We start from the raw sequence: 72,089 nt of genomic DNA, 5'->3' as shown, positions 1-72,089 counted from the left end.
GACATTCCTTGAATCTTTGTGCCAACCCATCTAGTTGGTCTAGGTATGGACGTAGCCTTTCTTCCCTTACTTCCTAGTTTCCTTGTGCCTGTTCGATGATCAGCTTTGAATCACCCCAAATTTCGACATACGATGCTCCCAGTACTGCTAATGACTCTAAACCATAAATGCACGCTTCATATTCGGCCATATTATTGGTGAGAGAGAAGGATAACTTTTTGGCCATCGTGATCCTTTCTCCTTCCGGTGAAATAAGTAGTACTCCAACTCCAGCTCCATTCGAATTAACTGCTCCGTCGAAGAACATTTTCCAGGGTATGACTTCTATTGCGTTCAAGTGTTCATCGAGGAAATCATAGCTTATCTCTTCCTCTTCTGCATTCAGGGGTTGGTTGGCCAGAAACTCTGCCACGGCCCTCCCTTTGACAACCTTCTTCGTTACATATTCAATGTCAAACTCGGATAAAAGTAGTAACCATCGGGCTAACTTCCCTGTCAAAGACGGAGTTCGGTATAGATACTTCACGGGGTCCATCCGAGAAATAATGATCACTTTATATGATTGAAAATAATGCCGTAGTTTCTTTGTTAGCCATACTACCGCCACACACGTCTTTTCGATCATGTTGTACTTGAGCTCGTACTCTAGGAACTTCTTACTCAGATAATACACCGCGTGCTCCACACCGGTGTCTCCCTCTTGGGCCAGCATTGCCCCAATAGATCGCTCTTCAATCGCTACGTAGAGGAGAAGCGGTTTTCCTAGTTTAGGCGGTCTCAGCACTGGCGGATTAGACAAATAGTTCCGGACGCTCTCCAAAGCTTGCTGACACTTATCATTCCAGATTGTGGGTTGGTCTTTCCTTAACAACTTAAAGATTGGCTCGCAGGTTACGGTGAGTCTTGCTATGAACCGACTGATATACTGAACCTGCCCCAGAAACCCTCTCACTTCTTTCTCATTCTTTGGTGCCGGCATTTCCTGTATAGCCTTCACTTTATCGGGATCTACTTCGATTCCTTTATTCCCGATTACGTAGCCTAAGATTTTCCCCGATGAAACGCCGAAAAAGCACTTCTTCGGGTTTAACCTTAGCTTGAATTTTGCAATTCGGGCCAAAAACTTCTCGAGTGCGACAAAATGCCCCTTTCTTTTCTCCGACTTGACCATCATGTCATCCACATACACTTCTACCTCTTTGTGTATCATATCATGGAACAGTGCTGTAGCCATTCGCTGGTAAGTTGCCCCGGCATTTTTCAAACCAAACGGCATCACTCTGTAACAGTATGTCCCCCACTCAGTTGTGAACGAGGTTTTTGCTTTGTGTTTTTCGGCCATCTGAACTTGCATGTAGCCCATGAAACCGTCCACATTCGTGTGTAAGACGCTTGAAGCTGCACTGTCGATCAATACATCAATATGAGGCAATGCGAACTCATCTTTCGGGCACGCTTTGTTAAGATCTCTATAATCAACGCACATTCTCACTTTGTCGTCTTTCTTTGCGATGGGCACCACATTTGCGACCCAAGGGGGATAGTCGATTACTTCGATGAACCCTGCTTCTAACTGCTTCTTCACTTCCTCTCTGATCTTATCTGCCCATTCTGGTCTCATGCGTCGGAGCTTCTGTTTTACGGGCTTCGCCTCGGGATATGTTGGAATGCGGTGAGTTACAATTGATTGATCAATTCCTGGCATGTCTTCGTATGTCCAAGCGAACACTATTTCGTATTTTTTAATTATTCTCTCGAATTCTTTCCTCTCTTCAATAGTTAAATCTTGAGCAATTTGTATAAGTTTAGGATTTTCATCCGTACCAAGATTGAAAGTTGACATTTCTATTGTATTGATTTCAAATGTAGGCATGTTATATGAATGAGAATGCATGGTATGATCACGATCAACATCAAGTAAGTAAGCAAAATCAGAATTCATTTCATTGATAGTATTGGCGATTACATCATCTGATTCAAACAAAGCAGTAATACAATTTTCATCATCAAGGTTCTCGGGTTTCTCATATGCTTTGGAGGTACTGGGTTCATTCGCCGCTCCTGCAGTTGCTTCAATGGTGATGACTTGCTCCTCGGCATTCAAGTCTAACATCATAATCTCCTCGACAAAGCAGCTCGCCTTTCCTTTGCCCCAATCGGCAACATCATTGAAGATTTCGAAGCCCGGCTGAATCTTCCCTTCGGTGCTAGTCCACGACTCGGGAGTCCCCGAATAAACCTTTCCATGCCCCTCATTCACGAAGTATTTTCTTAGGCCCACTTTTCCTTCACTACTTGCATTGGACGGACCTCCGTGCTCATATCCCAAACCCCTCCGGGTTTTCTGACTCTTAAAGTCCAGAAATTCTGGCAACCCCTGATGGTGTGCTCCTAAGCCCATTCCTGGGATGAAACCTCCCTTCATCATCTTCACCACATCGGTGGTCATGCTAGACTCGTAGATCCCAGAAACTTGGAATCCGGAGAAAAGCTGAGGCTCGATCCCCAATGCCGCCACTGAGCTCAATTTTTCTGCTCTGATTGTCACTATCTCTTCCCCGAAGGGAAACTTGATCATTTGATGGAGTGTGGAGGGCACACCTCCCAACTTGTGGAACCATGGGCGTCCCAACAATACAGCAAAGGTTACCGGGATATCCAGCACTGTGAACTCAGTTTCTTCTTTATGCGGCCCCACTCTCAACTTGGCCTTAAAGACTCCTTCAATATGCCTACGACTATCATCATAAGCCCTAATCACCATTTCCGAGGCCGTCAAGTCTCCTCTTTCCACTCCCAGTTTAGACAAAAGTTTCAACGGGCAAACATTAATAGCCGATCCATCGTCGACCATCACACAGCTAGTCTTCTTTCCGTTAATCTCAGCTCGGATGTACAAAGGCTTGTTGTGAGCTTTTCCCTCCTCTGGGAGATCCTCGTCAGTAAACGTGATCTCGGTTTTCTTTCGAGCCATAATTGCCCCTACTAGCGCTGCTGGCTCAGTATCGGTAGAAATGACCAAACTCTGCAGCTCTTTCATCAGGTTCTCACGATGATACTTAGAATGGCATAAAACTTCCCACACCGTGGATTTAGCTTGTGTCTTCTTCAACTGCTCGAGAACTTGGTCGTCGGGCTTAGGAGCCGACCCTTCCCCTATCTCAGTCTCTACCATGGGTGCCTTCCCTTCGGCCACTCGACCTGATCTTGTCATGACGGCAATTTCCGACTCATCATCCGATTCGTCCCAAATGTTAATAGGAATCCTCCGATTAGCATCTTCCTCGTCCGAAGAGCTCTCCCAAATGTCTACAATCATTAAATCCATAACATGAGGAACGTTCGGATTCAAATAAAAAGGATCCGCCGATCCATACAATGCCCAGCCTATCAGATCATCATAATCCCGGAGGGACACTCTACTCATCCTTCTAGCTGCTAACGGAATAGCTCCTCTCTGTATGCACATAAGCTGCACCTTATCGCTCATTGTTTCGTGACACTGCTCATAACGGTGCCTCCACCTTCTAGCATAATCTACAAATGGTTCCTCGGGGAATTGCCTGATCCTATCCAGATCCTCCAGGGATCCCGTCCATGGAACATACATCTCATATCTTGCCACAAAGGCCCTCCTAAGCGGTACCCAATGACCCATTTCCTCCTCTGATAGGCCCTGGTGCCACAACAAGGCCTCTCCCATTAAAGTTTCCGGGAAATGTTCATGTAATTCACATTGCGGGAATCCGGCGTCATACATATGGTTGCGGAATAACCTCGCATGCTCAACAGGATCCTGATATCCACCATACCTAGGCATTGCTAACACCGCATCGGGTGTTTGATAAGAGGGGGAATCTGGGGTTTGCTCTGCCAGTATCCATACCGTATACTCTTTGATAAACCTCTTCGTCATTGCCGCCCAATCGGTCTTAACATACATTGGAAGTGACATATACCACATTAACGGCTCACCCATCAGCGAATTACAGAACAAGCTGGTGATCTCTTCTTCCTTAAAACCCAAAGGCGCCATGGCCGATAAGTAGAAGTGAAGGTGTTCCATAGGATCTTTGTTGCCATTATACTTGCTAACCCTCGGTAACGGACGCTTGATAGGTCCAATCTACATTGCGAAGCGCTCTGCGGTCCTGTCCTCGGCTCTTTGGTACTTTTCTAAGAATAAATCTGATAATTGATCCCAATCATGCTTGCAAGAGTCGGGTAATGAGTGGAACCACCCCAAAGGCTCGCCTACCAGCGAATGGTGAAACCACTGAGCAATCTCGTCCACCCCGAAGGATTCAACAAACATGTCGCGCATATATTCACGCAAGTGCACATCGGGATTACCTCCACCACTAAACAGACCCAAATTAGGCACAATAGTTCGAGACGACCCTTCTCCGGTCTCTTCGGCACTATCTTCATCATACGGTGCCCCACTGTCCAACCCTTCATCCATCAGTTCATCCTCCTGTTCCTCGCCAAGGAAGGACACATATATACCATTTCCTACATTGCTCTTTTCGTCGGAGTCCAACAACTCCTCTACATTCTCCTCGAAGGATTCCATCACGACACCTTCTGCCAGACCAACTCCGATCATGCTCACCCTATGATTAGGCAATGGATTACGCCTAACGGAAGGGTTCGCTGACGAAGGATCAGCTATCTTCTTCTCCTCGATTAAATCTTGGATTTCGTGTTTCAGCCTCTCGCAATTCTCAATTGTATGCCCATAACTGCTATGGAATTCACAATACCCTCTAGCCTGTATCTGCGGATTAGGTGGAGCTTTGTTATATGGGGTAAGGGCTTTCAACAATCCCTTTTTCTGCAAACGTTCGAAAACTTTTGCGTAGGTTTGATCAAACTTGGCGAACCGGCACTATATCCAGACTTGGTCCATTTGGTATAAGCTTTCTTTGGTTCTCCATCCCCCTCAACTGTCAAGGCACAACTGTACATCTGGTTAAAATCGATAAAAGGCATATACCACAGCTCATTCTTGATATACGGCAACGTGTTGCCGACTACCATTCGGATCTGATCCTGCTCAAGCGGCTTCTGCTTCATAACCGCGGCCTTGGCCCTCCATCTTTTCACAAAATCGGAGAAAGATTCCCCAGTCTGCTGCTTAGTGCTCTCAGGCTCCTTCAAAGTGACCTCAAGCATGGTGTTGAAGCTATACTGTGCAATGAATGACTTCGCTAACTCTTTCCAATCCCTCTTCGTCACCATCGGCAATGCGTGAAACCATGTGAGGGCAGCCCCCTCTAGATAAGTGTTAAACAGCCCCAGGACTTGATCCTCAGTCAGGATCGTATGCTTCATCACAGCAACATACTGATTCATGTGGGCAGTGGGATCCCCAGTTCCATCGAACTTCTTCATGTCAGGGAGCCGGAATTTCAAAGGCAAAGCCGTTGCCGATAAACAATTCTTCAAATTATAAAAGTCCTGACTCCCGGAACTTCCTCCACGTAGATCCTGCACCTCCTGAGTGATGTGTTGCTTCCACTCCTCTTCCTTAGCTTTCTCTTTCTCGAGCTGCTTTCGGATATAATCCTGATAGTCATCCTCATTCCCAAAGCGAGGGCCATCGTTCACCTCGTTCTCAGCGTGCTTGCTGCCACTCTTGTCATCCTTCATAGCCAACTTAGCTATCTGGGCCACTATCGCAGCCAACTGCTTATTAATGTTGTTCACAGAGTTTTCCAATCCGGCCACTTTTTCGTCGGTTGCAGACATACTGACGGAAGAATGAGAATACTCGGACGAAGATGAATTAGAAGCCACAATTGCTGATTCGGGACTGTCAATCTGTAGCTGATCAAACTTCCTAACTAGCCGACTGCTCTCTCGGTACCACAACCGCTTAATGATGACGTCTGCGCGAATGGTGTCCATTAGTATGTATGCATGATTTTATATGCATGATTTTTGGTGTGTGCGTTTATTATTTACGGATATATAAGATAAGAAGAGCAAACGTTAGTCTAATTACACGTATCACAACATCTCTCTTCCACCCTTATTCCTCCACACACTCGTTGGCCCAGGTCTCTTTCCTAGGATTTTGGTTTTGGGCTCACATTGCGGTCCAGGGGACGCGTGATGCCGTCGATTATTGCGAAAAAGGTAAATCATCCATCAGACAACACAGTTCGTTTTGACGTATCAACGTTCAGTGACTAAGAAATCAACCAAGTTGGATTGTCCTTTCGGAATAACTTGTCTTTTGTCCTTTCGCGAGACGCATTAATTCGGGTTTTGACTCCCTTTGAGCGCATCTCAGTTTTTAGACGTGGTACGAGTTATTCTTTTAGTCCAATCGCTCGTCATCGTCCATGACTCGTTCCCTTTTATTCACGCGGATTCGCGTCTCGATTTTGGGATTACAACGGGATCTTTTGGATCTATCGAGAGACGTAACCATGCATTTATTTAGTGATGAAATCACTTTTGAATTTAGGGAACGGATTCATCGCGTAACGCGTTTGTTTCTAGCGTTAAGACTCCGTTTGCTCGTTTTAGCTACGTGAAAAGACGGCGAGTTTTATTTGAGCGCACGGTAACCTTTCGGCTAATTACAACTCTTTATTCTTTCCAATCTCCGGGATATATCACCTTAGCGTGGCTATAGAAAATCAACATTTCGTTGAATCGCATGTTTATTCGAAGCAAGGATTTCACCGTTCTTTTTCATTTGGGCACGAATTAAGCAAACACGTACATCGGGCCATATTTCTTGCAGTTTTGGTAACGGTCGAAATGATCGAGTCGTTAGTCAAAACCCGCAGTCTCGTCCATATGGCGCGATTATGCGGTTTGGTTTGATTCGGCTTCGTGATTTTAAACAGCACATATACTTGTTCGAGACACGTATCCAACGACATTGGTTTATTTTCTTTAACTACTCTCGAGATTGACATATATCGTAGATAAAGAATGGTTTTGGTCTTTTGTTTATTTTTGCCTTTTCTTTTATTTTCTTAGTCACCTTTGCGGACACGTCCATTTCTCTTAAGAACGACACACGGCATAACGTAAGAGCTCGTCTTTTATTCGGAAGGGACGGGTCACGTTTGGAAACTCTTTACGTTACAACAGGGTCATTCGAAATAGAAATGTTCTTCGTTTTCGTTTCGTCATAATTTCGTTTTATCCCAACCTATTTAAAGAATGTGAATAACGGCTACTCGTTAATATAGTCTTTTGAATCGAGATATAACTATCCTTAATACCAAACCGATTCATACTAATACGTGCTTACGTCATAACGCATTTCCTGAACATGTGCCTTCGTCGGGACACGAAAAGGGACCAGGCGGGTCGCACAAGTTCATTCATACGAGATGACTAAGTCGTCTTTAGTTCGAATCGTTTCGATGTTTTGGGGTAGTTTGTATATCGGTTTAAGAGTATATATTAACGTATCGTTTCATTTTATTTACATATTTTAGGATTAGACACGTATCATGGCAATTTGAAAACACGAACTGATTCATTTATCACATCAAAAATAGTAACGGGTAATCCTATGGCAACTTCTAAGGCTACTATAAGCTGACACGGCTGATCGCGGGACCTCACAGGACCGCACAAATTCGCCCCTAACGAATGGATGGGGACCCTTTGGCGCCTTACTGTAAGGGGGAACTTACACTAGCCTCTTTCGAGCGACGAATGGACTCTCGCTAGAGGTTTCGCGGAAATTACCCAAAAGGTTTGCAATGATGCACATGAATGCATACGAAAAGAAATAATACGATCCGTCCCCGTTAAGGGCTTAATACACGCCTTCCGGAATCAAATTTCTCGCTTCCCCATCAGAGTCGCCACTTGTTAGACGAGGTGCCGCGGCCTAATCTCCCGGGCGGACCGGGGGGTGGACAACCTCATGTCGACGTAAGCGGTGATTGGCGCCGAAAGCAACCAATCGTGGAATCAAGCTGCTCGGCAGGACCGGAGCTCGGAGATATGGAAGAGTCGCCACCCACGAATGGGAAAATGAACACCGATCCCTTGCGGGAGACCGGTGTGGGTTCGGGAAACTTGGGTACGAGCCGAGAAGGCTAGCTCCTTTCCGGAGAAAGGCTACTAGGCACCCCGACATCGCCCGGTTATGAACCACCGGCCTCCTACTCAGCATGTTAGGCGATAACGGACTAATCGCATATTTCTTTAAGTTTAAAATTCATTTGAAACCTTTTCTTTCTCATTTTGGAAACCGTTTTGAGCATATATTATTGAAAAGCCACTTTAGTAAAGAATCACCCATTTACATCAGTTCAATATAAAAGAGAGGGGAGGAAGGAAGAAGTGGTTTATTCACAACGTGATTTACATGTCGTGTTGCGAGTTAATTCTACACTAACTTATTTCCCCAAAACGAGTTTATTTACATGGTTCGCACCTTAATCGCCGTTGGAACGATTTAAGTGCGTTTTAAAACCCCGTTTGATGAAGTTCACCCGAATCGCCGTTGGAACGACTCGGGCGTTTGAAAACATTGAGATAAAAACCTTTAATAAGAAAACGTGGTTAAACATACAAGTCAATTTTATTTTTATACAAATCCTTTAAGAAAGCGATTCAAAACTTCATTATTTACAATGAAAACGATTTTTAATTACAAGGTTCGCTTAATCCGTCGTTGGAACGGACTAAGGTTTTAAAACGCGGTGTTTTGAGAAACGATTTGAAATGTCAAGAAAACACTATTTATTTACATTAAGGAACCTCTAAAAAACCTTTAGTTTAAATAATTAACTTGAAAACTCTTTTTGTGATTTATTTTCCCATTTTTACTCAATAGACTCATTACTTGTCATAATTACAATAATGAACATATCAAATCAAAATCCACTCCAAATAAAACCCATTTAAAATATGGACCCATAAATGTCCAACGAATAAAGAAAATAATATAGGCATATATATATACATTCATTTAAAAATAATGATATACATATAATTTTAGAAAACCAAGTAAAGGATGCTACTCAATAGCTAAATATATCAATAATAATGAAAATGAAAGATACTAAATATACTTTTACCTTACTAAGAAAAACATGTAAAATAATAAACAAAATTCATTGTTAATAAGAAAATAAACGCTATATTCCAAAATGACTATTGTAATATATAGAAAATAACTTTCCCAAATATACATTAAACATTAAAATGACTCCTAATTATCCTCTAAATATCTACTAATTAATTACCTCAAGATACCCAAGTAAATAACATTTTAAAATAAAACCCAATATAACTTAAATGAAATGAGAAGAAAAATCTATATATATATGTATATACTTTATTAAGTCTAATTAATTCAAAATAATATATAAACGCATTAAATAAATATATGTACAAAGTATCTAAAAATAACTTAAAAGCATATATTACATAATAATACATATATGTACCAAGGATTAAAAGCTTAAAAGATGAGAAGGAGGGACCAAAACAGCATTTTTTACATTCTGGCAGATTTACCGACGGAAAATCCGTCGGTAAACAGCTATTAGTGACAGAAACGGAAAATTACAGCAGCACTCTAATTATTTCCAGATTTATTCAAAAGCTTTAAATTAAGTCTAATTCAATGGTTTTGGATTTCCGAACTACCAAAAATGGATCATAGTTAATAACGGAAGTCCCTAAAACGACGTTTTTATTTTAAAACATTATTCGGAAATTTCTTTAAATTAAAACTTATAATTACAACGTTTTTAATACCCGAACTACCTTTTTATCGGATCACGGTTCGTATTGGGATATTAAAACGAGGGTTTTTATTTTAAAACAAAACCAAATTTTATTCAACACGAGACGAAAATTAAATAAATACGCAAAATTAAATAAAACGTGATAAAATAAATGAATAACTAAATAAATAAAAAATATAACATAAAAATAAATAAAGGAAAGAAATAAATTAAATAAAATAAAGCGAGTCTAGTCCTCGGATAATACCTCAAGTTCGGTATCTGACAGTCAAAGCCGATTGATTCCACGAGTCGTGATTTTCCGGTTTTTTGTGTTTTTTTAGTAAAAATTTAACTTTGGAAAATTTGGATTTTTTTGGGAAAAAAAATATTTTCTCCAAAAAATTGACTTTCTCTCTCTAAAAATGTTTAGAGTGAGAAAGCTCAAAAATCCTCCCCTCCCCCTCCTAAAATGCATGGGGATCCGTGCCTTTTATAGGCAAACGGATCCCCGGCGGAATGGGCGACGCCCGAGTAAAATCGGGCGTCGCCCAAGAGGGTTGGGCGGCCGCCCAAGGCAAGTTGGGCGGCCACCCAACCTTCGTTGGGCTATCGCCCAACATAGTTGGGCGATCGCCCAACAATTGTTGGGCGATAGCCCAACAGTGTTGGGCGCGCGCCCAACCGCCGTTGGGCGCTCGCCCAACGGCCGCCGGCACGCGTCTTGGGTCGTCGGGCGTGCACGTCCCGTGGCCGTCGAGCGCGCGTCCCGCGCCGCCGAGCGCTCCCGCGCTGTGGCTGCCGGACGCGCGTTCCGCGCTGCCGGGCGTACACGCCCAGTGGCCGACGAGAGCGCGCCCGCGCCTCAGGGCCCATGCGTTGTTTGGGCGCCGAGCGCGTGCCGTTCGCGGTTGGACTCGTGCGTCCGACGAACGCCGAGCGTGCGCCTCGTGCTGTCGAGCGGGCGTCCGACTGTCGTCGAACGCGCGTTGGCTGCCGCTAGGTGCTTGCACCATACCGCTGAGCACTCGCAAGCCATCCGATCGACAACAGCGACCCGTCGTAACTCTTCCTCCCTTATTATGTATTTATTATTTTTTGTTTTTCAAAATTCCGGAATCAATCGCTTCAACCGTCTTGTTTCCAGGTTTTCGTCACAGGTCCTCCGACTCGGTGTCTACAGCAGGCTCGATGGTGTTGAAGTTGGACTTAGAAAAAACATATGACCGGGTCAGTTGGGCTTGCTTGAGGGATATAATTGTCTGTTTGGGCCTTCTGGATCAATGGATATAGATCATCATACAATGTGTTTCGAATCCATCTATGTCCGTATTATGGAACAGGGAGAAAACATACAGTTTTAAACCTACAAGGGGCCTGCGCCAAGGAGATCCACTCTCACCGTATCTTCTTTGTGGTGTTGCTTTCTCGGGGAGGCCCATGATTATCACATATCTTCTTTGCGGACGACATCATTTTTCTGGGAGAGGCCTCGGTTTCTCAGGCTAGTGTAATAAAATAGGTATTTTTACTCTTTCTATGCAAGCTCGGGTCAGAGAGTCAGCCTTGCAAAGTCACATGTGCTATTCTCGGACAACTCTATTGATCTCGTTAAGTAGGAAATCTGCTCGGTCCTTGGGATTTATTACACGAGTGATATAGGAAAGTACTTGGGGGTATTGTTGACGCAAGGAAGGGCTTCAAAGAGGAACTACCAACACGTGGTCGATAGAGTTTAGCAAAGACTGGTAGGATGGAAAACCAAATGCCTTAACTTGGCAGGACTAGCGACTTTGGTAAAGGCGGTTAGTTCTGCTATCCCCACGTATTTTATGCAAACATCAGTTTTTTCGAAGAGTATTTGTTCTCGTTTGGACATGCTGAATCGCCGATTTTTGTGGGGAGGCACGAAAGAGCATAGGAAATTTCATTTACTGAACTGGGAAATCATTAAATTACTGAAGAAAGCTAGAGGTATTGGCATCCGGGAAACATGAGATTCTAATCAGGCTATGCTAGCCAAATTATCCTGGAGGGTTCTGTGCTACTTGATGGTGTACCTTTGCCTTCCAACGGATCTCATCTATGATTACCGGCTGATTTCAGTGGTTGATCAAATTCTTAGAGAAGCTTGCCACATTACATTGTCACTGGCAGAGACTCTTTATCTGTCTGGATCGACGGAGCACTGGATTATAGACTTGCTGGACAAGCTGCCCTTCTCTACTCTCTGTGAGCAACTCTTTTGATTTTTGCTCTACATTTTGCCTAGACCGTCCTTTAAGGGGTTTCAATCTAGCGAGCTACTTGACTTTTGCCTAAATCGCCCTTTGTGGTTTTCAATTTAGCAAATATTTGTCTTATTTTATTTGATAATTTTCTTTTTTTTACATATGGCTTCAAGAGAAATTCAACGTTGTCGAGCCCACGAGGTTCCTGGAAAAAGTACAACCCTCGCATCTTCTAATCCCGGGGATTGGTATTGAAAACGTTCAAGAGTCTCACCTTTGATGATTTTTTTGACCGGCTTGCTACTATCACTAACGAGAAAATCCACTGGACCTGTTCCTGATGGAAGATCGCGTAGTGGATCGACTACAGACACAGAATTACATAATTCTGTTTTTGCTTATTTTCTCGGGTAGAATAAATAGACTTCCATTTTTTTATAAATTTACGTTACAACACGTATTATTATTTTATTTATGCTTAATTATGTGAAATAAAATCAATTTCGGGTTATAAAGGGTATTTTCAACATTACAAAAAGATTAAATCGGTTAGAATTGATAAACTGTGTTATGGATCTAATTGTTATGCTTTTGTCTTAGACAAGTCCCAACGGTTATTTGTTTTACAGGTTTAATAACTTTATTTAGGTTTAGATTGGTTATATCAGAATATTTGTGTCATTTCGCCTCCTTTGTGGTAAGTATCGGAAAGACAAAATCTTCGGGGGCCCGAAAGAGAGAGTTGCTAATTGTTCCTTCCTTTGGAAAGGACTTAGTGCTGTGTTTGATGAGTTCTGCTCGGGAGTTGGCCTGGAGGTGGGGAATGGTAAGTCCATTAGTTTCTGGTTTGATAACTGGATTGGGGATAAACCGTTAATTAAGGTGTGTTCTTCCCCCCCGCCTAGTGATATACGCAACTGGAGGATTGCCGATGTGGTTGACTCGGAAGGGGACTGGATCTGGTCAAAGTTTGATACTTTCTTTAGCCTTGAGACTCTCCGTAGAATGCGGGGAGTGAAGGTGAGTAATCAAGAGGAAGACTTGGATAGGCACTGTTGGGCGCTGACTAACAATGGAGTTTATTCTTGCAAATCGGCCTTTGAAGCTTTCTCTCTCTTTAGATCTGATCCTCCCTCGGATGTGTGGAAGTCGATTTGGACCCTTAAAGTTCCTTTCCGTATTAGGAGTTTCCTGTGACTGGGCGTTAAGGACAAGCTTCTTACTAATTCGGATAGGCACAAAAGGCACTTGGCTGATTCTGGAGCTTGCGGTAGATGCAGAGACCATGTTGAGACTTTGTGCCATGCTCTTAGAGATTGCTCTAATAGTAAAGAGGTTTGGAGGAAAATTCTCCCACACCATATTTTCTCTTCCTTCATGGCACATTCTGAGGTCGACTGGTTCTCTGATGGTGTTAGAGGAAAGTTGCTTCCATACATTGAGCATGGTGACATTTTCTTTGCTATTATTTGTCACCAAGTTTGGAAATGGAGAAACGAGGAGATTTTTGGAGATAAAACTGTTTTTATGACAAACTTAGCTGATTTCTTCTCAAAAAAACTTTTCTCTATTATCGATAGTTTCAAAGGAGAGTCCCTTGCCAGAGCCTCTCAGTGTTGTGATGTCCATCTCGTGGGATGGAGCAGGCCAAGAGAGGGGGTTGTGAAGCTGAATACTGATGGTTCCTGCCTCAGTAACGGTAAGATTGCGGCTAAAGGTGTGCTTAGAGATGCAGGGGGGCGCCTGGCTTTCTGGGTTCTCCCAGAATTTAGGGTTGGGTTCTTCCTTTTTTGCGGAGCTCTGGGCTATTCTTACTGGAATCAATCTTGCTAAAAGGCTAGGTGTTAAGAGGCTCTCTGTGGAGTCTGATAATTTGGAAGCAATCAAAATTATTTCTGAGAATCATTCTATGGGTCTTAACAGTCGCAACCTCATCAAAGCTATTATAAGCCTTTGCTCCTCCTTTGAGTTCGTAGAGTTCAGACACATTTTTAGAGAGCAGAATCGTGTTGCTGATCGGTTGGCGGCGGCGGGCCATGAAGGAACGTTAGGCGTTACTACCCTTCCTGTTTCCCCTAGTTTCATCTCTCCTCTTCTCTTAGAAGATAGGATTGGGGTTAGCTTCCCTAGGCTAATTCCTGAGTAGTTTATTGTTGTTCGTTTTTCTTTTCCTTTTCTATCAAAAAAAAAAAATATCAAATCTCATCATCTGATGCAGCGATGATCACCCCAATTCCAGCAGCATGGTTGTTGACATCACTAGTTCCACACCCATTCAAGGATTAGGAAATAATATTTGTTTCTTTCTCTATAGCGTTTATGTCATCACTAAACGTTGATCAATCTATTCTTGCAAACATCAGTCTGTTTTTTCTATTGATTAATTATTGATGGCAATGACCATATTTTATATACGAAAAATCCCACTTTATACCTAATTAACAGTAAAGAAATAATTTGCTAATTTACTCAACCCAGATTTCATAGTTGATTTCAGTACATATTGAAAAACAAGCATTTCTATCTTCAATTAATTTTTAGCACACATAGTTGCAGACAAAAGTTGCCAAAAAACACTAATTATGAATGTGGAATATACTTCTTAGAGAATTAGCAAAAACAAATTGCCAACTTATTTCCCCCAATTCCTTAAATATTACATTAGTAATAAGGGGTTGCATGTGTGATTGTTCAAACGAAGTAATTAGAGCAGAAAATAATGTGTAAACAAAATTCCGTAGCTTTCAAAAAATTCCGTTTCTTAGCGGTATGGGCAAAAATTCTAGGCAAAAATTCTATCTGGCCTTTGTGGTATCTAAATAAGACTTTATGCCAAAAATCTACAAGCCCAAGCACCTGTTGGTCGCTTGCCTTAGATACGACTTGAATCCCTTCCGAAAATAAAACGCCTTCCCCAATCTGATACCACCAATGTTTTTGTACGCCAACTCACTTGTTTGCTGAAAGGAAAACAAAAAACAGCGCTAAGAAAATGAATATCTAGAAGATTTTAAAGCTTTATAGAGTCAAGAAGGGTGCATAATATTTTATAAAATGAGAAATTTATTTATTACCTAGCATAGACAGAATACCAAAGCCACTGAGAACCGTATCCAATTGAAACCCAATCACCGGGAAGTTGGGCTGCCGTTTTCTCTCCTCCCAAAGGAGCAAATTGCCCAAGATGCTTATACCTGCAATAAGGGTCGCAATAGAAAATGAACATGGAATTGCAAATGCTCAAAAGAGTCCATAGGAAATAATTTATGCACATATACAGGGTAAAAGCAATATTGAATCTATATTTAGGGTAAAAGCAATACTGAATCTATCATTAATACGAGCATAGTATAAAGAGCAAAGTATGAACATAAATGTTGTAATTTTAGGTCTTTGGACATTACCGGGTCTAAAGGTTCCTCTCTTCACAAAAACAATCATTTATGCCATATATTTATTATAAAATCAATATTGAATCTATCATTAGTGTGAGCATAGTATAAAGAGCAAAGTACGAAAATAAATTTTGTAATTTTAGGTCTTCGCAAGTACGTTCCCGTGGTTTAAAAGTTTATAAACACATGTCTTTATAAATATGCAAAATTATAAAGTTTATTTTTGTACTAATCCCTAATATAAATTCCACACATGATTTTTGTGGGGCTGCAAAAAATCAAAATGCTAATAAGATCTACGGCCAACCTGAAGGGTTGATGCCGATGGCGTCCTTCTCCCCTGAACCTCAGAGGGCCTTCAGGATTTTTCTCTGCCTTTTCCATACGGTTGAAGCATCCGGCAAGATACTTACCTTGTTGAGATGCAACCTACACATGAAAACCATGATCAAAATAAGCATTTGATATTGTAATATAAGGCTTGATATAACCAAACCCTCAAATTTGTATTCAACCGCCTAATGACCCCCAAACTTTGTTAACGACCTTTCTACACGATTTTCCACCAACTTGCTTAAAAGGTCGATTTTTCCGCCAACTTGCTTAAACTGCTAGTGTCATGTAAAGTGAGTGGTACGGACATGTGGAAATACAGGACTAGCTTTGACAATTTAAATAAGTTTAACGAGTTAATACGTTTCGAAAGTTTAGGGTATCATGAAGCATTTGGCGGCATATTGAAGGGGTTGACCATGTACTAAGCCTAATTAATTAGTAGATTTTGCTGCAATGAAGTACACAACACCTGTGCTGTTGCTGGAAGATTCTTCATTTGAGAATCCACTTCAGAAAGAGCTGCTTTGAACTCTTCAATGCTCAGTTCAATAGATTCTTTTGCTACATCTCCTTTGGCACCCTTTAACAGATCGGCTATACCACTCAATTTCTTGTTCTTCAGGTAAAGTTCCAATTGAGGATATCTTTCACAAACGTCATTAATAACTCCCTGAAATTCTTTTGCTGTAAGCGTTCCAGAATTGTCCTTGTCTGCCTTCTTAAATATTGCTGAGATATCTTCCTGCAAGCACAGTTGTAACGATAAAACAGTGAGCCAAATGAGTAAAACCACCGGTGATGTTCACTTAATTTGTCACAAGGACGCTAGAACTAGAGCTGTCAATTTCTGGCACAATTATCATTTCTATGTGGAATATATAAAATCACATAATACGGTCATGACACGTCCATCCGTTTAATCCGTTTTGACACCTCTAAGAAGAACAATATTCAATAGAGTTGTTGAAGTTGAACATGTAATCTTTAATGGAGAGCACATACCATGACTTTACGTTGGTTGATTGTTGCACAATCACCAAGGGCATATATGCCATCACATCCCTCAACTCGCAGCCATTCATCAGTTGCTAGAGCACGTCTGTTTTGCTGCTTGCAGAAATAGACAAATGAAAGAAATGAGTTTGCTATCACATCAACCCACCTTACTTGCTGGAAGATACACTTTGAGGCAATCAGCCCCAAATATATAAACCAAAATCCTACAATTAATATACCTGACCAATTTCCTTCATGAAATCCCTTACGACAGGGCGAGTTCCAATTCCAGTCGACCAAACAGCCATTCCATAAGGAATATTGGTAATTTCCCCGTTCCCCCTGACTTTTGTAGAAATTTCCTTTTCTGATACCTTGACAACCATTGACCCTAACTTTACATCAATGCCATCTCTTTGGAACTTCTTTTCAGCAAACTCTGTTATTCTTTTATCGAACCTGAAATATTCCCACGAGCATGAGATATCTTCATCGAACAATTCTAATTATAGGATAATAATTGAATAACCAAGAGATGGGAATAAAAACTTCCATTCAGATTCCTAATAACTTGTGAGACGTAGTGTGCACTGAAGTTATGCGCTGAACCTACAGAACAATTTAGAAGTGCTTTATGATACTTACATGTTGAGAATATGATCTGCTGCCTCAAGAAGTGTTATTTTTACAAAATCTTTGGATGCAGGATACAATTTGACCAAGTCTTCATTGACAAAATCATGGAGCTCCGCAGCAAATTCCACACCAGTTGGGCCACCGCCAACTACTACAAAATGAAGAATTCTTTTTCTCTCTTCATCACTCAAGTTTGGTAGACTTGCCTTTTCAAAGGAGTCAATAACAGCCCTACGGATCTTTTGAGCATCTTCAACTTCCTGCAAGAGAAATGCATTTCCATGAAATTGAGCAAAGTACTACAAGAGGCCGATTCTGATACCAAAGTCGCAGAGGTAGAAGCCATAATATTCATTTGAGAACTTTTATTTTCCATTTCAAGGTATCATACATTTTATGGAAAGATTTTAGAGGAAAATTTACCTTCAAGAAATTACAGTGCTCCTCTACTCCAGGTGTGTTGAATGTATTTGAGCGAGCCCCCATGGCTATTACAAGATAATCATAATCAACAATAAACTCCTCTTTCCCATTCAAATTAGTGCCTTGATTAGTTCGGCAATATACTTTTTTATTCTCCGCATCAATCTTGAAACATTCAGCTTCCATGAAACAAACGTCCATTTGTTTCTGCACAGGTTAGAGAAAATGACCATTTATTCCACTGTTCGCGTTAGCAGCAGTAACTATGAGAGCTTAGTTCTTATTTTCATGTCAAAATCAATTTGAACAGCTCTTTCCAAGCTTAACTTCAATGGCTTTGGATTCCCTTATCCAACAGTTAAAATGAGGGAATTTCAGATGCAATTTTTATGACAATGCTGTTACTAAGAGTAACATGCTTCATTATCATCATGATGAGCTAGGTCACAAACTAATGGGTTAGAAATATCATTGTTGCAAAAACGAAAGTAACATCAATTAGACCCATTTTCATTTTTCAGTTCACTTGCACTAAAGAAAATATATCAATTCGACCTGTTGAAACAGAGCATAACATCTGGTGAAACATAAACCATTGACGACGACAACCACAACAAAATTAAACACATCAAAAAAGAAAAATTGATCCAGGAAAAAAAAAAAAAAAAAAAACTATTAGCAATACTAATTAGTGGATTTCTAGAAGGTCAATTTTCGTTACCTTCCTCACAATATTACGGATAGGTTCTACAATGCTTCTAGCTTCCACTGTACCACACGTAACACTCGGTAGCAGAGGAGTGAATGCAAAGTAGTTACGAGGTGATATCACTTGAACATCAAAAGAGGGGCTATCTAGTTTCTTAAGAAAATTAGTTCCTGCCCAACCTGTTCCAAGCACAACAATCTTCTTTTTCTTCGAGACCCCCTCAGCTGGCACAACAGCATGAGCAGCGTTAGGGGAGTTTGCATCAGCATAAGCTACAAGGCCCCCACCGCTGCAAGGAGAAATGCAATATAAATAATTACTAGTTTATAATAACAATCCAGAAAATTCACATAAACTTAAAAACTACTTATCCCATGAAAAGTGTCTATTATAGATGAAAATGAGAAATCAGTTGCAGATAATAAATTTTTATAATAGCCTAAAATTCTATGTTTTCTAGACTAGCCTCTTTGCAAGCCAACAAAAGCTTTTCCCACTAACCAACCGCATATAATTTTTTATTATTTTTTATGGTACCAACCGCATATAATTTGATTCTGCATCTGAAAAATGGAACTATGATTTGCATAACACCTTAAAGATATAACCGCGACATGAAATTTCAATTGACATACTTATTAAATTAAAACATAACCGCAACTTTCTGGATTTCTCTGTAGAGCACAAATCTTCTCACGGATAGTAAGAGTTACATTCCATTCATTGTCAAATTAAGTAACTCCTAAATTAACGCATTTTGGGCGTAAGATCGAACACCTCCACTTTATTCTGTGCATCCTAACTGTTTTCTTATATCAGTGTACAGATCCAAACACTGTGATGCCTTTTCTCTCTACGGCAACATTTCAGAACATTGAATAGTTTCAAGTATTACTATTAGTCGAATAAATTAAATCCACAACTAAACGCATTAAGGACACAATGTAATACGAAAACAGAATTTAAAAAAAAAAGCAAGAGATGCAGAATATATGAACAGTCAAAGCGCAGAATAATATCAACAACCGAAACACAAACAGATCAAATCAAGAGGTTTCTTGTTCAAATCAAAGAATTAAACAAATAAAACCTGAATAACTGTGAACAAAAGCAAAAACATGGAAATATAAAATCATATTAAGCAGAAGAAGATGTACCTGACGGCGCAGACCACAAGAACTTTAGAGAGATAAGGATGTTCATTGAAACCTTTAGAAACTCTACGGAAAAAGCTTAAACCACTCATAGTTTAGCTTCTCCCCTCGATCCCTCCCTGACTAGAGACTCCGGAGAAAGCAGTCGATGAAACAGTTGAAAGAGTTGAAATGGAAAACAGAGAAGAACAGAGAATTTAGGAAGAAAATTAAAAATGGAAAGAGTGCGGCAACGCAGCAAGAGAAGAAGAAAAAGGGAAGTCCGAAAATGTAGGAGAGTGGTACGTGTTGTACGTGTTCGCTGTCCAGATGGTTCCAGGTCACTAGTTTGGCGCGTGATTGACTTGGAGGGCAAGGCAGGAAGCGGCGGTGGCATGTGCTATTCACGTTTCTTTATCCACGTGTCGTATTGGTGGTAAAAGGCATGCTGATTCGGTGGTCCCCGCTTGTATATATTAAATTGATAGCAGCCGTTGATTCATACGCCCTCCACCTAATCAACGGGGCGTGATTCTTGTTGTTTTTTTGCTCTCGGTATATATGCCTTGTTTTTCAAGCCCATCTTTGTGGAGTCACATTGATTTTCTTTTTCCGAAAGCAATTACTTTTATTCTTAATTCGGATAGTTATTAGAAGAAATTACTTTTTTTTTTTTTTTTGGTATTATAGAAGAAATTACATTTAATGTTTACATACAAAATAACAAAAGTTGTATAATCTTTTTTTTTATATTTTTTTATATAAAAGGATGAGTTCTAACATACAACTTTCTAACTCTGATTTCAGAAGTGTATCAATTGAATATGTTCATGTGGTTAAAAGTTGTATAATTTAAAGTTTTATTAGGTTGTCATAATATTAAAAGATAGTCAAAATATAAAATTACTCAAATTATTATGAATAAATTGATTTTTCTATCAAAAGAAATTGATTTAAGTTATTAATATTCATAAATGTAACTATTGTAACATCAATTATAGAAGAAAAACTATTGCAACATCCCATTTCTTTAATGTTGTAATTCAAGCATTTATATTATTTATGTAACATATACATATAATCATATATAGGCTTTGGTTGAGCAAGCATATTAGATTCGGAAGATCTTCCGTGAATTTTCTGCTTGCTCCGGTCAGAAGGTGAATCTTCCCAAATCTCGAGTTTTCTTTTCTACTAATGTGTCGGACTCTTTATGTGAGGCTATTTGTGCTAAAGTATTTTGTTATAACATCTGATTTGAGGAAATATTTAGGTATGCCCATCCTTCATAATAGGGTTTCCAAGGAAACATTCAGTTACGTTGTCGATAGGGTTTTCCAAGGAAACATTCAGTTACGTTGTCGATAGGGTCCATGCTAGACTTGCGGGTTCGAACGCCAATTACTTGAATTTTGCAGGAAGGCTGACTCGGGTGAAATCAATAATGTTAGTTATCCCTAACTATGTTATGCAGAAGTTATTCTCACTCGATATATCTGTAACAGGCTTAATAAGTGCGACAAGGGTTTCCTTTAGGGTTCCCATAGGCAGATTTGGAATATCCACTTAGTCAATTGGATACAGTTTGTACTTCGAACAGTGAAGGAGGGCTTGGTGATGTGGAAGTTTAATTTAGCAATGATTGCTAAGTTTGGCCCCTTATTTTGCACGGAGGCATGTTCTCGGACTCATTAGAGATTGACTTGTTGGTCCCGTATAACGTGACAAGGTTAGTTCCAATGGGGGGATAGGAACTATTTAAAATTTTGTCCGTTAAGGCTGACTTCTTTTCTTTAAGAAAAGGTTTACACAACGGCGCTAAGTAGTTTTAAGACACAAGCTTAGTCAACTGGTGACTAAGTTTGTTTCTTTCCTTGAGTCAGGAGATAGCACTTAAGTCTATTCCTGAACTCAGCTTCTTAGTGCACTCAAGTCGGCGTGAGTTCGTTACTTAGTCAGTTTTATAGCAAGCAATATATAAAGGAGTTTAAAGGTTAGAAATATGTTACTCAGCAGACATATCCTGGTTCGGCCTCTCCGCCTACGTCCAGTCCCCGGAACTCGTTCCGAGCTTTTTGAATCCTCTATTGAGCTCTTTAAGGGTAGAGCACGAAACCTTTTACAACAGAAGCTGAGTATACAAGAGTACCTTCCTCTATTCCTCTACTCTCCTATAACTACCGCTGAGTACTATAACCGAGTACTCAGCTTCTCCTTTCTATTCTTCTAGAAATGATAAGTGTTTGTCCTAAACAACAATTGCTAAGACACCTTAGATGAATAAAATCACTCTAGACTTTTACACAATGATTGGAATTGGTGTAAGATTTGCTTTGCTTTTCTCACAGAACTTCAAGTATGAATTTGATCAGCGTTTCGACTTGATTGAAGATCTGCGTCGAATGAAGCATTTGAGAGGCCTATTTATAGTGACACTTCAAGCACCGGTGATTTCGAATTTCGAAATAACCGTTGGAGTCAAACGGCTTCCTGTCGCTTTCACTCAGTACGTGCTCAGCGTCCTCGGCCAATCATATTCTTGTATCTTCTGTCTTCGCCAGTGCTCAGCAGCTTTTCGTCAGATAGAACAGAATGTTCCCACATTTATGGCAAAGTCTTCCAGACAGCTTCCTGCGCCTTCTGAGCTTTACCCAAAGTAGAAATACTTTGTCTCCAAGTTCATTCTGTTCTGCCGCTGACCTGACAACCTTGTCGCTCAACTCAGTAGCTTCATCTTGAAGCTATTTGGTCGAAGGCTTCTCGATCCTTCTTGTTGCTGGGCTAACACCTTACTCAGTACGACGGTATTTTGAGTCTTCTTGGGTCGTGAGGCTTTGATCTGTTGACTTGGGCTTGACTTCCTCTTTTAGGCCTTTGGGCCATTTATCTTAATGTCTTATAAATCAAATAACTCAACATTGAACAAACACATTAGTACGAATAAATCAAAGCATTTAAATTTAATGTGTTGGAATATTTTTATCATTCACATAAATAATTTTGTCAAATCAAAATCATGTGGAAAGGTGTTTCAACAAACTCCCCCATTTTGATGTTGGCAAAAATATTCAATAAGGAACTCAGTGTTGAGCCGCTGACTTAGTTTTACTTTAAACATTTTAAGGTTTAATCAAGTAAGTCTAAAGTCAGTGTTCAGAGTTAGGTCAGTTCTTGGACCAGGCTCATTTCACTCAGTTCCGATATAAAGTACAGCGGAAGATTAAGTTCAAATATTGGAATTAGCTGAGTGAGTTAATTGAGGCTGAGTAGCTTTACTCAGTGTCCAAGTACATGATTAACACAACAGATAGTCATTACAGCGAAGAAAATTAAATAATAAGGTTGATTGAAGCTACGTTTATATTGATATTTAGCACACAACACAACATAAGCAAGTAAGCAAGATCACACAACAACAAAAACAAAAAAAAAACTATCGCCTAATGTTGAAGGAGACTTGGTTAGGCTTGGACTTGTTTTGTTACTGAGGTTGAGTGCTAGGGGACAACTGACGAAGTGGAAGTGGAACCAGGATGTTGGTTCTTTTGCTGAGTTCCAGCTGGATGTTTATCTTTGCTTTTCTCCCCCTTTTTGCCAGCATCAACAGCCTGAGGGACAGCTTCATAAAACTTCCATTGCTCAACAGCATGCGTTAGTAGGGCGGAGTACTGCTGGATTTGAGCCGTACTGTGCTTGAGCCCATCAAAGACCTTGATCCCACTATTCATGTTGGACGATAGAATGTCCATATGAGAACTGATGACGCTGAGTATAAACTGAAGGGACTTACCCATCCAGCTCATAGTGTCCGTCATCATGGCGTAAGATTGATGGTACATTTTGAGCAGGCCAGCGTCATAGTGGTGTCGTTGGTTAGACTGATGTGTGACATGATCATAGGTGACCTTGGCAAGTTGAAAAATTTCAGATGTCTTGGCCTGTTCAGTTTGCATCTCTTCTCTTGATAAATTCAGCATGCGAAGTGATTCAGCAATTTGCTCGATTGTGCATTGAGAGGTAGAGCCAACTAATTCTCGAGTTGTAGTCAACTTAGTTTGGACTTGAGTAAGTTGAGCTGATGTAGCCACATCAGAGTTGGCGGCAATTAAGGCGTTGAGTTTTCCTTCAATTGTGTCCATATGATGTACCATGTGCAAGTGAAGGTTTGCCATTTTGGTAGCGAACGCTTGCTTTGGCTGCTGAGCTACCATTTCAGTCAGCACACATAAGAGCTCTTTGAGGCCTTTGAGTTAAGTGAGGAGTTGAGTGAGGGTGCTCAGTTGTGTAGGCTCCGCTGAACTGTGCTCAGTTTCAGTTCCATGAGTACTCTGTATTTCTGCGATGAGTTCTTGGGCAGCTTGGAAGATTCGTTTCCCAGTCTGGGAAGAAGTCAAGAACTGCAGAGGGTCATTTTGAGAAGTTTCAGGAACTAAGCTTTGGTTGGCTGCAGGTGGTTGTTCATTTGAGTGCACACCAGTAGTAGAGTTGTCCTTTGGATTAGGTGAGGGGTGAACAATCTGAGTGGCAGACGGAGTGATTGGGTCAGCTGCAGGAGTTGAAACATTCTCTGGCTGTTCAAGATGAGAGTTGAGTGATGCCATAGCATTGTCTACCTGCTCAGTGTCAGTCGGGAGCTGAACATTGACTTGAGGAGGAGTCAGCTCGAGATTGTCCTGAGCAGGAGATTTCTCCAGTGTATGTTCCTTCTCTTCAACAGCGGGTTCATCGATCACTTGCTTTGAGGAGCTAGTAGCAGCGGTGTCGGCAGACTTGGCATGTTCCTGACCACGAGGAACAGAGGCTTATTTTTCCTTGACTGGTGAGGGCTTGGAAATGGGTTTAGAGAAAAATTTGAAGTCCAAGTCAGTCAGACTTACGATAGGTTCATGGAGAGGTGAGTCATCCAGTATATCAAACACTGGGGGTTTGTTTGCCTTCTTCTTATATCGTTTGTCACTGCCGTCTTTAGAAGGGTTTGAAGATGGAAGTTGGTCAGATGACTCAGGCTGTGTTTGCTCAGTTTCTGTGGTAGTGGTGTCAACAGTTGACTCATCTCTTGGCTCAGTAGCTGGATTTTTCATCTGCTCAGCGGAGACAGATTGGTTTGGTTGAGTGTTTGAAGGTGGAGTTCTTTCAGCAGATTTCTGAGTTCGCAGAAAGAAGGAATCCTTTGGAACGGATACATCCAGAGGAATTGCATCCAACGGTGTAACTCCAGAAGCCCTCTTTCTCTTTGGGGGTGACTCAGTGTTCTCTTATTCATCCTCAGCTTCTTGAACAATGGCATGTCGTTTTTTGGCAGCTTTGGTAGGTTGAGGTTTCTTTTTGATTGACTCAACGGGAGATGGGTTAGCCATAATAACTTTTAGGCATTTGACAGTTTGGAGTGTGGGTTCTGCCTTTCTCTTCTTTCCTTTGCCGGTCGGCTCAGGTTCCTCTTCAGCCTTAGTCACTGCATCCTTTCCTTTCTTTGATTTAAACGGAAGACTGTGTGCAAGTTTAGTGAGGTCCTCAATGGTGATTTCCGTCCCTAATATGCTTTCCTCATTCTTAAAGCTGATTTTGTAATCCCTAAGGATTTCGGTAATGAGTGAGCCCATTCGAAGTGCTCCAGTGCTTCGTTGCATAGCCCCGATCAGGAATACAGGCATGTTTAGGGGTTTATAGTTGAGCATATGCCATAAGAAGCATTGCTCGAAGTTGGAGGCAGAGGATGTGGAGTTGACCTTTGGATAGATGTAGTTGGTCAGTAGGTAGTGGGCGTGCCTCTGATGCTGAGTAAGAGAAGTGCAAGAGACTTCCCCTACATGCCCTTCAGGTTTACAAAAAGTAGCTGTGTACTTAACCTTCTTGTAGTCATTTGTTCTTCTCAACTCAGCTCATTCTTCCTTCAAGTCTAGAAGGATGCTTAGATATGAACGGTCGATGATGATTTGCTTCTTGTTGATGTAAGTGACCATAAAGTCAGTGTCGTCCGTGGCAACCAGCAGATTTGAGTAGAACTCAGTTACAAGCCTTGGGTAGGTCAGCCCGTTTAGGGAGAATAGTTTGGTCCATCCGTTCTTGGATATCCAGTCATTGTAAGGTTTCACAGTTTCTACGAAGCTTTTTTAGAACCATCGTGAAGCTATAACGTCTAAGCCTTCAACGTCGGAGTATACAGATCGAAAGGTTCTCTCCTCAGTCTCCTCAGTTTTCTTGCCCTTGTCCTTCTTCTTTTTCTTAGAAGGAGTTGAGTGCTCAGTGTGAGGATCAACACCGAGAATGCTGACCTCGTCCATGGGTTGGTCATGCTGACCATGTCCAGTATGGGCCTAATCTTCTGGAGTATCAACATATTGTTGCTCAGGTGGGGAGCCAGGATTAATGTCTGAGCGATTATCCTCATATTGGTCATCAGAGAGATTCTGGGAATCAGACATGGTGTTCTTGAGAGTTTCTTTAAGAAGATTTGAATTTCAGAAGTTTAGAGAGAATGAAGGTTTGAGTGCGAATTTCAAGCGTAGAGATTGAATAGTGAGGAAGTGTTCACTATTTATAGACGATGGTGTTGAAACACCTTTCCACATGATTTTGATTTGACAAAATTATTTAAGTAAATTTAAATATATTCTAAACACACTAAGTTTAAATGCTTTGATTTATTACACTAATGTGTTTGTTCAATGTTGAGTTAAATTGTTTATAAGACATAAAGACTAAAAGGCTTAAAGCCCAATACGGAAGTCAAAGCCCAAGTCAAACAGATCAAGATCGCTCGGCCCGTGTGTGCAAAACACTGCCGTTATGTACAAAACGCAGCTCAGCGAAAGAAGGATCGAGAAGACCTTCGTTGGACAACTTCGGAACGAAGCTGCTGAGTTGTATCGACAAAGTGTACAAGACAGCAGCTGAGCAAGAACAACTTCCAGATAAAGTATTTCCACTTTGGGTAAAGTTCAGAAGACACAGAAAGCTGTCTAGTTGACCTTACCATAAATGGAGAGACATTCTGTTGGTCTGACTAAAAGCTGCTCAGCACTGACCGAAGACAGAAGATACTTGAATCTGATTGGCCAAGAGCACTGAGCAGGACTGAGTGACAACGACAGGAAGCCGTTTCCCCTCCAACGGTTATTTCAAAATTCGAAATGACTGATGCCTCAGACGTCTCTATAAATAGGGCCTTTCAATTGCTGCATTTATAAGACAGAACTTCATCAAGCCATTACGCTGACCAAAATTCTACTCAAAGTTCTGTGAAGAAAAGCAAAGCAAATACTTACACCAAATTCTATATCTTTTGTGTAAAAGTCTAGAGTGATTATTCAATCATCTAAGGTGTCTTAGCAATTATTGTTTAGGACAAATCTTTATCATTTCTAGAGATTAGAAAGGAGAGGCTGAGTACTCGGTTATAGTACTCAACGAGAGATTAGGAGTGAGTAGAGATATAGAGGAAGGTACTCTTGTTATACTCAACTTCTGAATTGTAAAAGGTTTGATGCTCTACCGTTAAAGAGCTCAGTAGAGAATTCGAAAGCTCGGAACGTGTTCCGGGGACAGGACGTAGGCTTGGAGGCCAAACCTGGATAAATCTGCTGAGTAACATCTTTCTAACCTTAAGCTCCTTAATATATATATTGTTTGCTTAAACAAAACTGACCAAGTAAAGAGGTCACGCTGAGTTGAGTGTATTGAGTATTTGAGTTCAGGAATAGACTCAAGTGCTATCTCCTGACTCAAAGAAAGAAGCTGACTTAGTCACTAGTTGACTAAGCTAGTGTCTTGATTTACTCAGCGCGCTGTGTAATCCTTTTTCAAAGAAAAAGAAGTCAGCTTTAACGTACTAAAATTTTAAATAGTTCCTATCCCCCCCCCCCTTAGGAACTAACTTGTTACGTTATAAGGGACCAACAAGTGGTATCAGAGCTCGAAAGCTCACTATACAAGGTTTAACTACCTTGAGCTGATCCCCACTATGGCTGAAAACAGCACTCGGTTTCTCCCAGGAAATCTGACAACTCAGATTCTACCTGAGGGTCTGTCCATAACTCGGCCTCCCCTATTCTTCGGGTCTAACTATACCTTCTGAAAGAATAGGATGAAAAATTTCATTCAGGCTACAAACATGAGTGCATGGCTATCCATAGTCCAAGGCCCGTTTGTTCCTGTTGAAACTATTGATGGCGAAACGGTCGTTAAAGCTGAGTCCAAATGGACAGAAGATGATCTCAAGAAGCTACAAAATCATGCTTCAGCTATAAACATGCTTCACTATGCGCTCGATGCTGCAGAATACAACAAGATTTCAGGTTGTGAGTCAGCACAGGAGATCTGGAAGAAGCTGGAGGTCACCTACGAAGGAACCAACAAGGTGAAAGAATCCAAGGTGAACCAGCATATGAGATTGTATGAGTTGTTCGAAATGAATGATGATGAAAGGATCTTAGACATGAATGCAAGATTCACAAACATCATCAACGAGCTCAAGAGACTTGGGAAGATCTTCACTGAGGAAGAACAAGTCAAGAAGATTCTTAGGAGTCTTTCTAAAAGCTGGCAAGCAAAGAAGACCGCTGTTGAGGAAGCTCAAGACTTAACCACCTACAAGTATGATGAACTCATCGGCTCACTGCTGACCCATGAGATCTCGATGAAGAACTTCGAGGTGAAGGAAAAGTCTGATGACAAGAAGCAAAAGTCTCTTGTCATGAAAGCTGACTCCACTGATGGGAGCTCAATAGATGATGAAGAGATGGCTATGTTTACCAGAAAGATGAAAAGGCTGTTAAAAAAGAATGACAAATATTCTAAGAAGCCTTATAAGAAGTTTGATAAGTACAAAGCTGACTCCAGCGACAGCAAGTACAAGAAGGACAGCTCAAAGCCCATAACTTGCTTTGAATGTCATCAAACTGGCCATATCAAGTCAAGTTGTCCCTCGCTGAGGAAAGAAAGAAAGAACGGCAAGATGGCAATGGTGGCAACCTGGAGTGATAGTGATGATTCATCATCATCTGAAGCTGATGCCACTGAGTCAGCAAAGATTTCTTTCATGGCTGATGAACTTGCTGAGCCATGTGTTTCTGAGCATGCTGACCCTTCCATTGCATCTGACGATGAGGAACATTCAACTGATGTAATATCACTACCCTTGCTCAGAAATGAAATGATTAATGCCCTGAGTGACCTCTACACACTTGTCAAAAAGTGTAATAAAAAGGTTAGAGCACTCAGCAGGCGATGTGACGAAGTTGAGGAGATCAAACTGAGTGACCTTCGATATCTTCTTCAGGACAACTCAGATTTGCATAGTAACATTGGAATTATGCAAAAGCTTGTCTCTGAGGTCCAATCAGATTCTAAGAAACTGAGAAAGTACGTCACATCTATTCAGAACCAACTAAAGGTTCCAAACAAAAGAAATATTCCTCTGAATACTCAGTACCGAAGTACTGGTCAGCAGAGATGGAATCCTCAGCGGAATGTCCAGTGTGACTTCTGTGGGAAGAAAGGACACACCACAAAGGTGTGCTGGCATGCTCAGCACTGGGGTGCTGACCAGTCAGTGAGATATCCTAAACGGAAAGTCAGCTGTGACTTCTGTGGAAAGAATGGCCATACTATCCAAGTATGCCGCCATAAAATAAAATATGATGCTTTACCTGTTGAACCTAACAAGCAAGGACCCAAAAAGAATTGGGTACCTAAAAGCAACTAGTTACATTGCAGGTAAGCCTGAGGTGTGCTGAGAAGTAAAAAATGTGGTATATTGACAGCGCATGCTCGAGGCATATGACTGGTGATGAAACTCAGTTCATCACATTTGAGCGTAAACGAGGAGGAATCGTAAGTTTTGGAGACAACAAAAAGGGTAAGATAGTAGGGTCATGAACCATTAATGGTAATCCTACTATTGAGTCTGTCTCCCTAGTCAGCGGACTCAAATATAACTTACTCATCGTAGCTCAGCTATGTGACAATGGGAGAAAAGTTATATTTGATGACACTGGATGTAAAATATTCGAGGGTAAGACTAATGAGTTAATTTTAACCGCCCCTCGCATTGATAATGTCTTCATGCTGAACTTAGAGAAAAAGTTTTCAAAAACTGTATGCTTAGTATCAAAGGAAGAAAATTCCTGGCTATGGCACAGGAGACTTGGTCATGTAAGCATGGACCTCCTTGCCAAATTATCAAGAAAGAAATTGGTTGAGGGACTGCCAGAACTTAAATTTGAAAAAGATCAATTATGCCACGCTTGCCAAGCTGGAAAACAAACCAAACAATCCTTTCATAGTAAAAACATTGTCTCAACTAAGCGTCCATTAGAGTTACTACACTTGGATCTCTTCGGTCCAGTCCAGCCGCTGAGCTTGGGTGGAAGAAGATTTTCCTTGGTCATTGTAGATGACTTTTCTCGGTACACTTGGATCATCTTGCTCAGCAACAAGGATGAAACCTTTGAGACATTTTCAAATTTGGTAAGAAAACTTGAAAATGATAAAGACCTTAAGTTAGCTCACATCTGAAGTGATAATGGTGGAGAATTCAAGAACCAACAGTTTGTTGAATTCTGTGAAACCAACGGCATTGACCATAATTCTCTGCTCCTAGAACGCCTCAACAAAATGGGGTTGTTGAGAGGAAGAACAGAACCTTGGTTGAAATAGCCAGGACAATGCTGAGTGAGCATAGGCTTCCAAAGTACTTTTGGGGAGAAGCTGTGAACACAGCGTGCTATATTCTTAATAGGGCTCTTGTTAGACCTATACTAAAAAAAACCCTACGAACTTTGGAAAGGACGAAAGCCCAATATTGGTTACTTTCGTGCCTTTGGCTGTAAATGTTTTATATTGAATACCTAAGATAGCCTAGCTAAGTTTGACTCAAAAGCTGATGAAGCTATCTTTTTAGGCTACTCAACAAACAGCAAAGCATACAGAGTTTTCAATAAACGAACTCAAGTCTTAGAAGAGTCAGTACATGTTGAGTTCGATGAAACTAACCCTGCAGGAAGATACAAGCCGCTAACTGAGGATGAGCCACACTCAGCACCTACTGACAAAGAAGCTGCTGCTGAGTCATTTCCTCAAGGGCTGACCAAAGGTAAAGGTGAATCTCAAATTGTTTTCACTGACCAATCTAAACCTGCAGAGATTGTTGAAACACAACTAGCACAAGACATTAATCTACCAAAGGAGATCAGAATACCAAGAGGACACTCAGAGAGTGCCATTCTTGATGAAGCTGGAAATACCCTGATGACAAGAAATCAACTCAGGAAGTACCTACCAGCGCAAGACATCAATTCGTTAAAGGAGATCAAGATACCAAGAGGACACTCGGAGAATGCCATCCTTGACACAGCTGGGAATACCCTGATGACGAGAAGTCAACTCAGGAAATACCTCAGCAAGGTAGCATTCGTCTCAGTTCAGGAACCAAAGAACTCCGCTGATGCTGAACACGATGAATTCTGGATAAGCGCAATGCAAGAGGAACTTGATAAATTCAGAAGAAACGATGTATGGGAATTAGTGCCACATCCAAGAAGTCAGAAGACCATTGGAACAAGATGGGTCTTCCGAAACAAGCTGGATGAACAAAGAAATGTAGTCAGGGAACTGGAGCTGAGCATCAGCAAGACGACGTGCAACTGGATGATCAGTTCATCACACAGGTTGAAGAAGAGCTAGACGAAGATGAATAGGATGATCAGAATGAAGAGGAAGAAGAAAGTGGTCAGGATGACACTGAGGAGACCAGTGGAGAGGAAACTGCTGACCCAACTAATACTGAGTTGGCTGCAGAACAAGGACAAGAAGAACAAACTGACCAGCTCAACGCTGATCAAGAAGAAACTTCCCCTCCTCACTCAGTAGAGTCTATCCCTGCTGACACTCCTCGAAGAAGAAGACTCGTAAAGGCAAGTCAGAAGACTGTCCTTGACCTTCCTGTCCAGAAGCTGACCAAAGACCCTTCTACACTTAAGCTAAGATTTTTCCGCAAACAAACTTCTTCTTCTCTGACAGCTTCTCTAGAAAAGCAAGCCTCTGTTTCTTCACTACAGGAACAAGCCGACTTGAATGCTTCTGCCAACCCCTCAAGCCAACCCGAGCAAGTTCTCGACAATACTGCTGTTCCGAGCTCTGTGCTGACTCAGGACATTCCAGCCCCTGTTAGCACTGAACCCAGTCAGCTTATACCTGCACCAACAATCACTCCTGCCGATCAATCATCTCTACAAGAGAACCAAGTGCAGATTGAAAACCCCCTTTCAGTCACTGCGACAAACTCGACTCCTCCATCAACTGGTCACACTGAGGAAACTAGGCAACCTGATGAAGGATCACTCAGCTATCTGCATGCTACCGAGTCTGGTAGACAACTCATCAACTCGATACAGTCATTAATCAAGGATCTTCATCACAATACTACACCTACTGCTGGGTCTACACTCAATGAGCCAACTCAGCTGTCCCAAGTCACCCATCTTCTAAATGAAATTAAAGGACTGAAGGATTTGCTGAGTGACATGATCTCGATTCAATCACAACAGCCCAAGCAGGACTCAATAACGAAGCTGGCTGAGCTCCAACTGACAACAGTTCAACATCTCAACACTCTTCAGGGACAATTTCAGACCTTGTCAGCTGCGAACACTCAATATGCCACTTTTGCTGAAGTTAAGCTGCTTTTTGAACAGCTTCATACTGAGCAAACCAAGACCAACAATCAGCTTGCTTCCTACTATCAATGCTCGGTGGAGCAAATTAGCGAAGCCATTCGTTTGCTGAACTTGAATAAGCAAGAGATGGACACTGACCAAATGAAGCAGAATGAGATACTGGTCACTATCCAAAAGACTTTCACCCATGTGCGTCACTTCAATATCCAGCGTCAATATTATGACTCAGCCTTGCTGAAGACATTTCATCAAGCTTTTGCTGCACTGTCGGATACAATTACTTGGGTAGGTAAGTCTCAAGCCTACATCCTGAGCATGCTCAGCGCAGCTGAACTCAGTATACCTCAAGAAGTCTTGGATGAAGGCATTGTTGTCTTCGACGGCATCAATGAAAGTGCCGACAAGCTTAAGGAGTTGTCCGCCACACTGACCAACGCAGTTTTAACCGACTCCTTTAGAATTCCTCCTCCTCTCGATGCTGACAAAACGGGGGAGAAAGAACAAGCTAGAACTCAGCAGGAGGCTGCTAGAAGTAGTCAGCCTAAGCATAAGAAGAAAAAATAGAAATAGGCATAAGAAGAAAAAATAGAAATAGGCTTATGTTCTTTTTGTTCTTTTTTTTGCTCATTCTTTTGATGTATATGCTGACTACCTTATTTAAATACAATACTTGCATCCTTTATCCAAACTTGAGTTATTTTATGATGTTGTGTATTATGTTATTATGTATCTTCTAATACATCAACTGTGTTTACTGCTCACAATACTCGTTGATTGTATGTTATGCCGATAAACTGCTTGACATTATCTTGGATATTTATTAAACACTGTCTTATAAGACCCATTGAACAATAAAATACTCAGCGATTTCTGAATGATAAATCTTCTGCTTCACACTGAGTAAAATAGAATATGTTCCATGAACTGACCTATATCTGAAAACTGACCTTAGACTCACTCGATTAAACCTTAAAATGTTCAAGAGTAAAACTAAGTCAGTAGCTCAACCCTTAAGGGGGAGTTTATTAAGTTATAAAAGGTCAACTATCATGGGGGAGCTCAACACTGAGTTCTTCGCTGAATAGTTTTGCCAACATCAAAATGGGGGAGTTTGTTGAAACACCTTTCCACATGATTTTGATTTGACAAAATTATTTAAGTAAATTTAAATATATTCTAAACACACTAAGTTTAAATGCTTTGATTTATTACACTAATGTGTTTGTTCAATGTTGAGTTAAATTGTTTATAAAACATAAAGACTAAAAGGCTTAAAGCCCAATACGGAAGTCAAAGCCCAAGTCAAACAGATCAAGATCACTCGGCCCGTGTGTGCAAAACGCTGCCGTTATGTACAAAATGCAGCTCAGCGAAAGAAGGATCGAGAAGACCTTCGTTGGACAACTTCGGAACGAAGCTGCTGAGTTGTATCGACAAAGTGTACAAGACAGCAGCTGAGCAAGAACAACTTCCAGACAAAGTATTTCCACTTTGGGTAAAGTTCAGAAGACACAGAAAGCTGTCTAGTTGACCTTACCATAAATGGAGAGACATTCTGTTGGTCTGACTAAAAGCTGCTCAGCACTGACCGAAGACAGAAGATACTTGAATCTGATTGGTCAAGAGCACTGAGCAGGACTGAGTGACAACGACAGGAAGCCGTTTTCCCTCCAACGATTATTTCGAAATTCGAAATGACTGATGCCTCAGACGTCTCTATAAATAGGGCCTTTCAATTGCTGCATTTATGAGACAGAACTTCATCAAGCCATTACGCTGACCAAAATTCTACTCAAAGTTCTGTGAAGAAAAGCAAAGAAAATACTTACACCAAATTCTATATCTTTTGTGTAAAAGTCTAGAGTGATTATTCAATCATCTAAGGTGTCTTAGCAATTGTTGTTTAGGACAAATCTTTATCATTTCTAGAGATTAGAAAGGAGAGGCTGAGTACTCGGTTATAGTACTCAGTGAGAGATTAGGAGTGAGTAGAGGTATAGAGGAAGGTACTCTTGTTATACTCAGCTTCTGAATTGTAAAAGGTTTGATGCTCTACCGTTAAAGAGCTCAGTAGAGAATTCGAAAGCTCGAAACGTGTTCCGGGGACAGGACGTAGGCTTGGAGGCCGAACCTGGATAAATCTGCTGAGTAACATCTTTCTAACCTTAAGCTCCTTAATATATATATATATATATATATTGTTTGCTTAAACAAAACTGACCAAGTAAAGAGGTCACGCTGAGTTGAGTGTATTGAGTATTTGAGTTCAGGAATAGACTCAAGTGCTATCTCCTGACTCAAAGAAAGAAGCTGACTTAGTCACTAGTTGACTAAGCTAGTGTCTTGATTTACTCAGTGCGCTGTGTAATCCTTTTTCAAAGAAAAAGAAGTCAGCCTTAACGTACTAAAATTTTAAATAGTTCATATCCCCCCCTTTAGGAACTAACTTGTTACGTTATAAGGGACCAACAGATGGATGGTGACTTGATAGGTTGGATGGAACGGTGGGTATTTGAACCGTCGAAAGTCAGTTATTACTGACATTAATTTCGAGAAACGGCGCGTGCTATTGCTAATGATGACGCTTACGTCATCCTAGAGGCTACTTAATTCGCCTGTTTAGCATTAATTTGTGCAATGGATCTTTTACTCAGTGTTAAGAATTCTAAACGTTTAATGTTCTGAGTAGTCAGTTCTACGCAAAGGAATTATTCATGTACTTAGTAACTCAGCTTGAGATAACCACTCAGCGTGTATATCTACTCAGCATGGTAATCAACTCAGCATGCATATATCACATATTATACTTGGAATTTATTGAAGAGGATTAAGCATACCAATGGCTTCTCTAAGTATGTTGAATTGCTCACGAGCCAGTGGCTTTGTGAAGATATCAGCAAACTGCTCATCCGTTGGGATATAGGTCAGCTTTATCTCTCCCTTGAGTACATGATCTCTGATGAAGTGATGTCTTATGCTGACGTGCTTCATCCTGCTGTGCTGGATTGGGTTCTTTGATAGGTCAATGGCACTCTTGTTGTCACATTTGACTTCAATTGTTTTAGTCTGAACGCCATAATCTTCTAGCTGTTGCTTAATCCAGAGGACTTGAGCAACACAGCTTCCAGCAGCAATGTACTCAGCTTTAGTGGTTGACAGGGCTACTGACGACTACTTCTTACTGAACCAAGACACAAGACAGCTTCCAAGGAAGTGACATCCTCCTGAGGTGCTCTTTCGTTCAAGGTTGTCTCGTCCATAGTCAGCGTCAGTGTATCCCATGAGTGTGAAATCATAAGTATTGGGATACCATAAACCTGCATTCACTGAACCTTGCAAATATCTAAGGATTCTTTTTACAGCTATGTAATGAGATTCCTAAGGGTTAGATTGATATCTAGCACAATAGCATACTGAGAACTGAATGTCCGGCCTACTGGCAGTTAAGTAGAGTAGAGAGCCAATCATACCTCGGTACAGTTTGCTGTCTACTGACTTACCATTTTCGTCAGCGCAAAGGACAGTGTCAGTGCCCATAGGAGTAGATATTGACTTGCAGTTTTCAAGTTCATACTTCTTCAATATCTCCTTAGCATACTTAGTTTGACTGATGAAGATGCCATTTTTCCCTTGTTTGATTTGAAGTCCAAGGAAGAAGTTGAGTTCTCCCATCATCGACATTTCAAACTCAGTCTGCATCTACTTACTAAATTCCTTGCACATGGACTCGTCAGTGGCACCAAAAATAATGTCATCAACATATATCTGAGCCAGTAGAGTATCTTTACCCTTCCTCTTAATGAATAAGGTTGTATCAGATTTACCTCTGACATAATTTCTAGTCAGCAGGAAACTGGTCAGCCTCTCATACCAAGCACGTGGTGCTTGCTTGAGACCATACAGATCCTTTTTGAGTTTATAAACGTGGTTTGGGAACTTAGGATCCTCAAACCCTGGAGGCTGATTAACATAGACTTCCTCGTTTATAACTCCATTAAGGAATGCACTCTTAACATCCATTTGAAATAATTTAAAGTTCATATAACTTGCATATGCACATAAAATTCTTATAGCCTCTAGCCTTGCCACTAGGGCGAAGGTCTCACCATAGTCAATACCTTTTTGCTGACTATAGCCCTGAGCTACAAGTCTTGCTTTGTTCCTGACCACGTTCCCTTGTTCATCTAGTTTGTTGCGGAAGACCCATCTTGTTCCTATGGTCTTCTGGCTTCTTGGATTTGGCACTAAGTCCCACACTTCATTTCTTCTGAACTGATCAAGTTCTTCTTGCATTGCACTCATCCAGAACTCATCATGCTCAGCTTCAGAGAAGTTCTTTGGTTCCTGAACTGAGACGAATGCTACGTTGCTGAGGTATCTCATGAGTTGATTTCTTGTCATCAGGGTGTTTTCAGCAGCATCAAGAATGGCACTCTCTGAGTGTCCTCTTGGTATTCTGATCTCTTTTGGTAGAGTGATGTCTTGAGCTGGTTGTGTTTCAACAATCTCTGCAGGTATAGATTGGTCAGTGAAAACAATTTGAGTTTCGCTTTTACCTTTGGTCAGCCCTTGAGGTAGTGACTCAGCGGCTGTTTCTTGGTCAGCGGGTGCTGAGTATGGCTCATCCTCAATCAGCTGCTTGTCTTTTCCTGCAGGGTTAGTTTCATCGAACTCAACGTGTACTGGCTCTTCTAAGACCTGAGTTCGTTTATTGAAAACTCTATATGCTTTGCTGTTTGTTGAGTAGCCTAAAAAGATAGCTTCATCAGCTTTTGAATCAAACTTAGCAAGGTTGTCTTTAGTATTTAGAATAAAACATTTACAGCCGAAGGCACGAAAGTATCCAATGTTGGGTTTTCGTCCTTTCCAAAGTTCGTAGGGAGTCTTCTTTAATATGGGTCTGGCTAGAGCCCTATTAAGTATGTAGCAAGCTGTGTTGACAGCTTCTCCCCAAAAGTACTTTGGAAGCCTATGCTCACTCAGCATTGTCCTGGCTATTTCAACCAAGGTTCTGTTTTTCCTTTCAACTACCCCATTCTGTTGAGCATTCTAGGAGCAGAAAAATTATGGTCAATGTCGCTGGCTTCACAGAATTCAACAAACTGTTGGTTTTTGAATTCTCCACCATTATCACTTCTGATGTGAGCTAACTTTAGGTCTTTATCATTTTCAAGTTTTCTTACTAATGTTGAAAACGTCTCAAAGGTTTCATCCTTGCTACTCAGCAAGATGATCCAAGTGTACCGAGAAAAGTCATCTACAATGACCAAGGAAAATCTCCTACCACCCAAGCTCAGCGGCTGGACTGGTCCGAAGAGATCCAAGTGTAGCAACTCAAGTGGACGCTTGGTTGAGACAATGTTTTTACTATGAAAAGATGTTTTAGTTTGTTTTCCAGCCTGACAAGCATTGCATAATTGATCCTTTTCGAACTTAAGTTCTGGCAGTCCCTCAACTAATTGCTTTCTTGCTAATTTGGCCAGGAGGTCCATGCTTACATGACCAAGTCTCTTGTGCCATAGCCAAGAATTTTCTTCCTTTGACACTAAGCATACATTTTTCAAAAATTTCTTTTCCAAATTCAGCATAAAGACATTATCAATACGAGGGGCAGTTAAAATCAATTCGTTTGTTTTTCCCTCGAGTATTTTACATCCAGTGTTATCAAATATAACTTTTCTTCCGTTATCACATAACTGAGCTACGCTGAGTAAGTTATATTTAAGTCCACTGACTAAGGAGACTGACTCAATAGTAGGATTACCACCAACGGTTCCTGATCCTACTATATTACGCTTTTTGTTGTCTCCGAAACTTACGCTTCCTCCTCGTTTACGCACAAGTGTGATGAACTGAGTTTCATCACCAGTCATATGCCTCGAGCATGCACTGTCAATGTACCACATTTTTTACTTCTCAGCACACCTTAGGCTTACCTGCAATATAGCTAGTTATATTTAGGTACCCAAGTCTTTTTGGGTCCTTGTTTGTTAGGCTCAGCAGGTAAAGCATCATATTTAATCTTATGATGACACACTTGGACAGTGTGTCCATTTTTCCCACAGAAGTCACAGCTGACCTTCCGTTTGGGATATCTCACTGACTGGTCAGCACCCCAGTGCTGAGCATGCCAGCACACCTTTGTGGTGTGTCCTTTCTTCCCACAGAAGTCACACTGGACATTCCACTGAGGATTCCATCTCCGTTGACCAGTACTTCGGTACTGAGTGTTCAGAGGAATATTTCTTTTATTCGGAATCTTGAGTTGATTCTGAATAGATGTGATGTCCTTTCTCAGTTTCTTAGAATCTGATTGGACCTCTAAGACAAACTTGTGCATAGTTTCTACGTTGCTATGCAAAGTTGAGTTGTCTTGGAGAAGATATCGAAGGTCACTCAGTTTGACCTCCTCAATCTCGTCACATCGCCTGCTGAGTGCTCTAACCTTCTTATTACACTTTTTGATAAGTGTGTAGAGGTCACTCAGGGCATTTACCATTTCATTTCTGAGCAGGGATAGTGATATTACCTCAGTTGAGTGTGCCTCATCGTCGGATGCAATAGAGGGGTCAGCATACTCAGAAACACAAGGATCAGCAAGCTCATCTGCCATGAAGCAGATCTTTCCTGACTCGGTGGCATCAGCTCCTGATGATGATGGCTCATCACTATCACTCCAGGTTGCCACCATTGCCTTCTTGTTGTTCTTCTTTTCCTTCCTCAAGGTAGGACAGCTTGATTTGATATGGCCAGTTTGTTGGGGTTTAGTGTCCTATAGACAATTGTTCTAGGATACAAACTTAATGTAAATGAATTGTTCTTTATATCATTTGTTTAATGAGATATATGTTTTATAACTATATAAAGGCAATCCCTTTTAAGCACTAAATAAAGTCTAATAAAAGGAAATCCGTAAGTTTATTTAAAGTGATTATAAAGTGTTTATACAAGCATGAAGTGAGACAAAACTTTATAGTAAACTGATAAACTTAAAACCACCCCAAGTCAAGTGATATGTTTGGGATTGACATATCACCGTTGAGACTTGTATGTAACAATGTCTTCTGTCCGACAGAAAGCTGATCTCACAAGCTTCATATATACAGATATCTAGGCAGTTACATAGATCCGATGAAACGTTGTTCATTATGATTGGGGATCCGATTTGAGATAACAGGATGGATAGATTCATCCTTGTCACCTGTTCATCTCATTGATATTAATAGGTATAACTAATCCTCAGACTCAAAGGAATATTAATTGGTATTCTGGATTACGAAATATGATGCTTTGACTCTGGTGTGAAACGATCCTTAACAGAGATGACTCTGGGGTGTGAACAGTAGACGTTGGGTATCACAGGAAGTAATTGCGGAGTCGTTATATATTGGATTGAGCATTTATCACTCCCGATAAATGGGAGATACATCCATGGATCGCTTGTGGAAGACTCGACTCTAAATCCTTGCAAGGTGATAGGTTAAGAGTAAGAAATACAGATTTCACTTAACCTATCTTTTTGAGTTGACTCGGCTTGTACAAGTAAAACGAACGTCTCGCTATATGTGACTTGACATCACCCATAGTCATAAGATTCAGTTCAAGGATGTAGTTGATAAAGGATCGAATTATACTGTAACTAATACGGAAAGGTTAACGACAGAATCAACCTGTCTTCTTATAGCTCTGGGGGAATGATTACGGACTTGCTAATCACATACTCTATACATCATTCCGTTATGCAAAGATTAAATATAATTCTTTGAAAATTAATTTAATAACGTTGCATACGGCTAGAAGCAATAAGAACCTAATGGATCACACATAAGACTTGGAACCTAAAAGAGAGATAGATGTTAATTAATTGATAGAAGCCCAATTAAGCCCAATAAGGCCCATGGACATAAGGGGGTCGAAATTCATGTAATGATATACATGAATAATTAATTTGATTTTGTTAATCCTAATTAGATTAGGAATATGAATTAAATTAATTAAGAGATAATTAAGTTAGGAGTTTTAATTAGATTAATATACTCCTATTATTATCCAATAAGGTTATTATTATTATCCTTAATATATTAGATATATAGTGAGATAATAATTAGGAATTCTATTCCGAATGGAATTCCTATTCAGTAACCTAATTCTATCTAACTAGGGATTAGATACAAGAGATTATAAATACCCCTTCCCTTGAGATTTTCGAAATCCAAGCAAGCCATACCCTACTTGTGATTTTCGAAATTCACCTAGTCCAAGAGAGAGAAAATTCGACACCCCTAGTTCGAGGACGAGATTTCTCTACGGCTTCGTTTGATCAATTGATTTTCATCTATTTCTTTTATCCTTGATCTTGTGTTGATTAGTTAGAGGCAATCTACTTTGGTTGCTATTCAACGGTTGATACTAAATTAATCTTCCCGTGTTTTATTTCGTGTTTGGGAACTCGAAGAAGAAAAACAAACAAAAGGAAGAAATTCGTTTTACTAATCCTACATCAGGTCAGTTCATGATTTCGCGAATTCCCGAAGATTGAACCGTCGGATCGTCGCGATTTTTGGATAGGAGCTTCATTAACAACGGTAGATTGATCATCAAGAGGTAATTCTTCTTATCCCTCTTTATATGAAATAACGGTTAACGGATCTTGTGGTTAAATGGAAATAGGTTAAAAAATTTATATTTCCGCTGCTATACCTTAGCCTAATTTCCAACACAGTTTGATGACATTCAAAGCATGTGATGGGCTTTGAGTTGTCCTTCTTGTACTTGCTGTCGCTAGACTCAGCTTTGTACTTGTCAAACTTCTTGTAAGGCTTCTTGGAATATTTATCATTCTTTCTGAAAAGCCTTTTCATTTTTCTAGTGAACATGGCCATCTCTTCATCGTCTGTTGAGCTCCCATCAGTGGAGTCAGCTTTCATGACAAAAGACTTTTGCTTCTTGTCCTCAGACTTCTCCTTCACCTCAAAATTCTTCATTGAGATCTCATGGGTCAGCAGAGATCCAATGAGTTCGTCATACTTGTAGGTGGTCAAGTCTTGAGCTTCCTCAACAGCGGTTTTCTTGGCTTGCCAGCTTTTGGGAAGGCTCCTCAGTATCTTCTTGACTTGCTCTTCCTCAGTAAAGATCTTGCCAAGTCTTTTGAGCTCGTTGATTATATTTGTGAATCTTGAGTTCATTTCAGAGATTCCTTCATCATCATTCATTTCAAACAGCTCGTACAACCTCATGTGCTGGTTCACCTTGGACTCCTTCACTTTGTTGGTTCCTTCATAGGTGACCTCCAGTTTCTTCCAAATTTCCTGCGCTGACTCACAACCTGAAATCTTGTTGTACTCTGCAGCATCTAACGCACAGTGAAGCATGTTTATAGCCGAAGCATGATTTTGTAGCTTCTTGAGGTCATCTTCTGTCCACTTAGCCTCAGCTTTGACAACCGTTTGGCCATCAACAGTTTCAATAGGAACAAATGGGCCTTGGACTATAGAAACCCATGCACTCATATTTGTTGCCTGAATGAAATTTTTCATTCTGTTCTTCTAAAAGGTGTAGTTAGACCCGAAGAACAGATGAGGCTGAGTAATGGACAGTCCCTCAGGAAGAATCTGAGCTGTCTGATTTCCTGGGAGGAAACGAGTGCTGTTCTCAGCCATTGTGGGGATCAGCTCAAGATAGTTATATCTTGCTCAGTGAGCTTTTAGGCTCTGATACCACTTGTTGGTCCCGTATAACGTGACAAGGTTAGTTCCAAGGGGGGGGGGATAGGAACTATTTAAAATTTTGTCCGTTAAGGCTGACTTCTTTTCTTTAAGAAAAGGTTTACACAGCGGCGCTAAGTAGTTTTAAGACACAAGCTTAGTCAACTGGTGACTAAGTTTGTTTCTTTCCTTGAGTCAGGAGATAGCACTTAAGTCTATTCCTGAACTCAGCTTCTTAGTGCACTCAACTCAGCGTGAGTTCGTTACTTAGTCAGTTTTATAGCAAGCAATATATAAAGGAGTTTAAAGGTTAGAAATATGTTACTCAGCAGACATATCATGGTTCGGCCTCTCCGCCTACGTCCAGTCCCCGGAACTCGTTCTGAGCTTTTTGAATCCTCTACTGAGCTCTTTAAAGGTAGAGCACGAAACCTTTTACAACAGAAGCTGAGTATACAAGAGTACCTTCCTCTATTCCTCTACTCACTCCTATAACTACCGCTGAGTACTATAACCGAGTACTCAGCTTCTCCTTTCTATTCTTCTAGAAATGATAAGTGTTTGTCCTAAACAACAATTGCTAAGACACCTTAGATGAATAAAATCACTCTAGACTTTTACACAATGATTGGAATTGGTGTAAGATTTGTTTTACTTTTCTCACAGAACTTCAAGTATGAATTTGATCAGCGTTTCGACTTGATTGAAGATCTGCGTCGAATGAAGCATTTGAGAGGCCTATTTATAGTGACACTTGAAGCACCGGTGATTTCGAATTTCGAAATAACCGTTGGAGTCAAATGGCTTTCTGTCGCTTTCACTCAGTACGTGCTCAGCGTCCTCGGCCAATCATATTTTTGTATCTTCTGTCTTCGCCAGTGCTCAGCAGCTTTTCGTCAGATAGAACAGAATGTTCCCACATTTATGGCAAAGTCTTCCAGACAGCTTCCTGCGCCTTCTAAGCTTTACCCAAAGTAGAAATACTTTATCTCCAAGTTCATTATGTTCTGCCGCTGACCTGACAACCTTGTCGCTCAACTCAGCAGCTTCATCTTGAAGCTATTTGGTCGAAGGCTTCTCGATCCTTCTTGTTGCTGGGCTAACACCTTACTCAGTACGACGGCGTTTTGAGTCTTCTTGGGCCGTGAGGCTTTGATCTGTTGACTTGGGCTTGACTTCCTCTTTTGGGCCTTTGGGCCATTTATCTTAATGTCTTATAAATCAAATAACTCAACATTGAACAAACACATTAGTACGAATAAATCAAAGCATTTAAATTTAATGTGTTGGAATATTTTTATCATTCACATAAATAATTTTGTCAAATCAAAATCATGTGGAAAGGTGTTTCAACATGACTAACTGACCGGATTGTAAACGTAGCCTGACTGTCGAGGCAAAACTACACATTTTACGAGAATGCTATGTTGTGAGCACTTTTGGTATACTTTTATCCCGAGGTCCGATTGACCGTTATTTTTTTGCAGGGGACCTGTTTAACCGGCTGATATTGAACCTACGGTTCGCGGCTATGGTGCGAAATATTTAATGGCCTGGTCCCTTTGATTTTTCGGTCTGGTGGTTGTGGAAGTGGAGGAATTTATTCGTCTTTGTGGGGAGTTTACTAAAGCTCAAAACCAATTGTTTGCTAATCATATACAAGTGAATCGGTGTATTTGGATCAGATGGAAACCTTCAGAGGACGAGTGGGTGAAAATTAATACCGATGGCGTTTATTAAGGGAACACGGGCCTTGCCTCTACGGGCGGGTTAATCAGAAATCGTCATGGATTTTAGAGAGGGGGTTTGGCGCTAACATTGTTGGCTTGCGTTACTGCTCTTGCAGAACTCTGGGACATGTATTTTGGTCTCTGCTTGGCATGGGAGAAGGGCTTTAGACAAATCGTGGTGGAGATGGATTCTCGGGTTGTGCTTGAATTCTTAGAGAGTGTTGTGAAAATTCATCACCTCTACTCTTGGCTTATCATTCGTTGTAGGAAACTCAAAGATATAAACTCACTTATAGTTCCGTGCATACTTATAGGGAAGAGAATCACACTATTAACTGGTTGACGAACTTCACAAGTTCTTGTTTACTGGGCCACCATGAGTTTAGTGTGCCTCCTGTATGTCTCCAGGTTATTTTTTCAGAAGATAGTCGATGATATGTGAAATGGTATACAATAATACAACATCCCGCAAGCTAAAAGACATCTTTTTCACATTATCAAATTATTATAATTTTATTTTATTCCATTTATTTCACATGTAGTTACTAGAATATTTATATTGTCCTCTTAAAATAAGAAAGAAAGAATATTCATATTGTACGGTTTAAGTCATTGTTTGACAATTATTATTATTACTTTTTGAGGCAGACAATTATTATTTTTTAATTTCAAAATCTCGCTTGACAAAGATATTTAATTACATGATGAGGACTCCCAATTCAAAAAGAGAAGAAATTTGGAAAAATTACAGAGAAAACATTATTTACAATTATATCAAGTAATAATTTTGGATTTTTTTAAAGTAATAAAATCAGTACTTTTAATATATTTTAAAAATTAGAATTTAAAAATTAGAAGTCTAGAATATATTTTATAGAGTTTATTATTTATGAATTAGAGCCTAAATTTTTTAAATTATAGTGTAAAATCATAATATATAAAGAAAAATGACATATTAAGAATTAAGTTTGGTGATACGATTTAATTATAATTTTATACTTAATTATGATATTCATGTATTTTTGACCCAAATTATTAATGGGCCCATCAACAGATCTTTAATTACTTCTAGAATAGGCCCATAAGCCTATCTATTCAGGCCCATGGGCCTATCTTCTATGGTGAATTTGTGTCAAATATGGCTGGGCCCATATAATACATCAAATAAAAAGTATGGGATAAAGTTCAAATTTACCCGATTATTTTTGGAGATGTCCAGATTTACTCTTAATATGTGAAATAGAATTTTATCCTTAAAGTTTCCAAACGAGATCAATTTTATCCTTATCTAACATAAAATTTAAATAGATCGATTTACTGTTATTTAACTCGTTATTTAACTGTCACACCGAACTTTCAAACATCAATAATGTTGAGAATATTTATTTTGTTATTAAAATATTAGTAATTAAATCTGTCAGATATAAGCTAATCGCTAAAATTTACCTAAAATGTTTGTTATGTTATTAGAACGGTTATAAACAACATGTCAAAATGCATGAAACTGATTTCGTTTATCGAAGAACTTATTTGAAAGATCCGATGTGATAATCGAATAATTGTCAAATCATTCCGTTCATATTTTTTTTCGGTAGCAGTTTAATTAATATTTTTTAACAATGTTAAGAGTAAAATTGCATAATTTCGTATTTAAAAGTAAAAATCTGCACTTTTTAGAAAATAATAGTTCAAATTTGAAACTTATTCCTAAAAGAATCTTATCAAAATGTCATCAAAAAAAACTAATTTTATTGAAGGATAAGATGCAAAAATATCATCAACCATGATAGTGAAGAGAGTGAATTGATAGTCGTGTTATCACACATCGGTAACAGATCAAAGACATGCATACACTCGTGAAAAAAAAGTTATAACTAAGCAAAGCGGAGCTTTGACCTCCTCATGCTCGTTCGACAAAAAAATGACAAGTTCGAGTCCAATATTTTATTCGAGCTCAGTTAATTAAGAAACTTATTTAATTGTGAGTTGCTCTTATTTATTTGTTCTCGAGCTTTGCTTGCAAGCAGCTCGTTAATTCTATTCATGAACTTTGCTCGCGAACATTTCATCAGTTCTATTTAAAATGAAGAATTGAAGTCGAAGATGGAGTTTTAATATCATTTCAAAAAAATTAAACACAAAACTACTTAGTTTTGAAACCTACAAAAGTATAGTTTAACACAAAAGTCATGATTTTACATTTCTCCCTTTATAGAAATGTTATTATTAAAATAATAATCAACAAGAGCGTGCTCACGAGCCTGTTCATTAATATTATAATAGAGCTTGTCCATGAGCCTATAATTGAGTCTGCTGACGAGCTTTCGAGTTGAGTTTTATCGTGCTAAAGCATGGCTTGTATACGAATCGAGCCTCAAAATTCTGTCGGAGGTTTATAATTTCTCAACATACGTAGCTTGAGATATCCGTTGAAGAATTACAATAATATTCTACAAATGAACATTTGTCGAAGAATCAGACAGACACACAAATTATTAGAGATATTGTAACATTCTGGCACAATATTATGTAGATATTGGCCGCTTTGATCCAAATCCAATATCTTGAACCTCACGGTTTTAAAACGCATCTGCATATATTGGATATCTGTTAAAGGTAAAATTGCTCCTGACTATTATACCCAAGGTTATCAAACCCGGACCAGCCCGACCGGTTCAATCGGGTTGAACCGGACCCGGTAGGTATTCCGGTCCGAAAGTGACTATTTTATTACATTTTAGAAAACCACTAAAAACCGGTGACCCGGTCGGTTGAACCAGCGACCCGGAAACCCGGTCACGGTTTTTACGGTCCAAACGGTTCAATATTTGAACTGTAATTTTTTTTTAAAAAAAATAAAAATTTAACTTTCAATTAAAATTACTAATCCAATTAAGAAAAAATTAACTTGAATTTCATTTTAAAAAAATAACTTTCAAATTAGTATTGATGTAGTACTGGAATATTTTTTTTTGAAGAAGGAATATTTATTAATGGTTTGGTATTCATACTTTCATTTGATTCCGTTGATAATTGATTTTTGTTTGTTCACATCGAACAAACCAATAAATTAAATCATGCTTGATGAATATGTAATAAAAAAAAATATTAATAAAATATGTAATAAAATCAAGTTATATTATTTAATTTCATAATTTGGTTATATAACTTATATATCAGAATATAAATTAATCAAGTTATGTTAAGCTTTTGTTACATTCAGAATATGCAAGTTATAATTGGTCATGATAATTAAGTTATATATTAGAATATAAAATTCAAATTAACATTTTTATTATGTTGGAAGGTGTAAATAAAATGAAAATTATAATTTTTTAGGATTATTTGAACCTCGGTTCAACCCCGGTTTAACCCTAGTTAAATCTTAAACCCTTCACCCTTTAGCTCTTCCGATTCTTTGACCGGTCCGGTTTTGATAACCATGATTATACCTTATCCCTTTTATATATTATATCAGTATTAAATTTTGATTATCAGTTAATAGATTTTTTGGCCTTTGTATATATTTTTGTTATCATGATATAAAATGTATTTAAGATATATTCTAAACATGTGATATTCCTACTTAGTAAGCTAATGAAAAAATGAACTTTAATTTTAATATACGTTTTCTATCTATATATAGGGGAGGGATCAAGTAAGAACCCTCCCCTAGGTGAGAACTCACCTTAGGTGAGAACCACCCAAAACTACGTAGTTTTGGGTGTAAAATTTAATAAAAAACCGCTGCTGCTTGGGGGGGTCAAACCATGGCCTCTTGATTTCCACTCCACACTGCTTACCACTAAGCCATTTACTTTCCTTGTATATTTTGCCGCGCGCTAATTAATATACCAATGCCCTTGTAGCTTCTATTGTTTAATATTTGATGCATGCACTTATTAATATTGATTAAATTCGCATAATAATTATTAATAGAAAAAAAACAAATGTGCATAATAATTAATTATTAAAAGAAAAAAACCAAGAACATGCTCTAATTTTTTATTTATTTAATTCCTCTATATTTTTGTAATTTATATTTTAAATTGTTAAAGACGATGTTCTAAATATTGTTACATATGTTCTAAACTTTATAATTTGTGTTCTAAAAATTAAGATAATGTCTTAAAAAAATAGTAAGTATATGGGCCATTTTTTTGTTAAAAAAAACTCACATTCTAAATAACATAACGTATGTTCTAAAAAACATAACATATGTTCTAAAGTTTATGGTTTGTGTTCCAAAAATTAAGTATAATTTTCTAAAAAAAGCAGTAGATATCTGGATCGTTTTTTCACTTGTTCTATAATATAATTTATAACTCATGTTCGAAAAAACATAACACGTGTTCTAAAAAAACATAACGTATGTTCTAAAAAATATGTCGTACGTTCTAACTTCATAGTTCGTGTTTTAAAAGTTAAAATATATGTTATAACGTATGTTTTAAAAAATATATAGTTTGTGTTGTAAAAATTAAGTATAATGTTCTAAAAAATCAGTAGATATCTGGATCGTTTTTTCATTTGTTCTATAATATAATTTATAACTCATGTTCGAAAAAACATAACACATGTTCTAAAAAACATAACGTATGTTCTAAAAAATATGTTGTACGTTCTAAACTTCATAGTTCGTGTTTTAAAAGTTTAAAATATATGTTCTAACGTATGTTTTAAAAAATATATTTTCTTATATAACATAAATTACAAAAATATAAAGGAATTAAATAAATAAGAAATTGGAGCATGTTTTTGGATTTTTTTTCTATTAATAATTCATTATTATGGACATTTTCTTTCTATTAATAATTCATTATTATGCAAATTTCTTTTTTTCTATTAATAATTTATTATTATGCACATTTAATCAATATTAATAAGTGAATGCATCAAATATTAAATAATAGAAGCTAAAAGGGCATTGGTTTATTAAGCAGTGCACAACATAATACATAAGAAAAGTAAATGGTTCAATGGTAAGGAGTGTGGAGTGTAAGAGAGGAGGCCAGGGTTTGACCCCCCTAAGCAGCAGCGTTTTTTAGCGTTTTATATATATATATATATATATATATATAGAGAGAGAGAGAGAGATCCAGTATGACAAAGGGTTAGGGTGTGACAATGAGTTTATTGTGTAACGTAACAAAACTACGTAGTTTTGATAATAATTGAAAAGAGCAAGGTGGCAAATTTGTAAATAAAAGGAAAGAGATGATAGAGAAAATTGTTTTATTTATTTTCTTTAAAATACATTTTTCCGATATTTCTAACCTCGTTTTTTGAAATTTTTTATACTATTAGACTCGTGTAAAACGATGTAGTTTTGGGTAGTTCTCACCTAGGAAAGGGTTCTCACAAGAGCCCTCTCCTATATATATATATATATATATATATATATATATATATCCAGTGTGACAAAGGGTTAGTGTGTGACAATGAGTTTATTGTGTAACGTAACAAAACTACGTAGTTTTGATGATAATTGAAAAGGGCAAGATGACAAATTTGTAAATAAAAGGAAAGAGATGATAGAGAAAATTGTTTTATTTATTTTCTTTAAAATACATTTTTCCGATATTTCTAACCTCGTTTTTTGAAATTTTTTATACTATTAGACTCGTGTAAATTAGACGGTCATTTTAAGATCCCTGAAGCTCAAGTAAAAAAAATTCCGGTGAACGGAATCCGGGTGGGCGTTTTTTGGCGAAAAAAAAGTGCCTAAAAAATTCTAAAAAAAATCCAAAAAATATAAAATATTATTCTGAGAAACTTTAATTCTTGGGACGAAGCAAGATTTCTTACGGTTTAGTCCCAATAAAACTTGTTCCTTAATTTTATCCATTTTACATGCTTCAATAATTTGTTGGGTCAAAACCGTAAGGAACCTCGTTTTGAGCCAAGAATTAAAGTTTCTTAAAATGATGTTTTACATGTTTTGAAATTTTTTGATAATTGTCTGGACAAATTGTTTGTCCTACTTACATTGTTCCGACAGTGTACGAAATTGTTCCAAATCAGTGTACCATTTGTTCCAACATAATAAATCAGCGTACCAATTTTTCCAACAAAATAGTTCTATTATTCCAGCATAATACATATATTGTTCCAACATAATAAATCACTTTACCAATTGTTCCAAATCAATTTTATTATCTATGTCTTCAATTTCATTTTTGTTTCTTAGTATTTAATATAGTATCTTCAAATTTATATTAGTTATATTATTTAAAAAATAATTCTAATTCTTATATTCTTCCAACAGAATAGTTATATTGTTCCAACAGAATTGTTATATTGTTCCAACAAAAATATTGCAACACATAGTTTTGAAAGGTAAGACCAAAAAGTGCCCAGAAAATTATCAAAAAATTCTAAAATATGTAAAAAATTATTTTAAAAAACTTTAATTCTTGGCTCAAAATGATATTTCTTACGGTTTTGACCCAATAAATTGTTGAAGCATGTAAAATGGATAAAATTAAGGAAATAGTTTTATTGGGACTAAACCATAAGAAATCCTACTTCGATCCAAGAATTAAAGTTTCTCAAAATAAGTTTTTACATTTTCTGAAAGATTTTGATAATTTTCTGGGTACTTTCTGTTTTCTCGCCGGAAAACGCTTACCTAATCACCGGATTCCGTTGATTTGGGACTAACCCGTAAGGAATCTCATTTTGAGTTAAGAATTAAAGTTTCTTAGAATAATGTTTCACATTTTTTGGAATTTTTTGAAATTTTTTTGCGGATTTTGTTTCTCACAGAAAAACAAATCGCCGGATTCTATTTACCGGAATTTTTTTACCTGAGCTTCTGGGATCTTAAAATGACCATCTAATTAAGACGAGTCCAACGGTATAAAAGTTTTTGAAAAAAGAGGTTGGAAAAGTCAGGAAAATACATTTTAAAAAAAAGAAATAAAACAATCTTCTCTTTCCTTTTATTTACAAATTTGCCACATTTTCCTGGTTAATTACAAAATTGGTCTTTGTCACACAATAAGGCTTGTCACAACATAAGAACTGTGTCACACTTATCTATATATATATATATATATATATATATATATATATATATATATATAAGTTATTAGGAAAATATATTTATTACTTAGAATAATTTTAAATGTGCACGTCGGAAATGTTAGCAATAAAACCGATAATAATATTTATTTTCACTCCGGAAATTCACGGTTCGTTATGAAAATCACTCGAAATACTTCGAAGTTACTTATGTTTTTTTTATCCTTAGATTTTGTGATTAAGTTTGAGAAATAGAATCGAAGAGTCAAAGATGTATTAGGAAAATATATTTATTACTTAGAATAATTTTAAATGTGCACGTTGGAAATGTTAGCAATAAAACCGATAATAATATTTATTTTCACTCCGGAAATTCACGGTTCGTTATGAAAATCACTCGAAATACTTCGAAGTTACTTATGTTTTTTTTATCCTTAGATTTTGTGATTAAGTTTGAGAAATATAATCGAAGAGTCAAAGATGTATTAAACCGTAGAAATATAACCGACCCAATTAATATTATTTATTTATTAGAGATTGACTAACTGAGAAAAAGAAACTATGATTTAGCTTATCCTTAATATTTATAAGAACTAGTCGAAAACCCGTGCGATGCACGGGGTATGAAACTTTTATATAATTTAAATAAATAAATAAATTGACATATTTACTTTTAAATAATTTTATATCATGCTATGAAAAAAATTTATATTATATATATTTGAAATTAATATATATATTTTTTTAATGATAATTCAAATTAAATTAATTTTAAAAATAATTGACTACTTTTTTTTATAGAATTTTAACTAAAGATGAATGATTTATTTATTTTTAAAAAATTCAATGATTTGTACTTTTTAGGAATTTTAATACATTTTCATATTCCTAATATTCTGTGAAACAATAATAATAAAATAGCAGATTAATTAAGAAATATATTAGAATATAATAAAAAATCAAAAATTGAATTAAACTATAATTAAAATTAAATATTATATTTACGATACAAAAGAACTACAATATAGGTTAAACAAAAATTGAATTAAATTACAATTAAAATTGAATATTATATCTACGATACAAAAGAATTACAATCTATGTTAAAATGGAAGCAACATCAATATATTATTCTATAAACTATTACAATCAATAATTTTCTAATATTGCATATGAAGAAACTTTATCAATTCAATATGTTACATATAAAAAAATAAAATTCGTAAGAATTAGTCACAAATTCATTTTGATGATAATTATTTTGGTTGATGGAATTTCATAATCACCAAGTATTTGAATTCAATTATTCATTCAGCTACAATAACCCAATATATCTAATTGAATCAGTTTAAGATGATGATTTTTCCTATTTTCATCTCGTAATATCTCATCAAGACATTCGATCAATTTGTTCTTCATTCTTTCACTATATAAAATATCAGCCATACTCGCAGATATCACTTATTAGAAAATCTAAATTTTAGTTAAGAGTTAGCAATCGAAACGATAATACCTAGCAACATATACTAAAAAAGAATACAAATTTACAAAATTTTTATTTTAGTCATTTTGAAAAAAAAAAGACAAATAAAAAAGAAAACATGGATAAGGTAGCGAGAGGTATGGAACCTGGGTAACGACACAAATGGAATTTCATCTCTAAAAAATGAAACTATAACAACTATTGTTTAATAAAAAGAAAACAACAACACAATTGAGAACAAAAATAACTACAAAATATGAAAAAAAATCGAATAATTACCTTGAAAAACATAAGAATTTTTTATAATTTTTGACACTTTTGTGTTTTCCGGTTTTAGTTGTTCATGCATCTTCTATTTCTGTCGGATTTCTTCAATTGAAGCTATCAGTTTGGAAAAAAAAGACAAATAAAAAAGAAAACATGGATAAGATAGCGATGAGTATAGAACCTGGGTAACAACAGAAATGAATCTGAAAGATGAAACTATAACAACTATTGTTTAATAAAAATAAAACAACAACATAATTGAGAACAAAATAACTACAACATATGAAAAAAAATCGAATATTTACCTTCTGAAATATAATACTATCTATCGTGACCAATGAATATAATGGTGGAATACTATCTATCATGCTTTATATAGATGTTTATTTGTGACTAGTAATTATTTAATATATTATAAATATAAATTTGTTATTTTTAATTAATTAAATATTTATTTTTAATTAATTAAATATTTTTAATCTGATTTTTTACTACGTTGACAACTCATCAAAAAGACCTCTAAAACACTTCTTCTCATTTCTCTCTGCTTCCGTAATTATATATAGTATAGATTAGTACATATCATACTGTTAGAAATAAAAACCTTCCTATGATTGAAACAAAAACAAAAAAAAAACATTTAGAAAGTTTGAATCTCAATCAATTAGTAAATAAGAAGGTTGTTTCAATTTTGAAACTAAGTTGATAGTCAATGTTTTCTTATATATTAAACTTGCATTCTTTTTTCTTTCCTCGCTTTCCTTCTTAGCAGCAGAAGTTCTATTTTAGTTTCCATTCTATTTTAGCCATGAAGAGGAAGTTTGATTATGAGCCTTCAAAAACAGAATCACGCTTGTATAATCATAGAGCAGCGTGGCATATAGGGCTGTTGCTCGAAAAAGGAGGGTTTGGCTCTATTTATTTGGCTGAATCCATTTCAACAAACGGATTATTTTTTGAGTTTATGCCGATCAAATCAGCTGAGGTTTCTTCATCAGTAATCTCGATAGCCATCCTTACATTATCAACTGTTGGTGAAGGAACTACTACGACTAAGAATGGTAGGATGATTTATAATATATTACTCGAATATGCTTATACAGAAAACATATCTCTCTGATTAAGCAATCTGGCAGTTGCGGATTGCCTGAATCAGATGTGATTAGATATACAAGGTGCATTCTGGAAGGACTTGATTATATCCATGGTTATAGATATGTGCATTGTGATATGAAGCTCGAGAATGTGATGCTTGTATCTAATGAAAATCGGGATTGCTTTGTCCCTAAGATTGGGGATTTTGGGTTGGCCAAGAGATCTTTGAACAGTAAAATGATGAAATTTGATCCTAATTTTGAGGGTTATATGGCTCTAGAGACTGTTACTGATCGGATTTAAGAGCCCCCATGTGATATTTGGGCTCTTGGATACATTATTTTGGAGATGTTAACTGGGAAGAAGGTTTGGAATCCCAAACCAAACATGAAAACGGATGAAATCTTTAAAAAGATACGCAACCGTTATGAATTGCCTAAGATTCCTGCTAACATATTAGAAGAAGGGAAGGATTTCTTGAAACGGTGTCTTGTGAGAAACCCTAAGTTTAGGTTCACTGCTGAGATGCTGTTATTTCATCCTTTTGTATTGGGATCAGATGATGATGAAATTGAAGAAAGTTCGGATGATGAAAGGGTGACTTGTTCACCATTGGAAAATCATGCTGACAATGAGTTGTCTGATTCGAACTTTTCGGAACCTAAAGAGAGCTATCCTACTTGTTGGCGAGATGATGGAGTAAAAATAAAGAGAAGGAAGTTCAATAATAAAGCAGGAGTGTGTTGATACATAAATTGCATATACATACATATCATCAACACACTTCTGCTTTATTATTGATCTTCCTTCTCTTTATTTTTACTCCATCATCTCGCCAACAAGTAGGATAACCCTCTTCAGGTTCTGAAAAGCTCGAATCAGACAACTCATCATCAGCATCATTTTTCAATGCTGAACAATTCACCCTTTCATCATCCAAACTTTCTTCAATTTCATCATCATCTGATCCCGATACAAAAGGATGAAATAACAGCATCTCACCAGTGAACCTAAACTTAGGGTTTCTCAGAAGACACCATTTCAAGAAATCCTTCCCTTCTTCTGATATGTGTGCAGGAACCTTAGGCAATTCATAACGGTTGCTTATCTTTTCAAAGATTTCATCCGTTTTAATATTTGGTTTAGGATTCCAAACCTTATTCCAGTTAACATTTTCAAAACAATGCATCCAAGAGCCCAAATATCACATGGGGGCTCTTAAATCCGATCAATAACAGTCTTTGGAGCCATATAAAAAGCAGTCCTTCAAAATTAGGATTAAATTTCATCATTTTACTGTTCAAGGATCTATTGGCCAACCCAAAATCCCCAATCTTAGGGATAAAGCAACCCCGATTTTCATCAGATACAAGCATCACATTCTCGGGCTTCATATTACAATGCACATATCCATGGCCATAGATATAATCAAGTCCTTCAAGAATGCACCTTGTATATCTCATCACATCTAATTCAGGCAATCCGCAACCGTCGGGTTGCTTAATAAGAGAAGATAGGTTTTCTCCATAAGCATATTCGAGTAATATATTATAAATCATCCTACCATTCTTAGTCGTAGTAGTTTCTTCACCATAACAGTTGAGAGTGTAAGGATGGCTACCGAGATTGTCGAGTACTTTTTTCTCCTTTTGAAGTGAAACTGATGAAGAAACCTTAGCTGATTTGATTGCCATAAACTCGGGAAATAATCCGTTTGTTGAAATAGATTCAGCTAAATAAACAGAGCCAAACCTTCCTTTTCTGAGCAACAGCCCGCTGTGCCACGCTGCTCCATGATTATACAAGCGTGATTCTGTTTTTTATGGCTCGGAATCAGACTTCCTCTCCATGGCTAAAATAGAATGGAAACTGCTGCTAAGAAGGAAAGCAAACAAAGGAAAAGGAATGCAAGTTTAATATATAGGAAAACAATGACTGCCGACTTAGTTTCAAATTTTCAAAATGGAAACAGCATTTTTGTTTACTAATTGACTGAGATTCAAACAAGTTTAATATATGTACTAATTCTCATAAATATTAGGGATAAGCTAAATTATAGGAGGGTTTTTGTTTCTTTTTGTCGGCCAGTCAACCTCTAATAAATAAATAGTATTAATTAGGTTGGTTATATTTCTTTAGTTTAATACATTTTTAACTTTAATACTTTGTTTCCAGTGGTATTTGAAAACAATAATTTTGATTTAATTGTTGATCTTGCTTAAATTAACTCATTGACTCTCTAAACGAATACATATTAACTTCCGGAACATTTTAAAAGTATAGGTATAATTCTAAATACACAAAGTTAGGGATGTATTAGTCCAATTTCCTTTGATTATGGAAACTCTAAAATCATACCCATCAAACAAGAAATTATAGCAATTTTTCCTTTTTTTTTCATTATTGTGTATCTACTGTAACAATAATTGTATATTCAAATCCCACACCCCAAAATTCCATATTTAATATATATACAAACACAGTGGCAGAGCTAGGACTCCACGCTTGGAGGGACTAATTTTAACATGAAAAGTGTAGACATATTTAAGTTTTAATAAGTTGAATGTTAATTTCCTAAATTAAAACCCCTAAATAAGTATATTATTCTTTATAAATTGAATATTTAAATTGACATTTTAATTAAAGAAAAAAATATAATTAATTAATAATAAAAATAATAAAAATATAATTAAATTAGGTAAAAATGTTAGACATTTTTAATGGGAATGAGGTTTAAGGGAAAATAATGATTTAAGGGGAAAATCACAATCGGATAAAATTTAATCAAAAAAATTGAAATTAATCGATAATAATGATTAAAAATGATAGCTAGGTAATAATATTGATATTTTTAAAGGAGAATAAGGTTTAAGGGTAAAATTTAAAATGGAATAAAAATTGAAGAGAGGAAGATTTGAACAAGGAACCAACTAGTTGTGAAGGTATCTTTAGTTACCACTAAAACCAACTATGCAAACTTAATTTTATATCATATAATCACGTCCTATATTATAAATACTAATTTTAGCTATCTTGGAGGCTGTTCGGGGCTGAATCAATGTTCCTCAAGGATGTTCCGGCGGACCGGAGGGTCGGCCGACCCTCCCCGCCCCCTCTGGATCCACCCTTGTACAAACATTGCTTTCCATGTTTTAAAACGGGGGTTGAATGTCGAACGAAATTGACAACTGAAGATCTGCTAGCTGATTAGTGGTAGTAACATATGGTGTAGTGATGAAGTCTTGAACCACATTTTCCATCACTATGTGACAGTCAATGTCTATATGTTTGACCTTTTCGTGAAAGACAGGATTGCCTGCTATGCAAATTGCTGCCTGATTATCACAGTTTAGTGGAATAGGTAACTGAACAGGAAGCCTGAATTCTGGCAACAAATAACTCAACCATTTGACTTCATACACTGTAGTTGCCATGGCACGATATTCTACCTCAGCAGAAGATTTGCTTACAGTTGATTGCTTCTTAAATTTCCGTGAAATCAAACTGGATACAAGCAATATGCAGTATCATATTACTTACTTCCTTGTGATTCTACATCTATCCCAGCCTGAATCGCAAAAACCAGTAAGCTGAAAATTGTTTGTACTTGTTAAGCCCAAAATATACCTAAAATATCATTAATATTTACATCAGTTTTGCTATGAAATCGTGCTGTTTATATCTATTTAGAGTACTTTTACGTCCGAATATGTTTCTTTCATGCAAGGTACCTAAATATTTGGTAAAATCTAAATAGGAACAAAAACAGGTCAAAACGAAGGAAAACCCCTAAGTTAGGAGCCAAAAGACGAAGAATTCAGCACGCCAATACGAGGAGACGAGAACGAAGTCAGAAACGGGAGAAAAATCCTGAATCTCGGTAGGGATTCCGGAATCTCGGTAGAGATTCCGAGTCGCGACCGAGAATCCCGATTCTCGATCGCGACACGCCTTTTCCTGGCGTCTTGTTCTTGCGTTCCGAAGGACTGAAATTTACTTCCCTATTCTCAACTGAGAATTTCCATTCTTGGTAAGATCAGAAATTCTGGCAGCACTACATTCACATGTTTAAATACCAAGAAACGCGTTCATTCGGGTGGATAGAAACGTCTTTTCGCAGCGGATACGACTCTTCACAATGGACACGACCCTTCAATCATGACTCTTCAACATCTATAAATAAAGAGTTGATTCAGAGTTGAATGGATGAGAGTTAGATTTGTAAGATTAGAGTGCCGAAGTTATGTAGAAACTCTGACTCATAAAAGAGTCAGAGTTTGTATTTCAATTTTGTAAAAAGCAATCTGATGTACACAAATTGTTCTTAGATTACTTACAAACACAGTAGCATTTAGATTTAGATTAAGATCTATTTATATTAGTTTACATTCTGGTAATTGACGAACCATCTCTATTCCGAAGATTCAGCGAGAAGATTAAGTAGCGGATTCGACCCTAGAGCATGACAAACTCTCTGACGAGGTTTGAGGAAAGGATTGACGACCCGGAACTCTAATGTTGTTCGAATGCTTCCATGCTTTTTATTCTCTGTAAACTTGTATCAAATTCATATTTCATCTAATAAAGTTCATGCAATTCAATAAATTTTTATGTAGCACTTCTGTAAATGATCAGAAGTGAGTTCTGGTGTTTTCATTAAAACGTAGTTGAATTCAATATCATTACAAGGAAACTTTGTTGAACGCTTGGGCAAATTCATTCTTACAATCGATATGATCGTTAGGTCGACTTATCGGAGTAAGAATGAATTTGGTTAAGGTAGCAATCTAACCCGACTTATCGGTAGAGATTTCGAGTCGCGACCGAGAATCCCGATTCTCGATCGCGACACGCCTTTTCCTGGCGTCTTCTTCTTGCGCTCCGAAGGACTGAAATTTACTTCCCTATTCTCGGCTGAGAATTTCCATTCTCGGTAAGATCAGAAATTCTGGCATCACTACATTCACATGTTTAAATTCCAAGAAACGCATTCGTTTGGGTGGATAGAAACGTCTCTTCGCAGCGGATACGACTCTTCACAACGGACACGACCCTTCAATCATGACTCTTCAACATCTATAAATAAAGAGTTGATTCAGAGTTGAATGGATGAGAGTTAGATTTGTAAGATTAGAGTGCCGAAGTTATGTAGAAACTCTGACTCAGAAAAAAGTCAGAGTTTAGATTTCAATTTTGTAAAAAGCAATCTAATGTACACAAGTTGTTCTTAGATTACTTACAAACACATTAGCATTTAGATTTACATTAAGATCTGTTTATATTAGTTTACATTCTGGTAGTTGACGAACCATCTCTATTCCGAAGATTCAGCGAGAAGATTAAGTAACGGATTCGACCCTAGAGCCTGACAAACTCTCTGACGAGGTTTGAGGAAAGGATTGACGACCCGGAACTCTAATGTTGTTCGAATGCTTCCATGCTTTTTATTCTCTGTAAACTTGTATCAAATTCATACTTCATCTAATAAAGTTCATGCAATTCAATAAATTTTTATGTAGCACTTCTGTAAATGATCGGAAGTGAGTTCTGGTGTTTTCATTAAAACTTAGTTGAATTCAATATCATTACAAGGAAACTTTGTTGAACACTTGGGCAAATTCATTCTTACAATCGATATGATCGTTAGGTCGGCTTATCGGAGTAAGAATGAATTTGGTTAAGATAGCAATCTAACCCGACCGTAGGAGGATTGTCTACGGTTCAAAGCCTTTTATTTGAAGGAGTTTACGTTATTACACTTTTATAATTTATACAAAGTTTAAAGTTGTTTTCTTTGCTTAATGCAAACGAACACAATTAATCTCTTATTTTAAACAATAAACGTTTCTGTTTTGTAATTCATATTCCAAACAGAATTGATTTCTAACATTCTACATATTCCAACCTAATTCTTATTCAATCAATCTCAAAACCAATTTCAAATAACGATTGTCCATATTATAAACCTAAAACATGAATCAAACTGAATTAAAAATAAGTTTTCGTTAAAAAACGTTCCCTATGGGATCGATATCTTTTTATTACTACAAGCGAAACCGTGCACTTGCGGAAATCGGTCAACAGTACTAGAATAAAACAATCCAATTGTGTTAGTACCCTTTAGATACTTAAGTACATGCATTGTTGTATTCCAATGAACCTTGGAAGGCTTTTGCATGAACTGACTTAGCTGTTGGGTAAGAAAACCAATGTCTGGCCTTGTGAATCCTAAATACAATAACATGCCTATCACTTGTCTATACTTTTCTGGTTGTTCAAACACTTTTGTTGTGGGGTCCTCTATATCCAATTGGACTCCACTTGGAAAAGGACTGGAAGCTGAGTTAGCATTCGATTGTCATGTATCTGCCAACAAATCAGTGATGTACTTGCATTGTGACAACACTATGCCCTCAGTTGATCTAGTCAACATATCAAAATGACCCAAAAATGAAAGAGAAATAGACTGAAGAAAGCCACGAGAGCCGGTGGAACTCAATTTTCACACCATTGAACGCTCCTAGAAAATAAACAATGTATTGGGTAGAGAAAAATAAATAACAAATTTAGTATCCCCAAAAGCTCAATATCTCCAGTCGTTGCAATAATAGAACATATTGTGAATTTCACAAAAGCGAGGGGCACGAGGCCGAAGTCTATCGACAACTTGCCCTAGAGCTAAACAAAATGGCAGAACATGGAAAGTCAGACAAGCTTTTGAAAACCCCAAGAAAGGCACCAGTTGTTAAACATAAAAACATATGACAGACTGAACATGCACCTAGAGGAGTCATCAAGGGGTCAAAGGAGGATAGATCTATAAAATAAAAAAGGATTTACAAAGGTATGGGAAAACTATATAAGTTCAACTCCAAATTTCATTTTGGAAACTCTCAAGAAGATGCCTTGGTAATTAAGATCATGATTGAGGACTTAACAACCCTAAGAGTGTTTGTGGATACTAGTAGTTTGGTCAAAATCATTACAAGAAAACCTTTTGAGGCAATATTATATGAAGGTAGCAATAGGTAACGGTCAAACAAAATGGAGAACCAAAAAGGAGTTCTTGGTAGTTTATACAGTTCTGCTTTATAATGCAATTGTAAAAAGACCATTATTATTCGAATCTTCCGGATCTCTCTGCATTGGCAAATACCTATCGAAAGAGGCATGGCCATTGCATAAGGAAACCAAATGATTACGCAAGAACATATATGGATTCTCTAAACATGAAACCGGTAACAAGTGACCCGTAAAGGAAGTAAGGGAAAGAGCTACTGCCTAGAGCTTTGATGTTGTTGGTGAATTCAGACAATCTAGTTTTGTTATTTTTCTTAGTGACTTCCATTTGTCGATCTGTTTCTTAATATAATTTGTTGTATGATGGTTTTTTATGTGCCTCAATCTGATTTGTTGCCTGGTGTGAATTTGTTTAATAATTTGTTGCCCCATTTGATCTCTTGCTTGTTTTGAAATGTTGACTTGCTACCTAGTATGATCTGCTACTTGCTCTGGAATGTTGACCTGCTGCCTGGTTTAATCTGCAGCTTGATCTGAAACCAGTATTAAGAATTTAAAGACATTGTTTCATAGTTTTTTCTCTACTCTCCAATTATACGCGTGTTACTATATTCAATCATTTTATATTATTATTTTTAGATAGTTGTTAGACAAGGTGCCGAATGGCCTCGCCCGGACGGACCGGGGGGTGGACACCTCATGGCGACGTAAGCGGTGATTAGCGCCGAAAGCAACCAATCGTGGAATCAAGCTGCTCGGCAGGACCGAAGCCTGGAGTATGGAAGAGTCGTCACCCACGAATGGGAAAATGAACACCGATCACTTGCGGGAGACCGGTGTGGGTTCGGAAAACTTAGGTACGAGCCGAGAAGGCTAGCTCCTTTCCGGAGAAAGGCTACTAGGCACCCCGACATCGCCCGGTTATGAACCATCGGCCTCCTACTTAGCGTGTTAGGCGATAACGGACTAATCGCATATTTCTTTAAGTTTAAAATTCATTTGAAACCTTTTCTTTCTCGCTTTGAAAACCGTTTTGAGCATGTTGTTTAAAAGCCATCTTAGTAAGGAATCACCCATTTTGCATAAATTTAAAGTAGATAGGAGAGAGAGGGGGAGAAGAAAGAATTGATTTATTCACAGTGTGATTTTATGCTTTTAGACTATACACTAACTCTAATCTCATTCCCCAAAAACGAGTTTATTTACATGGTTCGTACCTTAATCGCCGTTGGAACGATTTAGGTACGTTTCAAAACCCCGTTAATGATGTTCACTCGAATCGCCGTTGGAACGACTCGAGCGTTTGAAAACGTCGAGCAAACAGTTTTAATCTAAAAACGTGATTAAGAATACAAGTCCATTTATTTTGTACAAAATCATTTTGGATAGGAAAACGATTCAAAAACTCTATTATTCACGATTAAAAGACGGTTTTAATTACAAGGTTCGCTTAATCCGTCGTTGGAACGAATCAAGGTTTTAACACGTGATGTTTTAGGAAATGATTTAAAGTGATAAGAAAGCCTTTTATTTACATTAGGAACTTCTAAGAAACTAAGTTTAAATAAGCAAATCAAAATCTCTTTTTGTGATTTATTTTCCCATTTTTCACTCAATTAACCTCTAATCACACCAATTAAGAAATTTAGTCTAAATAAACCCAAGTATATTCATAGAATATATAAATATAGAAAACCTAAAAGGAGAATAAATGTGCATATTTATACATATATACAAGAATGGTAAAAATAGTAATAATATATGTAGGTTAAATATATGGTAAGAAGAAAAAAAAATAATAGTACATATACATAAGTGAAAATGGAGATAATACTAATTAAAATACACCTTGATTTTGGATTTAAGAAACAATGTAAAAATAGAGAATAAAATCCATAAATAAGAAAGTTAAACTCATCCCAAAATAGTTTTACATAATAAATACATAGAAAATAACCCCCATCCTAAATAATGGGTAATATAACTCAAATAAACCAAAAACTATATATATGTACAAATATGTTATTTTACAAAACTAAATTGATGTACATTAAGTTTAAAATATAAAGTAGATAGATAAATAATAGTTATATAACCCAAAATAATTTTCCATAAATACATTGCATAATTATACACATATATATACAAGGACCAAAAGTCTAAAAGTTGAGAAAGATGGATCAAAACAGCATTTTTACGTTTCAGCAGCTTTACCGACGGAAAATCCGTCGGTAAACAGCCTTTAGTGACAGAAAATAGAAAATTACAGAATCAGTCCAACAGTTTCCAGATTTATTCAAAAGCTTTAGATTAGATCTATTCTATCGTTTTGGGTCCCCGAACTACCAAAATTGGATCATAGTCTATAACGGAGATTTCTAAAACGATGTTTTATTTCAAAACGTTATTTAGAAATATTTTCAAAAACTTATAATTACAACGTTTTTTAATCCCGAACTACCTTTGAATCGGATCACGGTTCGTATTGGGATATTAAAACGAGGTTTTTATTTCAAAACCAAAACGAACATTTATTTAATACGGGACGAGAATTAAATAAATACAGGAGAATAAATAAACGTGATAAATAAATAAATAAAATAAAGACTAAAAATAAATAAATAAAATAATTAAAATAAATAACACGAGTCTAGTCCTCGGATAATACCTCCAGATCGGTATTGACAGTTGAAGTCGGTTGATTCCACGAACCGTGATTTTCCGGTGTTTTTTCGTGTTTTGGTAAAATATTTAACTTTTAGGAATTTCCAAATTTTTAGGAAAAAAAATGTTTTTTCCCAAAAAAATCACTCTCTCTCTAAAAAATGTTTTAGAGTGAGAAGCTCTCAAAATTCCTCCTCCCAAATGCATGGGGATCCGTGCCTTTTATAGGCACGGATCCCAAAAAAATTTGGGCGTAGCCCGACGGGCGTCGGGCTACGCCCAAAATATTTTGGGCCTACTCCCAAAATGTTGGGCGGACGCCCAACTTCTGTTGGGCGCTCGCCCAACGGCTGTCGGGCGCGCGCGCCTAGTGGCTGTCGGGCGTGCGCCGCGCGCTGTCGGGCGCGCGTCCAACTGTCGTTAGGCGCGCGCCGATTGCTGCTAGGCGCTCGCACCACGTCGCTGAGCACTCGCGAGCCGTCCACTCGACGACCGCAACTCCTACTGACCTCTCGTCTTTTATTATATTTTTTGCTTCAAAACTCCCGGAACCAACCACTTCAACCGTCTTGTTACAGGTTTTCGTCACAGGTCCTCCGACTCGGTGTCTACAATTGCCCCTACTTTCCTATTTTGACAGTGATGTGTGTGTTTTGAAAACGTTTTTTGCTAACGCAACACATGCAATGTAAACATATTAAAGTAAAAGACACGTATAGAGTAGGAGGAAGAATACTTGATCTCTGCGATGCGCGCTCCAGCTTCGTCTTTGATCCTCTCCATCCTTGCCTTTCGAATCGGCTGCTGGCGGACTTTTTTCTTAAGGATCCTAGCCTAAATCGACCGCGGGTAAACAGCTCTTTCTAGCGACCCTAGTCTCTAAATCGATCGCGGGTAAAAATGGCTCAAAAGCAACCTCGGTCGTGGACCAAAGGTAAGAAAGCTCAAAAAGCAATCTCGGTCGTGGACCGTAGGTAGGATGGCTCAAAAGCAACCTCGGTCGTGGACTGAAGGTAAGATGGCTCAAAAGCTACCTCGGTCGTGGACCGTAGGTAAGACGACTCAAAAGCAACCTTGATCGTGGATCGAAGGTAGGATGGCTCAAAAGCCACCTCGGTCGTGGACCGTAGGTAAGATGGATCAAAAGCAACCTCGGTCGTGGACCGTAGGTAAGATGGCTCAAAAACTACCTTGGTCGTGGACCGTAGGTAAGATGGCTCAAAAGCTACCTCGGTCGTGGACCGTAGGTAAGATGGCTCAAAAGCTACCTCGGTCGTGGACCGTAGGTAAGATGGCTCAAAAGCAACCTTGATCGTGGATCGAAGGTAAGATGGCTCAAAAGCTACCTCGGTCGTGGACCGTAGGTAAGATGGCTCAAAAGCTACCTCGGTCGTGGACCGTAGGTAAGATGGCTCAAAAGCTACCTCGGTCGTGGACCGTAGGTAAGATGGCTCAAAAGCAACCTTGATCGTGGATCAAAGGTAAGATGGCTCAAAAGCAACCTCGGTCGTGGACCGTAGGTAAGATGGCTCAAAAGCAACCTTGGTCGTGGACCGTAGGTAAGATGGCTCAAAAGCAACCTCGGTCGTGGACCGTAGGTAAGATGGCTCAAAAGCAAAAAGGTTCTTTCTAGCGATTCTGAATTCTAAAACACTGTCATCTGTATTTTCACTAGAGCTATTGTCTCGGGCATTTGAGTTGTTTGACAGGAACGTCCTTATCTTTTCGTCCGGAACACTTCAGACTAAGAATTATTTTTCTGTTGACTGTGGTCTGTATTTTGACTGGCGCCACTATTCTGTAAAATTTCGACTGCCGTCCGGAGTCATATTCTTGGGGTATTGGTCACCTCCTGGCAGGAACGCAGGCTGAAACGAACTGCAAATCGGAGGTCTGTGCACCTAGTAATAAATTATTTACTTTTTACCTTTATATCACGTCGTACCTTTTTCGCTATTTACGGGAATGTCATTCCCTTCTTCTATATAAGATGGTGGGGTTTCATTTCAACCCCACACCTTCTCTCTCTTCTTTCTCTCTCTAGCTCTAACCTTTGAGCATTCTTGTGATGGGTTCAGATAGATACGATGGCACGAAGGGCATGGAAGTGGGTTTTGCGAACTTGACGGGAGTGGCTCCCTTTCAGGATCCTGATTCTCATCTGAGCCGAACCAACATTAATCAGGTAGGTACCCATCTACTCTTTTATCTTTTGACTAGACTTCTAGGCTTTAGTAGCCCTACTTTGAACATCATTTGTATGCTAACCTCTAAGCCGTTTAGAAGACCTTTAGTTAGAAAACGCGAATTTCTATGCACGTAAGCAATGCTTTATTTATTTTTTTGAAAGAATTTGACCTATATGCATGTGAATAGTACAAATACGAACAATGCATGCCAACAGTAAAAACGTGAATAATGCACCTGAGTAGTAAAAACATGAATGATGCATGTTAACCGCAAAAACGTGAATAGTGCACGTGAATAGTACAAACGTGAATAGTGCACGTGAGTAGTGCACGTGAATAGTAAAAACGCGAATAGTGCGCGTGAATAGTAAAACCATGAATAGTGCACGTGAATAGTAAAAACATGAATGATGCATGCCAACCGTAAAAACGTAAATAGTGCACGTGAATAGTAAAAACGTGAATAGTAAAAAAAACATAAACGACTAAATCAAATGCTTTTAACCTATGTTAGAATTGGATTAATCTCCTTGCAAACACGCGGGAGAGTGGAACACCAAAGAATAATGAATTAATCAAATCTTATACAAATGACCCTAAGAACGAAATCTCACAACGTGACGGTCCTAACTGACAGAGAGCTCTAGGTTAGATTTAAACATAACCGAAAGAATAACTAGGTTAACAAACCTTTATTAGACGTGAGCCTAGAAGCGAGATTTAAAATTACCCGTTCCGTTCCTTCCAGATCATTGGCATTTTCGGGACCACCGAGGATATCCATGCTTGGCATGCCTTGCTTAGCCCGGCGGCCAAAGCCCGGGTACGAGAGTTGTGTTGGGGTTTTGTGTCCTATGGTCAATTGTTGCAGGATACAAACTTATTGTAAATGAATTGTTCTTTATATCATTTGTTTTAATGAGATATATGTTTTATAACTATATAAAGGCGATCCCTTTTAAGCACTAAATAAAGTCTAATAAAAGGAAATCCGTAAGTTTGTTTAAAGTGATTATAAAGTGTTCATACAAGCATGAAGTGAGACAAAACTTTATAATAAACCAATAAACTTAAAACCACCCCAAGTCAAGTGATATATTTAGGATTGATATATCACAGTTGAGACTTGTATGTAACAATGTCTTCTGTCCGACAGAAAGCTGATCTCACAAGCTTCACATATATAGATATCTGGACAGTTACATAGATCCGGTGAAACGTTGTTCATTAGGATTGGGGATCCGACTTGAGATAACAGGATGGGTAGATTCATCCTTGTCAACTGTTCATCTCATTGGTATTAATAGGTATAACTAATCCTCAGACTCAAAGGAATGTTAATTGGTCATTCTGAATTACTGAATGTGAGACTTTGATCCTGTGGTCCCACGATCCTTAACAGAGATGACTCTGGGGTGTGAACTGCAAAGGTTGGGTGTCACAGGAAGTAATTTCAGGGTAGTTATACATTGGATTGAGCATTTATCACTCCCGATTAATGGGAGATACATCCAAGGATCGCTTGTGGAAGACTCGACTCTAAACCCTTGCAAGGTGATAGCTTAAGAGTAGAAATTCGGATTTCACTTAACCTATCTTTTGAGTTGACTCGGTCAATAACAAGTAAAACGAACGTCTCGCTATATGTGACTTGACATTACCCATAGTCATAAGATTCAGTTCAAGGATGTAGTTGATAAAGGATCGTATTATACCGTAACTAATACGGAAGGGTTAACGACAGAATCAACCTGTCGTCTTAACGGACTCTGGGGGAATGATTACAGACTTGCCTATAACATACTCAGTACATCATTCCGTTATGCAAGGATTAAATATAATTCTTGAAGAAATTAATTTAATAGTTGCATACGGCCAGAAGTAGTAAGAACCTAATGGATCACACATAAGACTTGGAACCAAAAGAGAGATGGATATGATTAATAGATGGAAGCCCAATTGAGCCCAGTAAGGCCCATTTATATAGAGGGGGCCGAAATTTATATATAGTAAATAAGGAATTATTTTAATTCCATTAATCCTAATTTGATTAGGTTTGTGAATTAAATTAATTAAGAGATAATTAAGTTAGGAGTTTTAATTAGATTAATATACTCCTATTATTATCCAATTAGGTTATTTATTATTATCCTAAATGTATTTGATATATTATAAGATAATAATTAGGAATCCTATTCCGAATGGAATTCCTATTAAGTAACCTATTCCTATCTAACTAGGGTTTAGATACAAGCGACTATATATACCCCCTCCCTATGAGAATTTCGACGAAGCTAAGCCTATATCCCTCCCCACTTGTGATTTTCGAAATTGCTTAAGAGAGAGAGAAAAGAATTCTATTCCCAAGTTCGTGAATAAGAATTCATACGGCATTCCATCGATTGATTAATCTTATTCATCACTCTTTCTCTTTGATCTTGTGTTGGTTTATTAGAGGCAATCTATTTTGGTTGCATCTCATAAGGGTTGATTCTAACTTAATCTCACCGTGTTCATGAAAGAAGGAAAAGAATCAAAAGGGAGAAATTCGTTTTTCTTCGCCTACATCAGGTCAGTTCACTATTTCGAGGATTCCTGGAGATTGAACCGTCGGATCGTCGCTATTTTTGGACAGTAGCTTCTAGACATATTCTTCCACGTTTCCACTGAAGGGATTGTCGTTCGGAGGTCTGGAAGGTCTGTTTCGGATAGGGGCAGATTGGTAAACAGTTTACATCTCCTTTGAAGTTGTGGGCACTTCGTTTGCAACGGTAGATTTATCATCGAAAGGTATTTCTTCTTCTCCCTCTTTATATGAAATAACGATTAACGGATCCTATGGTTAAAAGGAAGTAGGCTAAAATTTTTATATTTCCGCTGCTATACCTTAGCCTTAATTTCCTTCAAGTTGGGCTTCGAGCCTTTTATCCTAGCGCTGCCTCGCGCCAACGGGGTATGTGATCGGTTCGGCCTGCGCGCCTTATGTGAGAGATGGGTGGACTCGACCCATACTTTCCACTTCTCGTTCGGGGAGATGGCGATCTCACCCCGCGACTTCTCCTTGCTGACCGGATTGCGGGGTAGCGGTTTCCCGGTTCCCCTCTTCTTTGACATGGTGTGTCCCCGGGTTGACCGTGCCCAGTTAGCTGCTCTGATTGGACCAGGAGTCTATACGGGTGTCAAGTCCACCCCGGCGAAGTTTATTACTACCTACGGATTACTGAGTCGCAGGGACTTCTGCGGCCGAGACGACACGGATCAGGCCGTTCGCAGCTTTCTTCTATATGCCTTGGGCGAGACGATCTTCCGCACTAAGAGCGGGACGATACATGCGGGTCTTATCCAGGACTTCCGTGATTTGGATGCGGTGTCGTCTTATGATTGGGCAGGAGCCGGCTTGGCTTTTCTGTACAAATTCCTGGATTTGACTTGCCGGAAACGCAAGGATTTCGGTGGTTATACCTTTGCCCTCCTGGTACGTCGTCTACCATTGGCTTGTCTCCTTATTTTTTTGCGATTTCTGCTTTTGACATCCGTTTTTATGAGCAGGTTTGGGCCTACGAGAGGCGGATTCTTCCGTGCACCCGCAGGAGCCGGCCGCGTGTGATTAGGCTTCCACTCATGGCGCAGTGGAGTGATTTTGATTTGGAGGCCGAGGAGGGGCGGACAGTGGCGCGATTCCTAGCATGGATCGACTCGCGGACCTTAGGACAGGTGAATACCTTCTAACTATTCTCAATTTTCGTTCGATCACACCTGACTCTTCTCTTTTCTCTTTTTTCCAGATTCGATTCAGATGGGACGACCTCAACTTTGGTCCCGATTACGCTTACGTTACCCGCATCCAGGGGCAGCAGTGCGTACTGACAGGTCCCTGTGCGCGGGCATGGTACTTAGGCGACCGGGGCATTACCGGGGTTAGCGCCTCGCATTGGACACCTGGCGAGATTCCTGCCTCCATGTTTGCGGTGAGGACCATGCTCTTGTCGGACATTCGTCGCGATTTGACTCGCCGATTTGCCCCTCGAGATGTGTGGGACCATGCAGGGGCTCGCGCCCGCTATTTATCGACGTTATTGACTCCGGTGGACCCTCCTAAGGTTGCGATGGATGTGGATCCCGGGGCGGACGTGTTCTCAGCGGAGGCTGTTGCTGCGGTTTTTGGTCGTGGGGAGATCCTGGTGAGTGCTTGACTTTTTTTTCTTTATTTACGAGGTGGTTAGGGATGTTTATTGTGTCTTTATATGCAGGAGGGTTCCTTGAGGAGCGCTCGGACGTCCGACTTTTTTGATGGTGCTCAGGCCCGGACCTCTGCGAGCGAGCCTTCCTATTATGCAGGCGAGTCCTCCGGCGTTGCTCAACCTGAGCGGCTTCGCCTCGGCACACCCTTCCCGATCCCAGGGAGAGATTTCCTAGTGATTCATTACGGCGAGGCGGGTGTGGCCTATTCCGGCATCGAGACAGCCCCTTCGGTTTTTACCTCGAGGATGTCGTTCGATCCCCCTGATGCCCTCCATACTTCGAGGGAGACGTGTACTGATTATATGGGATTGTCCGGTTATTTCAGAGAGCTACTAGACCTGTTCATGGGCTGGGCCGGGCCGGGCTCGGGCCGGGCCTAAGCGGGTTTGTCATATATTTACATTGTCCAAGCCCAGCCCAGCCCGCATTATATTCACATCGGGCTCAGGCCGGGCTGGGTTGGATTAAAAAAATGAATTCCCAAGCCCAGCCCGACCCGTCCAACTAATATATATATTAAAAAAAATTAAAAATAAAAAATTAAATATAATTCTAATGAATAAAATCGTAACTAAAATTTAATTGATTAATGTGTATTGGTTTAATGTGAAGCTATATTTGTAATTCTTTTAATTTTAACAAAAAAAAAAAAAATTAACAAACAGTAGTGACTTTCAAAAAAAAAACAAATAGTTATAACATACATACTGTAATATAATACAAACTTTTGTAAACCATTATACATATATAATGTATGCGTATAGTATTAAATTTTAATTGATAAAAAATCATCAACACAGAAATGTTATTCTAGAATCAAAAACTCAAATATGAATATATCTATATAAAGGTGGAGCGGGCCGGGCCGGGCCAACATGGGTTTTCAAAATAAATCCCAAGCCCAACCCATTTTATATGCGGGCTTGTACGGGCTCGGGCCGGGCTGGGTCAAATGATGAATATACATGTCCAAGCCCAACCCATGATGAACGGGCTTGGACGGGCTGGGCGGGCCAGCGGGTCTATGAACAGGTCTAAGAGCAGCTCACTCTGCGTTGTGCCGACCACCTGGTGAGTATTCTTATTCTGTATTAGTGTAGTGAAATGTATGCGTGTGATGCACATATGTATGTATGGCTTTTGTTGTCGTCTGTTTTGATGTTTTTTTTTCTTTTTTTTTTTTTGCAGAGCGATCTTCATGCAAATGAGCAGCGGTTCAGTGAGTCGCAGCGGGATGCCGATGCTAGAGTCGGGCATGTCTATCGCGAGAGAGATGCTCATTGGTCGGAGAGGATACGAGTTGAGACTGAGGGGCGTCTTGCTGCAGAGGAGAGGACGCGAGTGGAGACCACGGGGCGCCTTGCCGCCGAGGAGGGTCGTCGGGTTGCCGAGGAGGCCTTATCTGCGGAGCGGGCTTCTCATCTGAGGGACTTTGAGGACTTCTAGGATTTTCCTCCTCATTAGGCTCATTATTTGCAGTTTCTTCATTGGTATTACCCCGATGTATAGTTTGTATATAGCGAGAAGAGTGGATAGGACGTAGGCTCTTTATGTGAAAGAGGTAGGAAATGTATAACTCATGATTCATAATACAATGCATTCAGTAGATTATAATGATTCCAATCATCCTCTTCAAATATATTCATGCCTTTATTTATTTACACACAATAGAAATACTTATCCGCTTATACATTATTTTCATAATTGCTCAAGATATAACCAATGTTACCAGGACCCGCCTTTTTTCGGTTTTCAGATCCCAGCGATTTTTCATCTCTCCTTTTATTATCCCGGAATTTTCAAACGAGTGCCCTTTTGGGTTTTCACCCATTGGGATGTCCCTTATTGTTGCATAGGTCGCCCTTTGCGGGTTTTCAACCTATCGGGAATTTTCATTTCTTTCTCTTTTTTTTTTTACGAAAAGTATTTCTTAAGCCTATCCAGATTGGTAGGTTCGGAGAACTCCATGCCGTCCATAGTAGTTAGCTTCACCGCCCCTTTGCTTAGGATTTTCTTCACGAGGAAAGGTCCTTCCCAGTTTGGCCTGAACTTGCCCCTAGGGTCTGTGTGCGTCATTCGGATCTGCTTCAGCACCAGGTCCCCTTCTTTGATAGGGCTGGCCTTGACCTTTTTGTTGAAGGCTCGGGCCATCCTTCTCTGATATAACTGCATGTGGTAAAGAGCCTCCATCCTTTTCTCGTCTACCAATGCCAACTGCTCACATCGCTTCTTCACCCATTCCGTCTCGGGAATCTCTGCTTCTACTGCGATTCTCAACGATCGCTTTTCAATCTCAATTGGGAGAACGGCTTCTGCACCATATACCAAGGAGAACGGCGTTGCCCCAGTTGACGTTCTAACCGTCGTGTGATAAGCCCATAAAGCGAGCGGAAGCTGCTCGTGCCAATTCCGAT

The 72,089-nt window shown here is 38.6% G+C and overlaps 1 protein-coding gene and 2 pseudogenes across 1 annotated transcript; 1 reads left to right on the top strand and 2 right to left on the bottom strand.

Moving 5' to 3' along the window:
• Positions 1–14,454: 14,454 nt before the first annotated feature.
• Positions 14,455–19,853, bottom strand: LOC136232500 (external alternative NAD(P)H-ubiquinone oxidoreductase B2, mitochondrial). Its single transcript, XM_066021691.1, has 10 exons — positions 19,606–19,853; positions 18,461–18,737; positions 17,740–17,946; positions 17,326–17,576; positions 16,920–17,139; positions 16,687–16,791; positions 16,154–16,426; positions 15,656–15,777; positions 15,028–15,147; positions 14,455–14,913 (listed from the first exon to the last, which is right to left on the bottom strand). The coding sequence occupies exons 1-10, from the start codon at positions 19,692–19,694 to the stop codon at positions 14,826–14,828; spliced, it is 1,752 nt and encodes a 583-aa protein (XP_065877763.1). The 5' UTR covers positions 19,695–19,853; the 3' UTR covers positions 14,455–14,825.
• A 33,420-nt stretch (positions 19,854–53,273) lies between these two features.
• LOC136233769 (mitogen-activated protein kinase kinase kinase 20-like) lies at positions 53,274–54,307 on the top strand (annotated as a pseudogene).
• Positions 54,308–54,335: 28 nt separating this feature from the next.
• On the bottom strand, positions 54,336–56,994 carry LOC136233767 (mitogen-activated protein kinase kinase kinase 20-like; annotated as a pseudogene).
• Positions 56,995–72,089: the final 15,095 nt, after the last annotated feature.

The sequence above is a fragment of the Euphorbia lathyris genome, chromosome 6 (genome assembly GCF_963576675.1).
Source record: "Euphorbia lathyris chromosome 6, ddEupLath1.1, whole genome shotgun sequence".
Taxonomy (NCBI): Eukaryota; Viridiplantae; Streptophyta; class Magnoliopsida; order Malpighiales; family Euphorbiaceae; genus Euphorbia; species Euphorbia lathyris.
This window is presented reverse-complemented; position numbering and strand designations above follow the sequence as displayed.

What these genes read in the sequence shown, in the direction of transcription:
- LOC136232500 (XM_066021691.1), bottom strand. Translation starts at nt 19,694, where the DNA reads ATGAGTGGTTTAAGCTTTTTCCGTAGAGTTTCTAAAGGTTTCAATGAA. An exon ending in CTTGTGGTCTGCGCCGTCAG is followed by an intron (nt 18,738 to 19,605) that starts GTACATCTTCTT and finishes TTCTCCTTGCAG; the next exon opens with CGGTGGGGGCCTTGTAGCTT. An exon ending in AGCACTGTAATTTCTTGAAG is followed by an intron (nt 17,577 to 17,739) that starts GTAAATTTTCCT and finishes TTTCTCTTGCAG; the next exon opens with GAAGTTGAAGATGCTCAAAA.